Consider the following 72,089-nt stretch of genomic DNA (forward strand, 5'->3'; position numbering starts at 1 on the left):
ACAAGAGAAGCCCCTACACTGCAACTAGACAGCAGCCCCATTGCTCGCCACAACTAGAGAAAAGCCTGCACAGCAAAGAAGACCCAGCATAGCCAAAGATAAATAAATAAAATTATTTTTTTAAAAGACTTGGCCATAAACACATAAAACTAGCAATCCATGGTACAGAAAGAAAATGCCACTGAAAAGAGATTCAGCTGAGTGAAAAGACTGGCTTTGCTCTTAAAAGCTGCAGTGGTTGGAAGTAGAACCCAGGCTTTGTCTTAATGGACGGTGGAATGCAGATGATAAAGAAGGACGCATAGTAGGAAATCAGCCTCAGAAGCCTGGGAGCAAGATCCAATGGGGAGGAGGAGAACAAGAACTCCAGAACAGCCTTGCTGGAGTAGAGAGTGCAGTGTTAGGAAGAGAAAAAACATGCTGGAAAACAGCTGAAGCCAGATTGCTACATATGATGAAAGCAAGTCTCAGGCTGCAGGGCTCCATCTTAAGGCAGTGGGGAACCAGAGAAGATTTTAGAGGAAGGAGATGCAGGTGGGGACAGGACTGGGCCCCACAGAGAGCAAGCTGAGAGCGGGGATGGAGGTGGAGAGAGACTAACATCAGGAGGCCAGTTTGGAGACTGCAGCAACGATCTTGGTGTGAAGTCATTAGGTGCTGGAGACCAGGAAGATACAATGAGATGAAAATGGGGAGGAATTTGAGATATCAGAGTACACTGAGTTTTAAGGGGTTGTGGAAGCTTTTGCTCCTGGTCACCCTTCCTTCACATGATCAATTAAACAAGAAATGACAGCAGATTGCCTCTCTGGCCCCACCAGTATTTATTCTTCTCTGTCCCCTGACTTGGAGACAATTCTGACATCAGACAACTGTAAAACCAAATGTTTATCTTAGTAACTCATACTGGAGTATTGTCAACATAATTATTAAAAGATACCTTATAGATTAAAAGCTCCCCCAGTGGCGCAGATGGTAAAGAATCTGCCTGCAATGCAGGACACACAATTTCCATCGCTGGGCTGAGAAGATGCCCTGGAGAAGGGAATGGCAACCCACTCCAGTAGTTTTGCCTGGAGAAGTCCATCGACAGAGAAGCCTGGAGAGCTACAGTCCATGAGGTCGCAAAGAGTGGGGCATGACTGAGCAACTTTCACTTTACATATTAAAAAGGAGCAAGTCTCCATTATGAACATGTGCATCACATATAAATCACACACTACTGTATATCCATGGCGTTTTGATTCATATATGCTACTAACTTTGGAGGAAGTAAAGCTTTTATTAGATATCCCATGCTCAGAAAATGTTAGAATAATTTGCAGAAAATATTTCAAAATCTCTCTAAACGGCTCAGAAGCATTAACAACTTAGGAAAGACTATGTCTTGCTAAAAAACATGAATTGCCTACCGTCTTTTTGTAATGAGAATTTAAGAATGTTTATTAAAAAAGAAATAAATTTTCCATTTCAGCTCATTTGGCTTCATCTGCCATTAAATCCTACATATACCCAAGAGTTACACTGATGTACTTAAATATTGTTTCTGCATTGAGATTGCCTAATGAGGCAATTAGTGGAACTCCTCAGATAGCTGGACCAAACACTTTTCGGCAGAAGAGGTCCACTCAAGCAACAGTACAAAGTGCTTACACTCCCTGCCCACTTCTATTTGACAGCGTGTCTTAGACGAGTGGTGATTTTGGAAGGCAGACAAAACCATGCACTTTGCCCAAATGGAGAAAGAAGGAGCTTGAGGCCAGTGTGTCTGAAAACCATGTAAGAGGCAGAGTATTGATGAATAGAACCATGTCCTTCCTTCCCTTTGAATTATAGTTTTGTGCCTTTGCTCTAACCCAAGTCTTTCCAAACTTCAGTCTTTGAGGAACCCCTGGTTTTTGCTGTTGTTGTTGCCCTCTGTTTAATTATTTGCTTTCTTTAAATATAGATGACTGACTTTCTTTACGTTGATTCAAAACATTTACTAAATTTTATTTTAAAGGAAACTATTTATTACTGCCATAAATGGAAAATCAGAATCACTTGTCACAAACAATAAAAGGAAGTTCCATGGCACTAAAGCCATGTTATTAAGAGAGGCTGCAATACTATTTTCTGGCAAAACTTGAAGTCTGAGATATTTTCTTTCTGTTGCAGGGGGAGATTAGCAAAGACTGGAGAAGTTTTAAAGTTATTTCAGCATCAGATAGAAACTTTCTCCTTGACTCCATCATAAGAACTGAAAGAGAATTGAAAATGAGATAGCTTCTGTCCAAAGTGGTTTTTTTATTGGCTGATTTATATTTAACAAACACACATAGCAATCACCAGGTGCCAGGCTTATTTCAAGTCATTTATAACCATGAACTCCTCTAATTCTCATAAGGACCCTGTGAGGTAGTACTATTCTTATCCCCAGTTTACAGAGGAGGAAAATAAGGCAGGAAGAGGTTAAGTGATTTGATCAAGGTCACGTGATTAAAAAGTAGCAAAGCCAGTGTTCAAATGCTGGTGTTTTCACTGTTGTCTTAGCACCTCCTCACACTGCCCATGTGGGAGTGGGACTCAGTATATAAAGTCATGTTCACATGCTACCTCACATCACAGCATGTGCCAGTCAAACCATCAACCCACATGCTTTCTCTTCTTGGATGATTAGCATTGATGTACTTGAATGGTTACTTGAAGTTTTAATATTAACATATCACTTTTTAAAAATTTATTTTTTACTTGAAGGATAATTGCTTTACAGAATTTTGTTTTCTGTCAAACCTCAACATGAATCAGCCATAGGTATACATATATCCCCTGCCTTTTGAACCTCCCTCCCATCTCCTTCCCCATCCCACCCCTCTAGGTTGATACAGAGCCCCTGTTTGAGTTTCCCGAGCCATACAGCAAATTCCCGTTGACTATCTACTTTACATATGGTAATGTAAGTTTCCATGTTACTCTCTCCATGCATCTCACCCTCTCCTCCCCTCCCCCCATGTCCATAAGTCTACTCTGTATGCCTGTTTCTCCACTGCTCCCCTGTAAATAAATGCTTCAGTACCATTTTTCTAGATTCGGTATATATGCATTAGAATACAATATTTATCTTTCTCTTTCTGACTTACTTCACTCTGTATAATAGGTTCTAGGTTCATCCAACTTATTAGAATTGACTCAAATGTGTTCCTTTTTATGGCTGAGTAATATTCCATTGTGTATATGTACCACAACTTCTTTATACATTTATCTGTCAATGCATATCTAGATTACTTCCGTGTTCTAGCTGTTGTAAACAGTGCTGCAATGAACAGTGGGATAATATGCTTAGGAGCGGGGTTGCTGGGTCATATGGGGGTTTCCTAGTATTTTAAGGAATCTCCATATTATCTTCCATAGTGGCTGTATCAATTTACATTCCCACCAACAGAGCAAGAGTGTTCCCTTTTCTCCAACATTTATTGTTTATAGACTTTTTGATGATGGCCATTCTGACTGGTGTGAGGTGATATCTCATTGTAGTTTTGATTTGCGTTTCTCTAATAATGACAGATGTTGAGCATCTTTTCATGTGTTTGTTAGCCATCTGTATGTCTTTGGAGAAATGTCTGTTTAGGTCTTTTTCCCACTTTTGATTGGGTTGTTTGTTTTTCTGGTATTGAGTTGTATGAGCTGCTTGTATGTTATGGAAATTAATCCTTTGTCAAGTTGTTTCATTTGCTATTATATTTTCTCCCATTCTGAGGGTTGTCTTTTCACCTCGCTTATAGCTTCCTTTGCTATGCAAAAGCTTTGAAGTTTAATCAGGTCCCACTTGTTTACTTTTGTTTTTATTTCCATTACTCTAGGAGGTGGGCCATAGAGGATCTTGTTTTGATTTATGTCACTGAGTGTTCTGCCTATGTTTTCCTCTAAGAGCTTTACAGTTTCTGGTCTTACATTTAGGTCTTTCATCCATTTTGAGTTTATCTTTGTGTATGGTGTCAGGAAGTGTTCTAATTTCATTCTTTTACATGTAGCTGTCCAGTTTTCCCCTCGTCCAAGGTAAGGAGCATTGGCTGCTCTTTGCTTGAGCAGCCGTGAAGAGATACCCCACGTCCAAGGTAAAAGAAACCCAAGTAAGACGGTAGGTGTTGCAAGAGGGCATCAGAGGGCAGACACACTGAAACCATACTCACAGAAAACTAGTCAATCTAATCACACTAGGACCACAGCCTTGTCTAACTCAATGAAACCAAGCCATGCCCATGGGGCAAGGTCATGGTGGAGAGATCTGACAGAATGTGGTCCACTGGAGAAGGGAATGGCAAACCACTTCAGTATTCTTGCCTTGAGAACCCCATGAACAGTATGAAAAGGCAAAATGATAGGATACTGAAAGAGAAACTCCCCAGGTCAGTAGGTGCCCAATATGCTACTGGAGATCAGTGGAGAAATAACTCCAGAAAGAATGAAGGGATGGAGCCAAAGCAAAAAGAATACCCAGCTGTGGATGTGACTGGTAATAGAAGCAAGGTCCGATGCTGTAAAGAGCAATATTGCATAGGAACCTGGAATGTCAGGCCCATGAATCAAGGCAAATTGGAAGTGGTCAAACAAGAGATGGCAAGAGTGAATGTCGACATTCTAGAAATCAGCAAACTGAAATGGACTGGAATGGGTGAATTGAACTCAGATGACCATTATATCTACTACTGTGGGCAGGAATCCCTCATAAGAAATGGAGTAGCCATCATGGTCACAAAAGAGTCCGAAATGCAGTACTTGGATGCAATCTCAAAAACGACAGAATGATCTCTGTTCGTTTCCAAGGCAAACCATTCAATATCACAGTAATCCAAGTCTATGCCCCAACCAGTAACACTGAAGAAGCTGAAGTTGAATGGTTCTATGAAGACCTATAAGACTTTTTAGAACTAACACCCAAAAAAGATGTCCTTTTCATTATAGGGGACTGGAATGCAAAAGTAGGAAGTCAAGAAACACCTGAAGTAACAGGCACATTTGGCCTTGGAATATGGAATGAAGCATGGCAAAGACTAATAGAGTTTTGCCAAGAAAATGCACTGATCATAACAAACACCCTCTTCCAACAACACAAGAGAAGACTCTATACATGGACATCACCAGAGGGTCAACACCAAAATCAGATTGATTATATTCTTTGCAGCCAAAGATGGAGAAGCTCTATACAGTCAGCAAAAACAAGGCCAGGAGCTGACTGTGGCTCAGACCATGAACTCCTTATTGCCAAATTCAGACTTAAATTGAAGAAAGTAGGGAAAACCACTAGACCATTCAGGTATGACCTAAATCAAATCCCTTATGATTATACAGTGGAAGTGAGAAATAGATTTAAGGGCCTAGATCTGATAGATAGAGTGCCTGATGAGCTATGGAATGAGGTTCGTGACATTGTACAGGAGACAGGGATCAAGACCATCCCCATGGAAAAGAAATGCAAAAAAGCAAAATGGCTGTCTGGCGAGGCCTTACAAATAGCTGTGAAAAGAAGAGAAGCGAAAAGCAAAGGAGGAAAGGAAAGATAAAAACATCTGAATGCAGAGTTCCAAAGAATAGCAAGAAGAGATAAGAAAGCCTTCTTCAGCGATCAATGCAAAGAAATAGAGGAAAACAACAGAATGGGAAAGACAAGAGAGCTCTTCAAGAAAATCAGAGATATCAAAGGAACATTTCATGCAAAGATGGGCTCGATAAGGACAGAAATGGTATGGACCTAACAGAAGCAGAAGATATTAAGAAGAGATGGCAAGAATACACAGAAGAACCGTACAAAAAAGATCTTCACGACCCAGATAATCACGATGGTGTGATCACTCACCTAGAGCCAGCCATCCTGGAAAGTGAAGTCAGTGGGACTTAGAAAGCATCACTACGAACAAAGCTAGTGGAGGTGATGGAATTCCAGTTGAGCTATTCCAAATCCTGGAAGATGATGCTGTGAAAGTGCTGCACTCAATATGCCAGCAAATTTGGAAAACTCAGCAGTGGCCACAGGACTGGAAAAGGTCAGTTTTCATTCCAATCCCAAAGAAAGGCAATGCCAAAGAATGCTCAAACCACCACACAATTGCACTTATTTCATACACTAGTAAAGTAATGCTTAAAATTCTCCAAGCCAGGTTTCAGCAATATGTGAACTGTGAACTTCCTGATGTTCAAGCTGGTTTTAGAAAAGGCAGAGGAACCAGAGATCAAATTGCCAACATCTGCTGGATCATCAAAAAAGCAAGAGAGTTCCAGAAAAACATCTATTTCTGCTTTATTGACGATGCCAAAGCCTTTGACTGTGTGGATCACAATAAACTGTGGAAAATTCTGAAAGAGATGGGAATACCAGACCACCTGATCTGCCTCTTGAGAAATTTGTATGCAGGTCAGGAAGCAACAGTTAGAACTGGACATGGAACAACAGACTGGTTCCAAATAGGAAAAGGAGTACATCAAGGCTGTATATTGTCACCCTGTTTATTTAACTTATATGCAGAGTACATCATGAGAAACGCTGGACTGGAAGAAACACAAGCTGGAATCAAGATTGCCAGGAGAAATATCAATAACCTCAGATATGCAGATGACACCACCCTTATGGCAGAAAGTGAAGAGGAACTCAAAAGCCTCTTTATGAAAGTGAAAGTGGAGAGTGAAAAAGTTGGCTTAAAGTTCAATATTCAGAAAATGAAGATCATGGCATTCGGTCCCATCACTTCATGGGAAACAGATGGGGAAACAGTAGAAACAGTGTCAGACTTTATTTTTCTGGGCTCCAAAATCACTGCAGATGGTGACTGCAGCCATGAAATTAAAAGACGCTTACTCTTGGAAGGAAAGTTATGACCAACCTAGATAGCATATTGAAAAGCAGAGACATTACTTTGCCAACAAAGGTTCGTCTAGTCAAGGCTATGGTTTTTCCTGTGGTCATGTATGGATGTGAGAGTTGGACTGTGAAGAAGGCTGAGCGCTGAAGAATTGAAGCTTTTGAACTGTGGTGTTGGAGAAGACTCTTGAGAGTCCCTTGGACTTCAAGGAAATCCAATCAGTCCATTCTGAAGGAGATCAGCCCTGGGATTTCTTTGAAGGAATGATGCTAAAGCTGAAACTCTAGTACTTTGGCCACCTCATGCAAAGAGTTGACTCATTGGAAAAGACTCTGATGCTGGGAGGGATTGGGGGCAGGAGGAGAAGGGGACGACTGAGGATGAGATGGCTGGATGGCATCACTGACTCGATGGACATGAGTCTGAGTGAACTCTGGGAGTTGGTGATGGACAGGGAGGCCTGGTGTGCTGCGATTCATGGGGTGACAAAGAGTCAGACATGACTGAGCAACTGATCTGATCTGATCTGATCTGACATTCTTTCCCCTTTTGTCAAAAATAAGGTACCCATAGGTGCATGGGTATTTCTGGGCTTCCTATCTTGTTCCATTGGTCTATATTTCTGTTTTTGTGCCAGTACCATACTGTCTTCATGACTGTAGCTTTGTAGTATAATCTGAAATCCGGAAGATTGATTCCTCCAGCTCCATTCTTCTTTCTCAACACTGCTTTGGCTGTTCAGCATCTTTTGTGTTTCTATATGAATTGTGAATTTTTTTGTTCTAGTTCTGTGACAAATGGTAATTTGATAGGGATCACATTGAATCTGTAGATGGCATTTGGTAGTACGGTCATTTTCACAATATTGTTCCTTCCTACACAGGAACATAGAATATCTCTGCGTCTGTTTATGTCATCTTTGATTTCTTTCATTAGTTTCTTATAATTTTCTGTGTACAGTTCTTTTGTCTCCTTAGGTAAGTTTATTCCTAGATGTTTAATTCTTTTTGTTGCAATGGTGTATGGGATTGATTCCTTAATTTCTTTCTGATTTTTTCATTGTTAGCATACAGAAATGCAAGTGATTTCTCTGTATTAAATTTGTATCTTGCAAGTTTGCTAAATTCACTGGTTAGCTCTAGTAATTTTCTGATACTCTCTTTAGGGTTTTCTACATACAGTATCACATCATCTGCACACAGTGAGAGCTTTACTTCTTACTTTCCAATCTGGATTCCTTTTATTTCTTTTTCTTCTCTGATTGCTGTAGCTAGGACTTCCAGAACTATGTTGAATAATAGTCTTGTTCCTGATCTTAGGGGAGATTCTTTCAGTTTTTTCCCCATTGAGAATAATGTTTTCTGAGAGCTTATCATTTATGGCCTTTACTATGTTGAGGTAGGTTTCTTCTTTGCCCATTTTTTGAAGCGTTTTAATCATAAATGGGTGTTGAATTTTGTCAAAGGCTTTTTCTGCATCTGTTGAGACTATCATTTGTTTTTTAATCTTGCAATTTGGCAATATGGTGTATCACATTGATTGATTTGCATATATTGAAGAATCCTTGCATTCCTGGAATAAACCCAACTTGATCATGGTGTATGAGCTTTTTGATGTGTTGCTGAATTCTGTTTGCTAAAATTTTGTTGAGGACTTTTGTATCTATGTTCATCAGTGATACTGGCCTGTAGTTTTCTTTTTCTGTCTTTGTCTGGTTTTGGTATCAGGGTGATGGTGACCTCATAGAATGAATTTGGAAGTGTTCCTTCCTTGGAATTTTTTGAAAGGGTTTTAGAAGGATAGGCATTAGCTCTTCTCTAAAGGTTTGATAGGATTCTCCTGTGAAGCCATCTGGTCCTGGGCTTTTGTTTTGGGGAGATTTTTGATCACAAATTTAATTTCAGTGCTTATAATTGGGTTGTTCATAATTTCTATTTTTTCCTGATTCAGTCTTGGAAATATCACTTTTAAATTAATATGTTTCTATCCATTAGAAACATTATAATATGTACATTATAATATGTAAATACTTTATAATATATAAATATTAATATGTTTCTATCCATTCCCTTTCAACCATATATGTCTTTAATCTACAAGACCTTGTAGACAGCATTTATTAATAGTTGGGTGATTTTTCATCTGTTGAGTTATTCTATGTCTTTTGATGGAACGTTTACATTAAAAGGAGTTGTTGATAGAGTAGGGCTTCATTTTGCCATTTTTTAACTTGTTTTCTTTCTGTCTTGTGGCTTTTTTGTTACTCTTTTTCCCTCTTGCTGTCTTTCTTCCTGTTTTGTTGATTTTTTTTTTTTTTTTTGCAGTTACATGCTTTGATTCCTTTTTCTTTTTTTTTTGTATATCTTCTATAGGTATTCTCTGTAGCTACCATTGGGATAACATCAAACATGGTAATGACAATCCATTTTAAGCTAATGACAAATGGACTTCAAATGAATACAAGTACTCTACACTTTTACTTCTCTAGACACACACTTCATGTATTGATTTCACAAATTACTTCCTTTTATGTTGACATCCATTAACATTTTTATAGTTATAGCCATTTTTCATATATTTGTCTTTGAAGTTCTTTACAAGAATTAAACGTAGTTAATACACCACCAAGACAGTGTTACAAAATTTTGTATTTGTCTGTATATTTACCTTTACCTGCAAGCAGCTTTCATATGTTTTTGTGTTGCTGTTTAGTGCCCTTTCACTCTAACTTAAAGGATTTTCTTTATCATTTCTTGTAAGTAAATCTAATGGTGATGAACTCCCTCAGCTTTTGTTTGAAATTTTTTTCCTTCATTTTTAAAGGATAGTTTTCCCAGACATACTATTCTTGGTTTATAGGGCTTTGTTCTTCCACGGCTTGGAATATATCATGACACTCCCTTCTGGCTTGCAAATCTGCTGAGAAATCCACCCGGAGTCTAATGTTGATACCCTTGTATGTGATCAACACTTTTAGTGGTCTTACTGCTTACAAAATTCTTTTTATCTTTCACTTTCTATAATTTAATTATAGCATGTCCCACTGCAGATTTCTTTGAGTATATCTTAGTTGTAGATCATTAAGTTTCTTAAATATGAATGTTCATTCTTTCTTCAGATTTTTGTAATTTTCACCCATTATACAATATCTTTAAATATGTTTTCTGTCTCTTTCTCTCTTTCTTCTCTTTCTAGGACTCCCAAAATATGTATATCATTCCTTTTCATGGTGTCCCATAAGTCCATTAGGCTTTCTTCATTTTTTTTTCTTTTTGTTCCTCTGACTGGATAATTTCCAAATGATGTGTCTTTGAGTTTGCTGACACTTTCTTCGGCTTGATCAAGTCTGCTGTTGAATCCCTCTAGTGAATTTTTCATTTGAGTTATTGTATTCTTAAGCTCCCAAAACTTGTTTTGTTCTTTTCTGTACTATATTTTTGCTAATAATCCTAATAATCTCATTTTGTTTATGCATCATTTTCTTGAGCTCATAGAGCATTTTCATGTTTAATTCTTTGTCAAGCAATTCATATATGTCCATTTCTTTAGGCTCAGTTTCTGGAGAAGTAGTTTGTTCTTTTGGGGGGGTCATGTTTCCCATTTCTTGTGTCTCAAAACTTTGCATTGGCATCTGTGCATTTGGCAAAAACAAAACAAAACAGCCAATTTTTCCAATATTTATGGACTTGCTTCCTTCAGGGGAAGAGTCTCACCAATCAACCTAACTAGAGATCCTTGGGGCCTGTAAAACTTCTGGGGGCCGGGGTGCATCATGTCTGGGCTTTTACCTATAATTTCTCAATTAGAGTCTTGCCAATTGCTTATTCATGAGCTCTTTATCTCTTGCTCCCTCTGGTGTCTATCTGTGGCACTGCAAGTTATCTGGTTCTACAGCAGTAAGCCACCCACTCTCTCTCGTTCTCAGTAGCCAATGTTCTCAGTCATTCAAAGTGTGCCAAATCTGTGTCAGCACCTCAAGTCAGACAAGACAGATATCAGTCAATCAGGCAACTCTCTGAAAAGCCAGAACACTGAATGTACATTCCATTCTTCTTTTCCCCCCTGAGGAGGAAGTCACGAGATGGCATGCTCTCTTCTGGCACTGTGCTGTGCTGACTTGCGGAAGAAGTTGACATGGGTAAAGTGCAAGTTCTTTTTCCTGTTTCAATGTAACTATTCTCAGCTTTGTACTCACCTGGGGGTACTGCAACCTCTTAACTGGATTCTAGAAATTTCATAACTATATTTTGGTCCATATATAGTTTTTAAATTGGTGTTTCTATAGGGGAGTGAGGGCTAGGATTCCTACTTGACAATCTTGCTGACATCACTCGTGTGTATGTGTGTGAGTGTGTGTGTATTACTCTGACTGGCATTATTTTAAAATGAATTGTGTATTGCAATACCACCTAGAAAGTATTATAGGTTGAACTGATTCTAAACAGTGTAAGAAAATTTGAATGAACTCCAAACTGGATGTCTCCTTCCCTAATCTCTTCCAGATCCATATTTACTACTGACTACCTAGATTTTCTGTGACTTGAATGACTATCACTGGGTGACTAAAATAACTTGACTTACTAAGGTATAAAGAAACCTCATTTTTATCCTCTCCTTGCATCACCCCTGAAAATACATTCAACCAATCCTTTTTCACTCACTGAAATCTTGTGTAAATCATAAGGCTTTCTCTACCACTTTCAGATATTATCAAATCATCTCAATTTTCAAATAATAAAATACTCCATCCAGCCTAATTTTCAAACTCTAAACTCTAACTCAGTTTATGGCATCACCCCCTCCTCCGGCTCAGGTCTGATACAGGTCAAGGAATCTGCATTGGGTGAGGGGGCCTGGATGATTTCACCCTGTCCCCATTTTCCCAGCTTGCTTTACCACTGATTCCCCTTTCATGATGCTGCCTCTGACTCCACAGAAATAGAGCAGTGAACAGAAGAGAGGTAAGGGGCAAAACTGTCTTACTTCTGGATTCTGGTATTGTTATTTTTCAGTGGCTAAGTTGTGTCCAGCTTTTTGCCACCCCATGAACTGCAGCATGTCAGGCTCCCCCATCCTTCACTATCTCCTAGAGTTTGCTCAAACTCATGTCCATTGAGTCAATGATGCCATCCAACCATCTCATCCCCTGTCACCCCCTTCTCCTCCTGCCCTCAATTTTTCCTGCATCAGAGTCTTTTCCAATGAGTCGGTTCTTCACATCAGGTGGCCAAAGCATTGGAGCTTTAGCTTCAATCCTTCCAATGAATATTCAGGATTGATTTCGTTTAAGATTGACTGTTTTGATCTGCTTGCTGTCCAAGGGACCCTCAAGAGTCTCCTCCAGCACCACAGATCAAAAGCATAAATTCTTTGGCACCCAACTTTCTTTATGGTCCAACTCTCACAGCTGTATATAACTACTGGAAAAGCCTAGCTTCGACTATATGGATCTTTGTCAGCAAAGTGATGTCTCTGCTTTTTATCATGCTGTCTAGGTTTGTTAACCTGGCATTGATGGGATGCTTTCTGGACTCTGTGGAGACCCTCCACGATCACTGGGGACCTCCTCAGTTCTCTTGACATGGCCAATGTCTGTATCCATGGGCTGCTTATGATTTCCGCCCCCCACTCCTGATACATATGGAGAAGCCCCTTCCTTGTTATAATGACTCCACTTTGCCAACAGAATCAAGGCATTACATGGCACAATATTCAAACTCTTCACAATGTTTTCCGAGTCTGCATTCCTTTCCACTCTGCTCACATTCTGCTCACATACCAAAGATGGCTCCTGCCCCAAATATTCTGTATTTTTCACACACTCATGTCATTGCACAGATTATTCCTTCCTTTCTACTTCTCCTGACAACCCCTATCCATCTTTTATGTATATGGAAGAGAATCCTCTTCTTCCTGCTTTACTGTATCCTCCCAAAGAGGAGGAAAATGCCCACATCACTCTGGCAGACACCTTTCCGATGGCACTGCACCAAGCCTCATCATTCCTGACTTTCTCAAAACCAGAAGGGGCCGTGGCAGCTGACATGACTATGGTGAGCCTCATGTCCACTGGGCTTCTTTGTTTTTTCTTTTAGTGAATGGAGTTGTCTCAAAAGAGACGTTTCTGATGTCCCTCAAAACAGAAACACCTCTCTCTTCTTTCCCTCCCTTCGCTTATTACAAATTTTTTAATTAAGAGGAACTTTGGTACCACTTGGCTCAATTTTTTGTGTGCAAACCCTAACAGTGAGAACCCTAGAAAGAAAGGGGAATGAGCCAACAAATGGCATTTAGTCAACAAACCAGATCTTGAATCTCTAGTAGAAACCCAACTCAAGTGCTGTCTCTTCTGTGAAGCCTTCTTGACCTTCCCAGCCATGCAGCTACCCTGTCCTTCATGTCCCCAAGGCACTCTGGTGATAGCACATGGTGTAACAACAGTGTTCTGTGTGACGATGCCTTCTGCTGAACTGTGAGCTCAGCTGGATCCCCTGGGTTTCTTTCAGTTTTGTATTTATAGCAAACAAGAGAGTATAGCATATAGATACTGAAAAAAGACATCCATCTAATTATCAGAAGAGCAAACACAGGGCATTGTAAAGAGTCCCGGGGCCAAAAATCACGTGCTTCAAAATTATCTCCAAGATGATCTGCATATATAAGAAGGAAGAAGAAAAGATCTCCTAAGGATATCCAAGATGGTGGGTCTATTTTACAGGAGCAGAACTCGAATTAATCAAACATGTGCATGCTAAGTCGCTTCAGTCGTGTCTGACTCTTTGTGACCCTATGGACTGTAACCCACCAGGCCTCTCTTTCCAAGGGATTCTCCAGGCAAGAATACTGCAGTGGGTTGCCATGACCTCCTCCAGGGGATCTTCTTGACCCAGGGAGCGAACCTGTGTCTCTTACATCTCCTGCAATGGCAGGTGGGTTCTTTACCACTACCGTCATCTGGGAAACCCAATCAAACATGGAGTTAGGAGAAAAAAAGGGAAGAAAAGTGTTCAATAACAGATAGCTGGCGAACACAGGCAGAGGCAGTTGAATTGGACCTGAAAACAGGAGCATTTTTGAAAAACTTCTGCGAGCATGTAGGAGAGGGTTTTCAGCCCCATTTTTCATCAAGGTCATTGTTTTTTCTCCCCAAACATCTCTATTTCTTTGTGTCCAAGTTACTCATTTTCATTGTATTCTATAGCCTTACCATGTCCACTACACATTTATGAACAATAAAAACCAAAGTAATTGGTGATAAGGCATCAACAGTGATGCAGAGACTGAATACAAGTCTAGTTGATTCTGTTTCCACCATCAGCAAACAGGTATGCCTTCAGTAGGCAGATAAATGTATTCACTTTCCAACATGCCACTGATTTCTTTGGAATCAAGCAGTTCACTATGTTGAAGTTGGCTTTTTTTTTTCTAGAAACGCTCTAGCCAGCTAACATTGAATTTATGGCTTTGCAGAATTCCCTGAGAATAGGTGAAGTAAAAAATCGTACCCATGTTGTCTACAAATTCCAAGAATAACGTTCCTGTCTATCCATCCATACAGGGGAGTTTACATGCCATAAACATATGGATGAAAACAGTAATTCACTAGCATCACAAGCAGGTTTTTTTTAAGTGTGGGGAAAATACAGTAAATTTCAAAATCTACTAAAAAAAAGTAGGGTAGAATCTTTCTGTTCCATAATTTTGCATCTTATTCCTCATTCATTGTAAAATATATTTGGTATAACTAATTTAAAATGTATTCTTCAGGCTTATACATGGGCAAAAACTATTCCTCTCAAAAGAATAGAGTAAAGCTTTATCAGCGTAGTCATTTTCGAAGAAGGAACATATTTCCCATATATAAATTTCAGTATTTTCTCATACTCTCATGCCTGTTCAGTTTTCTCATACTGATTGCTAATCCCCATGCATGCCTTTATACACAAACTTTTCAAAGAGAAATTTTTTTAAGGAGAAAGCTTTCAACTAATGTCTTTACCTTTTAGCTATTATGTGTGTTTGACAAGAAATTATAACTGGAGAGACCACCACATAATCAGATATTATCTCTCTATCTGAGCCTTCTCACATAATATTCACCCCTGAAGAGTCTTGTTCTAAGACTCTCACAGATTTTCATGTTAATAATTTTCTGTGCCTGCATACTTGCAAAATTGGACTTCAGTCAAAATTGTTCTTGAAAATACAACTCAAAGATTGGCAAACGCCTAAAAAATTAATCATGCTTTCTTTATATTAAAAAAAAAATCTTTCTATTGTTCCTAAATCAGAACCATTAAAATAGTGGGCAGCCAATAAATACCATTTGTGGTTAATAACCATATGCATATTCAATGACTCCTGCTGTGCTGAGTTCTGAAAGGTGGGTGTAGCAATTATTTTTTGACCTTGCTCCAGAGAGGAGAAACTGAAGAGGAAGAATATTTATTGAAGTTATCACCTTAAGAGTCTCAGTAGATTCTGGGATGAGATGGGGGCCCATCATTCCCCAGACACTCCACACCCCAGTCTTTCCTGCTCCTACGCTGGCTGGGGAAGATAACAGCTATTTGGTGATATTAAGTAAAATAATAATAATGCACTCTATTTACAAGGCACTTATCCTCCATTGGCATGCGAGGTGTCTGCCTGGAAGCACAGCAGTGAAACAATTAAACTTTATTGAGCTGTCTAATGTCATCCCCATGTGGATGTTGGCGAATTGTAAGACCTCGCTCAGGGTTCTTTTGTATAAGACTTGAGTTTTCACTATAACCACCGTTGATTCTTTGTGTATCTCTAATTTCTTTCCATAACATCAATAAAAGAGAATATTGAGGGGAGAAAGGTCTCTTCCAAACAGGGTGATTGACTCTCGGCTGTAATTTGCTTAGCAATTGGAGACTTTGTGTACAGTTTCTTCCAGCAAAAGGTGAAAAATGCAGAAGCAATGGCTTTAAAAAAAAAAAATATGGAGAGCAGCAGGAAGCCCTCTCTGTCCAATTACAAGGTGATCCCAGTTCATTTTTACGGTTTGTTTCTTTTTTTTTTTTATCACATATGTTTCCAAACACAGTCTTGATGTCCTGTGGGGCTGCTTTTGTAAAAAGCCATAGCTTCTGATTTAAGGAGCTTCAAAAATAGCACTCTGCTTCTTCAGTCTGAAAGAGAGCAGTCAAACAACAGCACATTTATTCTCTTTGAAAAATAGAAAGATGTCAAAAGCAAAGTTCACAGCAAAATTAGGTTGATTTGTTTTGTGCTTCTGTGATTCTGGCTGTGGAAATAAATAGGAATTAAAAAAAAAACCAGTGGTTTGTTTAATAAGCAAAAACTGCTATTAAAATGAATTTTGTGCTCAAAAACTTATGCTGGCAGGAAGAATCATCAATTATACAAGTTCCAGAGGGGAGTGGGGAGACTAAAGCTTGCCTTGTAGCCACAGTCAGCCGTTTTCCCCCTAGTCAGCATACAATTCGGGCACCACATTCAGAAGAAGGACAACCTCATTACTTTGATACAAATGATCGGTGGCTCTCAGAGATCCTCTGTGTTGGTTGTGACAGATGCTAAGCAAGAATCCTGCCATTAAAGCTTCCACCATAAAAGCAGCTTTGGCTAGTAGTGACAAAAGGGTGGGTCTGATTTGGAAAACTTTCAGGAAATGCCCCGGGGAGATTCTCTAGGAAGAAGCCACCGAAGTTCTAATCGAGAGCATCCATGGCACAGGCTCCCTTTCCTGCACAGCGAGACTTGACACCCTGCAGCCCAGCGCTGACAGTTCTGCCGCCCAGCCTCACCTATTTCTCGGGATGGAGCATCGGCTTTTTAACAGGGTCCTGCACCACCCCGTGCTTTTCTTTTTATTTGTATCCATAAGGTCAAGAGTGAAAACTGGATCGGCTCTCAGCTCCAAGAAAGCAGCCATAGGATTCCTTCTTCCAGAGCTGCAACTGATGGAAAGTTTCCCAATTTTTGAAGCGATAAGGGTCTCAAATCAGTTCTGGGAACTGGTTGGGAAGCATCATTTCCATTTGCAAGTAAAACAGGCTACACTATTTCGAACCAGACTATTGTATACTGACTGGCTTCCCAGGTGGCTCAGATGGTAAAGAATCCACCAACAATGCAGAAGACCCAGGTTCAATCCCTGGGTCAGGAAGATCCCCTAGAGAAGGAATTGGCTACTCGTTTGAGTATTCTTGCCTGGAGAATTCCATGGACAGAGGAGCCTGGCCAGCTACAGTCCATGGGATCGCAAGAGTCAGATACAACTTGGCCACTACACAACAATTGTATACTGACTGAGATTTTGGTGTTTGTCTTTGATTTTCTTTGTGACTGTTCCCAATGAGAGTGAATGGGAAGGGAAGCCTACGCCAAGAATTCTGAATTTTCCAGGTTAGAGCTTTGTTCTAATGTGATGGTACTATCAGTCATGTGGACCAAACAAAATTTTTGAACTTCTTTCTATTCCTGTTTTTTTCCCATGAATATTAAGTTGGCCAAAAGATCTAGGGGAAAAAAAACGTGCACTCTGCATCAATATGATGTTTTTCCAGGAGCATAAATACTTCTGGAAGTACTGGTTATATCTTCATTTGTCTCAAGTACATGAAGCTGCCGCATACTGTAAGGCCAGAGCACATGCTATTTCTTCTGACTGGAACATTCTTCCATTCTTAGCTTTATCCAGTTAGCTTCTGCTCTCTCTGCAGTTCCTAGCCCAGTAATCACTTCTTTAGGGTTGTCTTATCTGATGGCTCCTTATCACATGCTCTCTAAGCAAGACATCACCTTGTTACCACCTACACAGGTATAATTTTACACCATTTGAGTTAGTCATTCTTTGATTAATGTCTTAAACAATAAACACAGACTAGAATGCAACAGACACCTGTATGCTGCACACGTGGCCAATTTTCAATCATGTGTGTAAAGATACAGAAATCAGTAAATCCACATATAATTTAAAGACTAGTTTTTAACTAAGAGTTTCAGTCCTCTATCTTACCTCTCATCAATATACAAGTTAAAGAAAAGGGCAAAACTAACTCTCCTGTGTTTTCTTTCTTTATTCCCAATTCATCATAAACTCTCCAAACAAACATTGAAATGGTCACTACCAACAAAGAGTAGAAAAATAGGATCCTCAGACTGGGGGCAAGATATAGTGGAGGAAAGAGATGAAAAGTGAATACCAGTAGTCAGGTCAATGCAATATAATCAAACAAAACTACCAATATTTGAAATCTTGGCTTTTGATAGCATAGAATAGAAGAAAACTTAGGGTTTTTTTCCCCTTATCTCTAGGTCTCCTCTTTAGATAAGAACATAGATAATCTAGAGCCCTTTGATTTATTTTCCAGATAGATAGACATATAAGATAATACAAAGTACGTAGGTAATCTTAAAGATAAGTTGTCAATATTTTTATATAATTTATTCACTTTTTGTCCAAATATAGTGGATGGTGCATGGATTTTCAAGTATTATGACCATGTCCTCTAATAGCTGCCACTTTATTTTCTCTCAGCTTCAATGATCCATTTTATTTTACCATACAGTCCATCTTTAGGCACACTGATGTCTGATATCCCCACCATCTACTTATCTGGGGCCAACAAATTACTTTTCTGAGAATGATTCTTGGCCCTACTGTTATGAGGCTGGAGACAGATGGAGAACCATTAGCTTGCTGGTGAGATGGGCAGTATCCCATAGACCACTCTGGTGGTCTACATGGAACCTGTGCAGCTTCCCAAGGAGCTAAGATGATAACAGACCTGTTCTGATATTGGAGATGCAAACCGCAAAGTACTGTAGGGGCTTACCAGAGCTCCAGGACGCAAAAGGTTTTCCATGAGAAGCAAACCCATTCCATTTGTGGCTTTTGCTAGTTTTGCACTATCAAGAAATGTATTTTTAAAAAACCTTTTCTGTAAAGCTAGCAAAAGCCACAAATTCGATACCTTTGGTTTACATGCAAAACATGATGCCCAATTCACGTTAGACTTTGTACTGCATTAGCTAATGTAATAGAACTTTCTCCAAGAAGTTCCCAGGTCAACCAGTTTAACCTTTGCATTGCAAATACACTTGGACTTGAGATCTCAGCAAAACATTTGCAAAGTGCTGAATGGTCATGTAATTGTTGATTTAAAACTTAAAATATTTAAAGGTTGTATTGCCCCCATCTCAACACTCCTAATAAGCTCTCATGAAACTCATGGTCCAAAATCGACAGTTGGTTCCATTAGTATCACAGAGACAAGTTCATATCATAGGAACAGGAAATAATTTCAGGTTAGAATCACTTGCTCAGCTGTGACATGATAAAAAGCAAACAGAACAAAGGAGCTCCAAGAAGAAAATTTATTCCTGGAAATGGTTAAAAGGCTTTAAATTAGAGTGAGGGGGCAAGTTGTAAATCTCACTTTTACGAAAATCTCCAACAGATTTCGTAAGCTATTCTCTAACACACATTAGATTCTGAAATCTCCGTGAATGTTGATCCTCACTATTGTTCTACAGTCTATTTTATTGTCTACAAATTAGGTTCCATTGGATTTTCCAGGCTCTTATTGCCTTCTTTTCTGTGGAGACTGATGCTGAGATGAGTCAAATGATCACAGCGCTCCACTCTGCCGCTTGGGGTGACTACTCTTGTAGGGTAAGTAGAAATATTCCCATCATATTATATATAATCTATGATGTCAAAGTTGGATTATTTGGTGTTCAGGTTTAAGGTATTATTTTTAGGAACACAACATAATTAGGAATGTATAAGAAACATCTGAGAATCTACTGGTCTTTCCTTATTAACCCTGTTACTTGTGAGTCTGATTTAAAAAAAAAAAAAACTTAGAGTAATAGTAGAAGACTTTTTAAAATATGTCTCCATTATCTCCCAACCTATCATTAAGCTTTGGATTCACAGAAGCAAAATGGCCTTAGATGATGAAGATACAGATTATGGACTGAGGGCTACATAATTAAACATGTAAGATATCAAGGTAAAGTACCAGAATACATAAAGAGGATAATTTCTTTAGTCAGCAAATGGGCAATAACAGGAAAAGAATTTTTGTCTTGGGATAGCGAGCAGTTGTATAAACATATGATGCAAAGGCTTTTTCAAATAGACATAACATTGCCATATGTTCCATCCGAAAACTGCAGAGGGACTTGGGAAAATCAGAATGATTTAAGATCGCCTATACACATCTCTGCCACCATTTGGTTAGCTGAGCCCAAGCAGCTAAAAGTAAGAAGCGTAGTTAAATAGGGACATGTTGAGAGACCATAGTGTGCCCCAGAGATCTTTGTGTTAAGATAAAGAAAGCCATCAAACATCACCAACAAACTGCTGCTTCCCTTAAGATATGATGAAACGTGTGTACTACCTCTGGTCTCTCAGCTCTACAAAGTTCATGGAACGCTTTCCTCCAGATTCAGGCAGGAGCTGCTAAACATGGCAAGAGGGGTTTAAGACTCTGGGGAGATATGGATTTGCCCTTCTTCAGTACTTAGCTATGAGAAAGAGACAAAGCTGCCAGGTGTCAAAAGACCAGTACAATGAATATATCAGTCCACACAAAGAGAAAGCAGCCCACCAAGCAGGCACCATAGAAACAGCAGCGCCTCAATGCCAAGGACAGGCTGTGTCTGCACAGTATCAAATCAACCTATCGAAGGGTGAAAAATTCAACATGCACAAATGTTTTGTCTACATCACCTAACCCGTGTGTTTACTTTCTCTTTGTAACTGGAGTGGACAACAGTTTTGGTATCATGTCAGTAATTGGCACATGAAGACAAGTCATTGCATCAGTGATATAGACCCCCACTCTTCATTTCATAAACTGAAGGGGGGTGGAAATCAGATTGATGTAAGGAGTAAATGATATTAGCAGCAGCATGGATTCCAATGGCCAGTCTGCTCCATACAGCTGGCTTCATGAATCTTGGCAAGGTCCAACTCAGTAAGATGACCAGCAGTGATCCTTCTGAAAATTGCTTTTCATCCATTTAGAGGATCAGATCCTTCTTAATACACAGATATGTTTATTGTCCAATTCTTTAATAAAGAGGATAAGATAGGGACTTCTCCTGGCCAGAATTAATCAGGTTGCCCCTAAAACTTCATTTAACCTGGTGATTACTTAAACATGCAGCTCAATTTGCCTCTTCTGCTATCTAAAGAGTCTTTTCTCAAAAATAAAAACAAAGTCTATATCATCCGAAACTACCCAACCATAAGAACATAAATAATACTATAATGAATCAAACCAAGCTGCTCAAAATTAGGTCCCTGATATAGTCACTCATATATGCATGCATTTTCTTATTATTTTATTCTGCATGGCATTTGATAGACTCTCCATTTGAAGTCTTTCTTCAGTTATGGAAATCCTTAGAACGATTTCTTCCTGTATTGACTTTCCTTTACAATCCCAATTCTAGTTCTCCTGCAAGTCCTCCCCAATGAATGGTCAAACCTCCAGCTCTCCCATCCATAGTCCTGAAATTTTATATCTTCCAACTTATAATGTCATTGGGCTATGTTCATAGAGAATACCTCCCCTCACTTATACTCACTGATTCATCATTGGTGTACCCAGTATTGCTCCTCAGCCCACTTAATGAATTTTTTATTTCAACAATCACGTTTTTCATTTCCAAGAAGTTGTAACTGCCAGATCTTGTTTCCTAAGTACCTCTTATAGTTTAATAATCTCCTGTTCATATATCATGTTTGCAAAAAGCTCCTTTATCTCTCTGGTGAAATTAAATATTCTTAAAGCCATTTTTGAATTGTTTATATTCACATTCTTTGGGTCTAAAATGTTTCTGTTTGTAGTATTAGTAAGTGTTTCTCTTCCACTGTGTTGTCCGTCCTCAGATTTTGGGTAATTCTTCATTGTCTTAGTTTTTGGTTTCCTCAAAAGAGAGCCTGAGAAAGTGGTGCAAGTAGTTTATTTAAAAGGAATCTTAAGAAGCATAGGCCAAGGAGTGATAAGGGTGATCTAGGTAAGCAGGAAAAGCCAAATATAAGGGAGCAATCAGAGACTGCTCAATTCACACAGGACCTCTGAGAAGCATGTCGAACACTCTCAGAACTGTCTGCAAAAAGATTTCCATCCCCATTAGCTGAGTGCTGCCCCTCAGAGTGTTTACTCCCTCCTACTTTTGGACTGTGTTTGCCTCTGGACCAAAGAAGTTCCCTTGGTTTTAGGGACAGGCCTGGGATGCAAAGCAGAGAAGACAAGCCCTTAAGGTTAGACTGTTCGGTGTGTGTCCAGACATGCATGAAACTCTACAAGGCTGATGCAGCCGAAAGTAAGAGGTGGCATCAAGGTTCTGCTGCGTGTACTTGTACGTGGAAGCGGTCTCCAGTATGTATTCTGGGTTGTGATAGTTCCTGACAGAGTAAACTTTCTGCAGAAGTAACCTGACATAGTAACCTTGAGCAGTGACATCAACCCCAGGACTTTAGCCTCAATATCTGACTGGGCCGGGAAGTAAGAGCTGCCCATCGACTGCCATCTTTCTGGAGTGCCTCTTTTTTCTTTAGTCCACAGATAGTTCTTATTCCTACTTTTAGGAATAAGTATAAATAGCTTATTTTAAAGTGTTTTCTATAACAGCTTCCAAGAGAAAAATGTATACACCTGTGCTCATTTATCTACCTAATGTGTAAACTAGTCTCTTCTGTTACTTGTCTTAAAGCATCACTTAAAGCAAGATTAAAAAGCTTCCCCTATTTCCAGTAGCCCTAGATTTAGAGCATACATCCACACTGTGTGCATGCTAAGTTGCTTCAGTCATGTCTGACTCTTTGCAGTGCTGTGTACCACAGCCCGCCAAGCTCCTGCGTCCATGGGACTTTCCAGGCAAGAATACTGACGTGCGTTGCCATGCATTCCTCCAGCATCTTCCCAACCCAGGGATCAAACCTATGTCTCTTATGTCTCCTGCACTGGCAGGCAGGTTCTTTACCACTAGTGCCACCTGGAAAGCCCATACATCCATACAACACTCATTTCTACGGGCTTCACCAACTTTGACCTCTCTGCTTTCATTTCACTTGAATTCAAAGTGTTAATTATTGGCATTTCTCCTCTTATCCTCTGAAAAAGATCACAAGGACTGGTTAAGGTCAGTCCATTTGAAACAGTCCAAACCCAGCACCTTAGAAAACTTCATCTAGTAAATATTTTATGTCATTGCTCTTTTTCCATTACATAGATTGTTGTTTTTCAGTCACTCAGTCATGTCTGACTCTTTGCAACCCCATGGACTGCAGCACGCCAGGCTTCCCTGTCCTTCACCATCTCCCGGAGTCTGCTCAAACTCATGTCCATTGAGTCGGTGATGCCATCCAGCCATCTTATCCTCTGTCATCCCCTTTTCCTCCTGCCTCCTATCTTTCCCAGCATCAGAGTCTTACATTACATGATTACTTTGAGTCATTATCATGTAACAGTTTTCTAGGGCTGTCATAACAAAGTACCATAGGCTTGGCAGCTTGAACATTAGAAATTTATTTTGTAACAGTTCTGGAGATGGGAAGCCCAAGGTCAGGATGGGCAGGCTGGGTTTCTTCTGAAACCTCTCCTTGGCTTGCAGTGGCCGTCTTCTTGCTGTGTCCACACACAATCTCCCTTCTATACCTGTATGTCTAATTTCCTCTTCCTATAAGGATACCAGTCAGGTTGGATTAAGGCCCACCCTAATGAGCACATTTTAACTTAATTACCTCTTGGAAAACCCTGTCTTAGGATATAATCCCTTTCTGATGTTTTAGGGGCTCAGATTTCAACATATGAATTGGGAGTATCACAGTTCAGCCCCACAACATGTCTGTTAAGAAAGATTTTACTTCGTTATTCAAGTGCAGTGAAACCCTTCCAGGCCCTTACATGTTAAACAGGAGGAGTTACCTTTGCTGCAGACTTTAAAATCATACTTTTTTTTTTTTCTCCAAGTCTTACTAGAAAAACATTTCTCCTGCTAGTAATAACTGAGTGGACAGAAAGGAACATAAGATCATATAATAAACTGAGAGGATATAGCCTTTAGGTCAAAATCTAAACACAGCAAAACCTCCTTAATATGGAATAATATTCTGCAATGTATGTGAGAAGATAAACCAAATTCTAGAATAGTTTCAATTAATTTATTTTAAAACTAATATGTACATATCATTAAAAAACTAATCAAACAGTTTAAAGGGATCTAGAATGTAAAGAAAGTCTTCCTTCCGCTCTATCCTCAGTTCCCAGCTGTCCTTCCCAGAGGCAACCACTCTTGTCTGTTTCTTAATTATCACTCTAGAGATATTCTATGGGAATGCGAACATGTATATTAATGCGCCTTTTGCTTTGTACAGTTGAGATATACTTTGTATATATTTTGGCTTTCTTCTGCTCTCCAGCAGCCAAAAAGGTCTTCTTGTTTTCATACCTAGCCTTTAGTTGTTGATTAATAAGTCTCAACCTTTCCTTAGTTTTTTCCTAAAGCACCAATTTCCTCTAGCAATAGCCATCTGATTTCATTGTTCATAGGATCATTTGCCCCGTATTTACTAAATGTTGATACATTGCACCCACTAGCGCATTTCTTTTCATTAGTACACCACCTTAGTTGGTGACTAATGAAAATGTTAAGACTTTCACTGCTACCTTTTGCAGGATCAGGCTAGCCCTGATCTACTTATTAGCAATGTGAGGTCCTGTTGCCAGTTGACTGGAGGGTGATCCATCTCCTAGTTTCCTCTCTCAGCCTGTACTTTCTCAGACCACCCCATACTTGGCACCAACTGTGGCAGATTGTATTGCCAAGAAAACAGATTCCAGATGGAGGTTAGCATGAAGAAAGATTATTTGAGAATGTTCTCAATATCAACATATGTGAAAGAAAAGAAGGAAGCAGGATTGTACAAAGGGAGAGAATGAACTGCAATGCAGTCTCAGTGAAAGGCTTCATCTGAGTCCACAGAGAACTCTGTAGGTTGCCTGGTCCTTCTGAATTGTCCCATGTTAGCAGCTGCGCTTATACCCTCAAATAAAACAGTTACTGGATATAGGCTACTTCTGGAAAAGGCATGTGAACTTAGACAAGGCAGTTCTCTTCTCCCAAGTATAATTCCTAGAGAAGGTGACAGCTGAGAGCCATCAGTCAGGAGATTTCCCAGAGGGAGGAATAAGTCCATTCCTGAAGGAGGACCTGGGAAATACCATCACAGCATCCATGATACAAGTGCAGAAAAAGATATACATACTCACCAATAATCAGACAAATACAAATGTAAACAATCAATTACCTCTTACAGCCACACAGGGGCTTTCCTGGTGGCTCAGACAGTAAAGAATCTGCCTGCCATTCAGGAGACCCGGGTTCAATCCCTGGGTCAAGAGGATCCCCTGGAGAAGGGCATGAAAACCCACTCCAGTATTCTTGCCTAGAGAATCTCCCATAGACAGAGGAGCCTGGCAATCTATAGTCTATGGGGTTGCAAAGAGTTGGGCACAACTAAGCAATTAATACTTTCACTTTTCTACAGCCATCAGATTGGCAGAGATGTAGGCAAACAGGAACCGCTGTATATTGCTGGTAGAAATATAAATAAGAATAGATTTTATGCAAACAATTTTTCATACTTAACAAATTTAAGTAAATGTATACCTCATGACACAGCAATCCCATAAAAACTCTCACACAGGTCTGTGAAGTTACATCAACAAGGATACTCACCTCAGTGTTGTTTGATGTAACAGAAAGTGAAGTGAAGTGGAAGTCACCCAGTCGTGTCCAACTCTCTGAGACCCCATGGACTGTAGTCCATGGAATTCTCCAGGCCACAATATTGGAGTGGGTAGCTGTTCCCTTCTCCAGGTGATCTTCCCAGCCCAGGGATTGAACCTAGGTCTCCCACATTGCAGGTGGATTCTTTACCATCTGAGCCACCAGGGAAGCCCATAGTAATAGAGACTACCAATAGACTCGGTCTGTGTTAATAGAGAGAATCATAAGCAAAATATGGTGGTTGCAACTATAGAATTCTATGAAATATCTGGAAGCAACAAACTAGATATACATACAGAAACCCAAAAAGATGTAAAAAAAGAAAAAAATAGTAACAAAGAATTGAGTGAAAAATATTTAAAAGGGCAAAGTCTCTAACACCATTTATGTAAATGAAAACACAAATCACAGCATGTATTTTATATTATGCATATTCACACATTCAAAGGTATATATCAAATATATTAGAGTCAGCGCTTACAGCAAAGAGGGGGACGGGAAGGGAATCAAATAAAGAAACAAAGGTCAAAAATAGTAAACAAAGAGCAGTCTTGCATGAACCTTTTGTACCTAAGATCCAAAATGAGAACAATAGTAAATATAGTAAATTATTTGGTGCAAGTTTTAAGTTCAAAATCCAACAAGAAGAAAACTAAGTTGATTAGTAGGGTGTTCCTAGAAAAATTCTCTCCAGTTGGAAAGATACTTCACAAGGCTTTATACTTAGAATGACACAGCTTCCATCCTACTTAGACACTCATGGATAGTCCCAGTTCCTAGAATATAGCAAGCTTTCCACAGACGCTGAGTGAAAAAATAAAATGAATAAATATGTAAAGGAATGAATGGAGTGAACAAGCATGTATTTGAATGAAAAATTAGATGACGACAAGAGAGTGGCAAAAGGTGTGAAATTAAACCATGTTCTGGAAGAAAAACTAACCAACAATCCTGAAGTTGAAAGTAGACTTTTCTTTGAAAAGGACATAGTAGAAATACATTAGGACTCTTCAGGAAGAAAACTTCTATCTGGTCATCCCAGCTCTTCTATTTATGAGATGGCCACAGCCTGGACCTCAGACAGACACCAATGAAAGCTGGAGACAAAAGGTTATTATTTGCCTCTTAACTGACTCTATTAATAGAGTTCTTTATCTTTAATTATTTTCTAGAAGTACAAAAAGAACATGAGCACCCCACTCCTTTCAATCCTCATGGCAACAAGGAAAAGAGGAAGAGACTTTGCTACTTCATGACACACTTTCTCATGAGACCACAAGGCTCCATTAGATTCTTTTGTGTTCCATGAATCATCTCTAATTCACTCACTCCAATTCCCTCCACCTTCCATGCTTTCCAACACAAACCACTTACGGTGTTGATCCCCTATTAACTAGCCCAGCCTTCATAGCTCCCAAGAACTGTCAACTGGAAAGAGTGTATTAAAACCAACCAGCCAGCCTCATAAGAAATAAGCAGGAACTGGAAATAGAAATTGCTGTTGCCTCTTCAAGGACCGAGCCAAACAGGGCTTCTCCTGAAAATGCCCAAGAGCTCCCTAAGGGTAGTACTTGGCCCTCTTCTGGGCTTCCCTGATGGCTCAGATGGTAAAGAATCTACCTGCAATGCAGGAGACCAGGGTTTGAACCCTGGGTCAGGAAGATCCCCTAGAGAAGGAAATGGCAACCCACTCCAGTATTCTTGCCTGGAGAATCCATGGGCAGAGGAGCATGGTGGGCTATAGTCCATGATGGGGGTGCAAAGAGTCAGACATGACAAAGGGCCTAACACTCTAATCTGGTCTCTCTGCCTCTCCTAATGGACTGCTTGGTCTCCAAGATAATCCACTGGGATATGAGAGGAAAATACTAGATCTTCTTTTTACATTTAGTTTATCTCTTTTTCAAAATTATATATTTGTGTATTTTTAAATTTTATGTGCTAATTACTATTATACAGACACATAACATAAACAAATAAATATATATGTATTTGAGCATATATGATATCAAACACTTGTACTAATGGGACAAGATCCTAAAGATCTGAAACTTGTGCCCTTGGTCTCGCAGTTTTGGGTGGAGCCTAGTCCTGTTCCTCCATCCAGGTGTCCAGGGACCATCTGACTTGCTGCTAGCTCCATTCTTTAGCATTTTATTGTTTGTCTTTGCTTTCATTCTAGACCAAATTCCTATAAAGTCCTTCTTCATTGGGCCCATGGACAATTCTGTTATTAAGTTGTTGCCTCTTTACAAGACTAAAAGGCTTTCAACTCTCAGTGTTCTTTCTGCACCTGCAAAAGACCTACCAGGGCTCCCTTGGATCTTGGCCTCTGATCACCAGCTGTGGCTTGGTGCACAGGGTGGGCAAGTCTGCTAGGGAGCACAGATTTGCTCTTGGTTTCTGTGCTCCTACTAACTTCCCCTAAATCCTCCATCCATTTTATCAATCCATTCATTGCTTTCAATATGCTGAAGGGAATGTTCCTTCTTCTATTCTACAAGTTCTCTCCTTTAGAGCATTTATAGATGCAAACATCTTTAAAATGATGTATCATAGGCTAGACATCAAATTGTCTTCTGCTTGATAGCATAAATAGAATCCAAGTAGAATACTGATGTTCATACATAATAAGGTAGATTCTATTTCTAATAAGGAAAGGAGGAAAGGGAAAGAAAATCTAAAAATATACAGACCGATAAAAATCAGGACCAACTATTACAGACGAAATCAAAGTGCTGAAAAATAAGTGCTAGTATGGGCAAGAAACTTGAGAATCTGAATGTGGTGCCAAACCTATAATAGATGTTCAATAAATATTGATTATTCTGGATTGAACATTATTCATTCAAAACTGAAAATGGCCTTTTGCTTTATACATTACTTATGACTGTGTTTTCATTTAAAATAAAAGATCTATGAATGTGTCTCCTATGATTTTCTCATAATTAGCCACGGTGCATGCTCTGTCGCTCAGTCGTGTCTGACTCTTTTCAACCCCTTGGACTGCAGCAGCCAGGCTCCTGTGTCCATGGAATTTTCCTGGCAAGAATACTGGAATGGGTTGCCATTTCCTACTCCAGAATTAGCCATGGAGCACATAACAAAATAAGATGAGTTGAACATCTCTGACCTGAGCAGTGAGAACTAAATTTTCGAAAGATATAGAAGCACTGCTGCTGCTGCTGCTAATTCGCTTCAGTCGTGTCCAACTCTGTGCGACCCCGTAGACAGCAGCCCACCAGGCTCCCCCGTCCCTGGGATTCTCCAGGCAAGAACACTGGAGTGGGTTGCCATTGCCTTCTCCAATGCATGAAAGTGAAAAGTCAAAGTGAAGTTGCTCAGTCATGTCCTACTTTTAGCGACCTCATGGACTGCAGCCCACCAGGCTCCTCCATCCATGGGATTTTCCAGGCAAGAGTACTGGAGTGGGTGCCATTGCCTTCTCTGATAGAAACACTATACATATATATATTATATGTGTGTGTGCATGTGTGACTTGTAATAACATTTTGTTTATTGTCAAAACTGGGACATGTTTTACAGTAAAAGGATATCACACATCAATTAATAAATACAGTTGGGTAATATGATGGGATTGTCCCAGGCAAACCAGACATCCATGGTCATTCTACAGCCTACCAAACTGAAGACAGCATTGACTGGACAGCAAACATAGGTAGTGAATGATTTCTGGCTGCATGATTTGTTGTCATCCAGTCAATTATATGACTCAGGACTTAGATATTAGTTAAAAAAAAAATGGAAAGAGAAATTGGAAAATTGTCAAAATTAAATCTACCATAACATTTTTGTTGACCTATAATCAGAATTGGGTTCTAATGGATTTCTTTTTCTCCGAGTCAGCCACACATTTCATGCCTACCTCTACTACTAAATATTATAATTTATAATATCAGTCCTTATTTTCATAAGCTCTTGGCAGCTTTAGCTTTTACATTTCAAACTGCTGAATTTCATCTGTTTTCTGACACCAAATTCCTGCCTCTGCTCCACCCCAGTTTCTCTCCTTCCCCTAAGATAGCCTCTTTTTCTTCCATCTGTTCCTTCTCTGCTCACATTTTATATTCCCACTGGGAAGTCTGATTGGCTCTCCTAGCTTCAATTGCCATCTAGTTATAGCTGACTCTTAAATCTTCACCTCCTGTCCAGACCACTCTCTTTTCCTGAGTTCCAGACCTATGTAACTAATGCTACTAGACTTCACTACTTCAGTGTCTCCCAAGAACCCCCGAGAATTAAATAACATTTAACACTTTCAAATCTGTATTCAACATCTCAGTCATGCCCCCCAGCTACTCCTCCTTCAGGGTTCCTTATCTCCATAAATGGCATCACCATTAAACCAGGAACCCATGGTTCCCCCTCAACTCCTTACTCTTATACTCTGCATGTTCATTGGGTCACCAGGTCCTGTCAATTCTATCTCTCAAATATTCTTTGCTCTCCAACCTCACTGTGACCAGTCTTGACTAAACTTGCACCATCATCCAGCCCCTTATCTAGTCAAACTTCCTCCAAACCTGCCTTTCTCTCATCCCTTTTTATATTGCAGTAAGAGTGACTTTTCGTACTGTTCACGGGGTCCTCATGGAGTTCACAAGGAGATCAAACCAGTCAATCCTAAAGGAAACCAGACTTGAATATTCATTGGAAGGACTGATGCTGAAGCTGAAACTCAAATACTTTGGCCACCTGATGCAAAGAACTGACTCCTTAGAAAAGATCCTGATGCTGGGAAAGATTGAAGGCAGGAGGAGAAGGGGACTACAGAAGATGAGATGGTTGGATGGCATCACCGACTCAATGGATTTAAGTTTGAGCAAGCTCTGGGAGTTGGTGATGGACAGGGAAGCCTGGCACACTGCAGTCCATGGGGTCACAAAGAGTTGGACACAACTGAGTGACTGAACTGAAGAGTGACTTTCAACTGTGCATTTCTGATCAGTTTTCTTTCTTGCTCCAAACTGTTTCCTGGCTCATAATGCAGTTTGAACAACATGACTCAACACATCCTTCCTCCATCTGGCCTTGCCTCCCTCTCCACACTCCTCTCATTCCTTCTCCTGTCTGTACTCCAGACTAGTGTTTCCAACACAGTCAGGTTCTCACTTCCTTCTGAGCTTTAACACATCCTGTTGCTACCACTGGGTCATTTCCTGCTTCATCTACTTATTCCTACTCCTACCAGCTCAAATATCATTTCCTCAAGGGGCCAGTTGTCTGATCCTGAAACTATATTCACTTTCTTACTATGGATTCCTGTAACGCGTTTTCTTTGTTTTAGGTTGAAACGCATGAAATTGCCTTGTAACTTAATAACAGCAAAATAAAAGAAGTTGAAGATAATACTTGTATCTGCTAAACTGTAAATTCCTTGAGAGTAGGAACCTGGCCTATCTCATACATTGTCTTATACAGTTCCTAGCACACAGTAAATATTCAATGGATATTTGTTGAGTGAATGAATGAATGAAGTAAACTTTCTAGAAATGGGTCATCATTTTGACTTAATTTGAAGAATACTGATCATTATTTTTTTCTGTTGTACAAGTGCTCATCCACTCTGCTTAGTTTGATCAAATTTTAATAAATATCTTCTGAGTTTTTTAGCAGAGTACAGTTATGTGAACTGGTAAGCAGCCTCTTGCTCTAAAGAGCACAAAACTGAAGTAATTTTATAATGATCATCACTCTTCATAAGAGTGAAAGAAGGCAAGGAATCCGGGGAAAACTGGACTCAAAAACTCTTATATCCTCTAAAATTGTTTAACCCCTATAGGAAGTTCTATAGTGACACCTTGGAAAATGTGACTCCTGAGGTTTTAATTTGAAAAGGAACTTAAGAATGGGATAATTTCAGTAAGTATCATTCAAAAGGCCTATCACTTTGAATATTGGATAGCCTCTCAAAAGATGAATATGGGCACGCTAGCACTTTGCTAATTCCCATTAACTACAGCAATCCTTAGTGAATTGCTGCATTAATGAGGAAGTCATTGCCTATACAGTGTCTGCAAACAGAGGCATATATCTTTGCTTCAGTTCTTCTGACAAGTGTAGCTCCACTTTAATTATTTATGATCATACACCACAGCATAGGAGAGCTCACGAATATTTTATATGAGTAATGAAGTTTTAGTAATAAGATTCTTCACTCCATCTTGTTGCTATTAAAGCTTACAGAGGAGCAGGGTGAGAATTTAAGGTTTTTTGTGGATTAGTGAACTGGGAATTTGCAGGATTCCCTGGGATAGAGTTCTAAATAATACAATGAAAATAAATATCTACAAGTACAATTCTTATTTTTTTCAAGCTCTCTAATAGCCCTCAGAAGACCCTCAATGAACCACAAGGAAGATGATAAGAAATGAAACAGCCAATGATAACAATAGTTATGATAATAATACTGTTTATATAAGTCTTTACGGATATGTCTACACAAACATGTGAGATGGATGTTGAAACAGTTTCTAAGTAATTTAGAACAAACGATTTACAAGTGTGAGCAAAGGGAGACTAGAAAGGAGAGAGTTCATGTGGTCAGAATCCCCCATCTTAAATTGCTCAAACTTGCTGAATGAGTTCTCATATCTTTCCTTAAAAATTCCAACTCTATTATTTAATCAGAATTCTGCACATAACTAACTGTTAACTATGGTCAACTTCAATCTCTCTGAGAACAAATCTCTTTATGTTCCGGTTTAGACTATTTGCAACATCTTTTCCAACCATGATGCCTCTGGTTCTACAACTTTCATGATCATAGACCTATTGTCACTTATTCTTTCAATAATAGGTTATGGAACAGCCATTTATACAGCAGGTCCTCTAATAAGGACCAAGAAGTTCATCCAGGAAGGTGTCTAATCCCAATATTAGGCTATTGACCACAAAGCCCCTCATCACCTCCAATCTTCAGAAGACCTCTGCACTCAAACACAAACACACACACAACCACTCCTATTTGCTCTGCTTGTCATTCATTTTAATCGGAATCACAGAGAAATATGAAGAGATTTATAGGGTATTGTCAGAAGCACAAAGTACAAGGTGCACTCCTCCCTTCTTCCTCAATCTTTACACAGAGCCCTAAAACCTCGACCCTCAGAATAACAATATTCCAGGCCTGAAGGCAGCCTCTTGGACTCACTCATCTAAATAAAGAGCATCTGAGAGCAGAGAGGCTTCTGTTATTCAACAACTAGAACAGAATCCACCAGTCAAGTCTACAAGCCCTCCACACCCATGCATTGCTCGCCAACCCTGAAGAATGAAAGGTGAACCAAAGACTCCATAGGGTAATAAGATGGTGTGGAATGGCTACATTAAGTAACCTTCAGGAGCTAATAAGGGTGGCCACTTTGAACTGCTCAAATAAAAGAACAAATAGCAATTCATCTTGGGCAATAAAGTGAATGGAAAATACAGAGTAGGAAAAAAGACATTGTAAATTACTAGATCTGCCAGATTGAGTTTTTTAGTTATATCACAGCCTAGGCAACCAAACTCAGAGAAAAAAGGGAGAAAGGAAAACTGATGTGAGAAAAATTCACTGCCTTAAGAATATGAATTCAGTCCTTATATGGCTCTCGAGCATAATTTTGATAAGTAATTTTATGTTTATGAAAAGGTATTATTATCTTTTCCTAGCAAATTGTATGTAAGGGTCCTTGCTCTTGCATTTAAGGGGTTTTAGGGCTTGAGTCCCCCTTTGTGTATTACTGCCTTGTCATGGCGAAGGAGCTTGTATAACTCAGCGAAGCTATGAGCCATGCTGTACCGGGCCACTCAAGAATGAATAGGTCATAGTGGAGAGTTCTGACAAAATGTGGTCCACTGGAGGAGTGAATGGCAAACCATTCCACTATTCTTGCTGTGAGAACACTTTGAACAGTATAAAAAGGCAAAAAGATATGACACCGAAAGATGAACCCCTCCAGATTGTAGGGTGTCCAGTATGCTACTGGGGAAAAGCAGAGGGCAAATAATAATAGCTCCAGAAAGAATGAAATGGCTGGGCCAAAGTGGAAATGATGCTCATGTGTGGATGTGTCTGGTGGTAAAAGTAAAATATGATGCTATAAAGAACAATATTGCATAGGAACCTGGAATGTTAGGTTCATGAATCAAGGTAAATTGGATGCGGTCAAGCAGGAGATGGCAAGAGTAAATATCAACATCTTAGGAATCAGTGGACTAAAATGGATGGGAATGGGTACATTTAACGTCAGATGACCATGATATCTACTACTGTAGGCAAGAATCCCTTAGAAGAAATGGAATAGCCCTCATAATCAACAAAAGAGTCCAAAATGCAGTACTTGGGCACAATCTCAAAAATGACAGAATGATCTCACTTCATTTCCAAGGGAAACCATTCAACATCACAGTAATCCAAGTCTATGCCCCAACCACTGATGCTGAAGAAGCTGAAGTTGACCAGTTTTATGAAGACCCACAAGACCCTCTAAAACTAGCACCAAAAAAAAAAGTTGTCCTTTTCATCATAGAGGATTGGAATGCAAAAGTAGGAAGGCAAGAAATACCTAGAGTAACAGGCAAATTTGACCTTGGAGTACAAAATGAAGCAAGGCAAAGGCTAATGGAATTTTGCCAAGAGAACGCACTGGTTGTAGTGAACACCCTTTTCCAACAACACAAGAGACGGCTCTACACATGGACATCATCAAACAATACCGAAATCAGATTGATTACACTCTTTGCAGCCGAAGATGGAGAAGCTCGGTACAGTCAGCAAAAACAAGACCAGGAGCTGACTGTGGCTCAGATCATCAGCTCTTTATGGCAAAATTCAGGCTTAAACTAAAGAAAGTAGGGAAAACCACTAGGCCATTCAGGTATGACCTAATGAGTAGCATCACCAACTCAAAGGACATGAACTTGGGCAAACTCTGGAAGATAGCAAGGGACAAGGAGTCTTGTCATGCTGTAGTCCATGGGGTCACAAAGAGTCAGACATGACTTAGTGACTAAACAACAACAAGGGATTGAGTCAACACTTCAATCTTTGGTCTTCCTTATAGCACCAGTTATTCTCATTAATATCAACAATGGTTATATTCAGTCATTCAACAAATATTTATTGAGCGTCTGATACAAGTCTGGCCTCATTCTTAAGCATGTACTATGTGGCAGGGGCGTAAGAGACATGTGTGTGTGTTTGAAGGTGTTGAGTGTGCTCAGCCATGTCCGAAACTTTGCAACCCCATGGATTAAAGCCCACTAGTCTCCTCCGTCCAAGAAATTTTCCAGTCAAGAATACTTGAGTGGGTTGCCACTTCCTACTCTAGGGCATTTTCCTGACCCAAGGATCAAACCTGCATCTCCTATAATGGCAGGCAGATTCTTCATCAACAATGTCACCTGGGAAGCCCCATGGCTTCTATTCTAATGTATCTCACAATCTATGGGGGAGAAAGATGATAAACAAATAAACACAAAAAATAAACATGTAGTAGAAGTTTAAAAAAAAAAAAACACTGGATTTTCTGAGAAAGTATAATGGGGATTGGGGTAGGGAGCATCTAATTAAGGGAAAGACTTCCCTGAGGAAGTGACAGTTGATCTGAGACCTAAGGGATAAAGAGTTGGTAGGAGACACATAATTAGGGCACATGCTAACTACCAAGCATGCTGGCATTGGAATGGGCTCAGCATATGGAGAGACATACCTGAGTGTACAAATGGAGGCTTGCATTTTCAGAAAGCTGCTTTGTTTATAAAAATAAAATGACTGCTTGGGGATCTTCAGGCAAAAAAAAAAAAAAAAGATACTGGATGAGAAAGGAATAACTCATAGAACCTGAAGAGTCTGGTTTGTTGTCAAGGTCAAAAAAATTCATGTCTGAGGAGTAAAAAACCTTACTTCTTCTAAATATCTGTCTTATTTTCATACTCAATTTTGGAATTATATCTGAAGATCTCCAAAAACTCTTTCTACAGCCTTCTTTAGTAATCTACTCCAAGACTGAACTACCCATAATGCCAATAATGTTTTGATGCAGCACATTTATTAAGAGTTTGTATGTGGCTGTGTCTTCAATAAGACTGTTAAGTGTACTTAAACAAAATATAATCACCACTCTTTGTATAAAAGTCTTCAGTACAATGTTAAAGACCGTTAGTAAACTTTCCTTCTCTCTCCTCTAGGATAGATGATATTATAGTGTATCACAAGTGTAAAAAGTTATCCTGGAGCATTTGCCCAATTTCTGTACCAGTCTTTGTTAGTAATACTAGAAAGTCAACATTCAAAAAAATGTATATATGAATATGTATATATGTATATACACATATACATAAATACATATATGACACAGGACCAAGAAATAAGACAATGAGATTGTTTAACAGTAAGTTCCTGTTTTGACCTGTAAAATGGGCACAAATCAACTGCCGTCTACAAAATATCTCTGCAGTAACGCCATCTAGCACTACCAAGCATTGTTGTTAGTTGCTCAGTCATGTCCAGTTCATTCCAACTCCGTGCACTGTAGCCCACCAGGCTCCTTTGTCCATGGGATTCTCTAGGCAAGAATACAGTAGTGGGTTGCCATTTCCTCCTCCAGGGAATCTTCCTGACCTAGGGATTGAAACTCAGTATTATTGTTTCTCTATTCACAACCTTGATCATTCCCCAAGGCTGTTCTTTCTGAGTTCTTTTTTTCCCCTTTTCTGGCCTAGTGCCATACTTGCATTACCAGTGTTACACATTTATATTATTAGCCTAGACCTTCCTCTTTTCTTATGAATTACCACCACATGCTCTCAACATTAGCATTCTCCTCCTAGATTTATTCATTATCCCTTCAAAGTCTCTCTCATGTAAAACCGTATTCTTTACCTGAAAAACAGTAAATAGAGCAGAGGTGTTTCTGAAATACAACATTGCATTGATATAATTGTATAATTGTGTGTATATGTATTGTGTTGGTAATTTTTCTGTGTTTATGTGCCTGGTCAGTTTCCATCTTGTTTCTCCATTACCATATCCATGCAACACGCTTATAAAAGCTGTCAAAACAACACAACACATAAACTCAGAACAGGTTCAATGAACTGTTTCAGCTGCTTTTTCTTCTTATTTCCTTCCATTCGCTTCAGGAATCCTTGGGCTTCGGCAGTGGGAGTTGCAAAACCCTCAGGGCAGGTCCCTTTGTGTATCATTCTGCATCTTATTTAGTGCTGGTATCCAGAGGCTATAAGTAATTCTGAACAGGCTGGTGCACAGCTCAGGTGACTCGCAACATGATTCAGGTTTGTCAATATTCTTCCTGACTTCCCCAGAATAAGGGATCAGTCATCAAGGGCTAGCGTGGCAGGGAGAGCAGTTCAGCTACACCAAGGCTCAGCCCCAAGCACTGCGTGTGGATAACTTAATGAGACCAAATTTGGGACTTGGTGAACTACTCTCCATCCTCCACTCGGAATAAGGAAAAGGCTTCAAGTACAGGAGGGTGGATTCCAGTTAGACGCAAAGATAAATCCTCTGAGAACAGAGTAAACACTGGAATATGTTACCAAAGAAAACAGAAGAATATATTCTCCCCAGTGGATGTTTGTTTCTTTTCTTAAGTACATTTTCTCCAACATCTGGACTTGCTGACAGATGGTCCCACTCGAACCCAGGGAAACAGACTTGATGACCTGTGATGTGTACCTGGCTTGTCAGGTCTCTCTTTAAATGTCAAGTCCACTGAGAGGCCTCTCCCTCCCGCTTGCCTGCATTAGATTTCCCCTCTTTGTCTTTCTCTTATTTCCTGGATTTTTTCCTTTCCATCTCTTGAACTAATTTGGAATGATATTTGATTTACTTGGGTGTTTTTTTGTTTTTTTTTTTGGTGGGGGGAGGTGCGGGGTGGGGGGACCAGTTGTTAAGTATTTGCCAACACACCGCTGCTCCTAATTGTTCTTCCTGCTTCTCCCGCTCTGCCATGACATCCAAATCAATTCTTTAAAAACTTGAATCGGGTCAAGACGTTCCTCTGCTCAAAAATCTCCAAGTGGCTTTCCACTTCACTCAGTTAAAAATAAAATTCTCACTGTACTTTAACACTCCCATGCGATCTGCCCAGCCTTACTCGCTCCTGTTTTTTCCTGATGTCATCTTCTTACCCCATGGCTCACAAGGCTTCAGCCCCACTGCCTATCTTGCTGTTCCTCAAACTCACCAGGAAGCTCCTGCCTCAGGGTTACTGCTTTCATTTCCCTCTGCCTAGAAACCCTTCTCCCAGATAGAAGCATGGCTCCCCCAGTCCCTGCGCTCACTCAGTTCTCTTCCATACCTGTTCTCCAGCTCCGAGTGGTCTCCAAGTCTTCTGTGTGCAAAACTGGGTCCACCGACACCCAGCCTTTCTCCATTCCCTTTTACCTGCTGTACATCTTTCCATAGCCGGTATCACCGCTTTACATATTGCGTATTGAGAGTGTTTTGGTATTTACTTCACACTTTCATACCCCACCTCTCCTCCCCTCTGCAAGCTACATTTGCCTGGTTCCCACTGCCAACTGACTGCCAGCAAAGTTTGGCCAGGGAGAGGCACTTGCTGAAGCACAGAGGGAAGAAACAAGAGAAAGGCCAGGATATCTCCCCTCTGTCCCTTCCTGCTTTCAGGGGCATTGAGAGCAGTGACCCAGCCGCCCTAAGGCTTCAGCCCCCACCCAGATGACTTCCCCTCAGTTCTCCCAAGAATAGCTCTGGGATTACTACTCTCCCTGTGATGTGCCCGTCCCGGAGATGAAAGCGGTTAACCTGGGGGTTGAAGCCCAATTGCCTAAGGTTTTTTAATGCTTCCAAATACTTGAAACCTACTTCTCAGGTGAAGTTCCCTGTTTGGGAACACCTGGAGTGGACCCCGTTTCCTAATAGACCTTGTGGTACACCCATCTATCTCCTCTACCGAGGAGACTGGTAACTAGTCATTCTCCACCAGGAACATTGGAGAAAGAAATGGCAACCCACTCCAGTATTCTTACCTGGAGAATGCTGTGGACAGAGGAGCCTGGCAGGCTACAGACAATGGAGTCACAAAGAGTTGGACACAATTTAGAGACTAAACAGCAATAACCAAGAACACTCTTCTTTCCACTTCTCACTTGGCTCACTAACTCCTCCTTAAATGTCATTTTCTTAGAGAAACCTTTCCTTCCTACTCATTTTAGTTAGATCTTCCCACTTTGCCCTATCACCTTGTCATTTTCATTTCCATTTCTTACAACAACTTGCAGCTCTACATCAATTTACTTGTTTATTTGTATAATGTCTCGCTCTACCACTTACTTAGATATAATAAAGGAATCTGAGTTTCTCACTCTTTCCTCAGCTCCAGTGTCTGGGCCATAGTAGTTGATATACAAATATTTTATACATTAAGTAATGAATGACTAGAACCCTTATGTTAACCATCATAACATTTTGGACTTAAAAAGTACTCAAAAAAATGTTTGTAGAGTTGATTGGTATATATTGCTTTCTCTGAAAAATTCACCAGTATATCCAGAATACCAAGGTTTTCCATAAATCCTAAAAGGTGTGTCTTTCATACTGTTTTCCATGCATACTATATACGTTTTTACATGTTACCTTCAAAGAGCCTTCATTCCCATAAGCAACATGAAAGCAGGTAAAGCAAGTATATAAATATGATCTAAGCATGTTCACATTCCTCGTGTCAAAAATGGAGAGTCCAAAATGCAGCTATATGCAGATGATTACATTAATAAGGTTCATTAGCTCATAGTTTTGTAGTTGTTATCTTTTTGTGTGTTTTTTTTTTTTCTCTCTCTCTCTTTTGGTAATTTTATGTTTGTTTGTTTTTTCTCTAAAGTGAACTCAGCTATTAAATGGTAAGAGCAAATTTGTGCCTGTAATCTTCCTCTTTGTTCTAAATAGTTACTGGGTTTGGGCTGTTATGGATTTTCCACATAGGCTTAAATTGGTCTCTGCAATGCTCTGTTCTTGTTTCTAAAGTAAAGAGAAAGCCTCAAACGAACACAGGGAAGTCTATCTTGCATCACTTTTTTTTAACTTTCCAATTTCTATTTGCTCTTTATTCTCCATACTTCTCTGTCCTCTCTTTTGTTTAAAATCTCATTTAGCATTCTCTTGAGGGGAGAACATGAGATTACAATCTAACGATTGTAATGAGAACGGGTTAAGTTGGTGCTGTTTCCCATTTTCATTACAATCTTGGTGGCAAGAATAATGTAACAGAATTTTTAATGCCTCATATATTACATGAACATTTTCCCGTGAGTTCTTGCTCCTTTTCTGTGGACAGCATTGTTGCTATGTGCTGTAAGACTTTGATCTTTTTATATTCTGAATTATAATCAATTGGCCATTTCACCCCTTCCCCATAGATTAGAGTCAAACAAGTGAAAAATATTTTGATCTATAGCATATCACAGCATCTCATGACTATAAAATCCTATCACTGGCAGACCCATACTGGCAAACTCCACGTAGCCAGTGATTTGAATTGGACAGAAGGTACAATCCAGGGGTCCTAATGGTCAGGCACTTCTCTGAAAGGTACTCTGGGAATTGGAGTTTTGTAATTTAGAGTGTTAATAGACGTGGTCATGCATGCTCAGTCACTAAGTCGTGTCCAACTCTTTGCAACCCCATGGACTGTAGCCTGCCAGGCTCCTCTGCCCATGGGATTTCCCAGGCAAGAATACTGGAGTGGTTAGCCATTTCCATCTCCAGGGGATCTTCCCAAATCTGGGATTGAACCCATGTCTCCTGCATTGCACTTTACCACTGAGCAACCAGGGAAGCAGTAATAGAGAGGGTAGGTAAATTTAAATACCAGGAGCTCTCTTGGGAAATTGATCTTTGAACTCCAAAATGATAACAATGATGATATATGTGTGCTCATTCGTGTCTGACTCTTTGCGACCCCATGGACTCTAGCCTGCCAGGCTCCTCTATTCATGGAGTTTTCCAGGCAAGAGTACTGGAGCATGTTACCATTTCCTTTTCAACTCTAAGATGCTTGCTCTTGAAACAGAAAACCTCACAAATGGTCATTACTCCAAGTGTGTGTCCAGAGCAGCGGCATGGGCATCCCTGACAGCATATGAGAACACAGAGTCTCAGGCCTCAGCCCAGGCTTCCTGCATTGGAGTCTGCATTCTAACAAAGCCCTGCAGTGACTGATAAGCCCTTCAGGGCTTGAGAAGTGCTGCTTCAGAGTGTCTTACAGGCTACACTCTGTACAGAAAGTCCCTCCTCCCCAAGTAACCCCAGTGCTCACTCTGGGCACCCAGCCCAAGGCAATGCCTCAGGATCATAGAGCCCTGTCACCCAGCTTCTCAGAATCTCCCAGTGAGGTCACCTTCATTTAAGACTTTCTCTGGCCCTTTGCCTTACTAGACTTTCTAGGCTCCATTTACTAGGAAACTGAAACTGTTGGACAAACTAATTCTCAATGGCCTCTTAGCCTGCCAGGCTCCTTTACGCATGAAATTCTCCAGCAAGAGTACTGGAGTGGGTTGCCATTTCCTTCTCCAGGGGATCCTCCTGACTCAGGGATGGAACCCAGGTCTCCTACATTGCAGGCAGATTAATAACCATCTGAGCCACCAGGGAAGCCCTTGAGCAGAAACACTTGGGTTCAAATCTCCACTCTGGTGATATTGTTGTAGGGGAAACTTATCTGTCTTCTCTGTGCCTCAGTATCTTAGTCTATTAACTGGAGATAATAACATTTACTCTATCAGTTAGAGAGTAAGAGCACTACTGTAATAAAGAAATCCCCAAATCACATGGTTTAAACTTCACTTTTATTAAAAAATACTGTTCCCCAAACACATAGAGCAGAAAGTGAGATTCTCCCCAGCATGGTTCTCTGTGAATCCCTAGAGCATTATCTTCATCTTCATGGGGAGCTTCCTTGCAGAAAGGGAAGAGCCAACTGAGACAAACATTAGCATCAGGTCCCACTCATCTGGAAGGAGGTTGGGAAATGTGGTCATTCATTGGATGCTTCATTCTAATTCTGTAACTGTGCCTAGCAGGCTGGGCATTCTGGTGGGATAGCAGGAGTCCCCAGCACACTTACCTAGCAAGGTTATTTTAGGAGTTAGAGGAATTATGGAGATAGATTGGCTTCTCTAGCGGCTCAGTGGTAGAGAATCCACCTGCCAAGCGGGAGTCGCTGGTTTGATCCCTGGATCAGTAAGATCTCCTGGAGGAGGAAACGGCAACCTGCTCCAGTATTCTTCCCTGGAGAATTCCATGGACAGAGGAGCCTCTTGGGCTACAGTCCATGGGGTTACAAAAGAGTCAGACACGACTTAGCAACTAAAACAACAAACAGCAACAGTGGAGATAAATTGCCTAACGCACTGCCTGGCACCCACACACATTAGGTTCTTAATGATGATAGCTGTTATTCCTATCACTTCATTATTAGCTCTCCTTGTAAAATAATCACAATTTATCAATTCTTTTAGAAACTTAAACTGATGGAACTAAAAGTGAATAAATTTCAATCCACCCGCCTGAAGGGACCTCAGATCAAACCATAGTGACTTCAAGTCAGGTTTGTGTGACTTTGGCATGAACTTGAACAAATTTAGATCTCTAGAGAGGTTGACAAGCAACTTCTCCTACTTCTACCACTTCTATCCAAGTGCCTTGAGTTTTCAAAGCAAAAATGGAGGTGGGGATGTGAATTGCTCATGGTTGACAGACAGAGAACCTTCCAGGGAAAGCGCATGGAGGGAGTCTGATCCCACAGGGAGGTCTGGGGCAGGACTTGTGCTACAAATTAGTGCCATCTCAAGTCTTTTATGCCCCTTACCAGTCAGTCTTTGGCTGCAGGGTGCGAGACTGAGGAGGGAGCACATGCAATTCTTCCAAAAGGGAGACAACAGCTGTTAGCAGCCAACTCTGCAGCAGGAAGGAGAGAGCTGGACCCCTGGTCACGCAGGCAGGACCCAACAGCATTCATTTCCTGTGGGCGTATGCTCAGTCGTTTCAGTCGTGTCTGACTCTTTGCAATCCTATGGACTATAACCCAGCAGGCTCCTCTGTCCGTGGGATTCTTCAGGCAAGAATACTGGAGTGGGTTGCCATGCCCTCCTCCAGAGGATCTTCCCGACCCAGGGATTGAACCTGCATCTCCTACATTGGTAGATGGATTCTTTACCACTGCACCACTTGGAAGGCCTTTTCTGTTGATATTTGCTGTTAACTTCCACCATATTTGAGAAACAAAGTACTGGGGTAAATCAGAGGGGAAAAAAAAAAACTTATCAAGGTGCATGGATCAAGAAGGGTTTGGGTCTCACGGCCACAGACTAAATCTCGAACTCTAGTAGGCACTTGACCGAAGGGAACTATAAGAAACATGAATCATACAGTGTAATTTTTCACCACTACTGGAAAATGATTTCTACCATGTCAAGAAACTAAATGTTTTCTGTAATAAACACCCAAGAGCCTGGTTATTTAACCTGTTGATGGAGTACCACTCTTAGAAGCTACCTAGGTATTTAAAACTCATTACATACCTCAAGCCAAGAATATGGGTTGATCCAAACCAACACTTTTAACAGGTCTTTAAATAAATCAATTTAAGCTTTTGGCTCATTGTTAGAAAAGTAAACATAAAAATTTGAGTCCAATCAGGGGTTCCTCAGGAATGATGTAAGATACACTTATTTACCATGTCATGTCCAACTTTTAGAGCATCTCTCATATCCAAACCAAGCTTTCCAGGAGGCTCAGTTGGTGAAGAATCTGCCTACAATGCAGGATATCCAGGTTTTATCCCTGGGTTGGGAAGATCCCCTGGAGAAGGGTATGGCAACCCACTCCAGTTCTTGTCTGGAAAATCCCATGGACAGAGGAGCCTGGTGAGTTACAGCCCATGGGGTCATAAAAGAGTCAGACATGACTTAGCAACTATACAAAAACAACATATCCAAACCCACTTCTCCCTGCCTGATACCACCTTCCGAGGCCTCATCCCATCACACAAAGGTCACAGCGTCCAGGAGAGCCTTACCTGCCCCTGACTCTGGGACAGAGCCAGTCCCAGACGACAGCTCCACCTCAGGTCCGTCTGCCCTTGGACTCAGTCCATGTTCCTGGGCTTTGCCTCAACCTTTGTGTATAAAGCCACCTGGTGCCCGAGTTCTAATATCAGCATCAATGTCTTATCCACTGCCTGACTTTCCCCTTTAGCTCCCAGCCTGGTGCCCCAGATCCTTCGGGACCGGGTCTCCATATCCCTAGGTTCTTTCATAGAAGTGCCTGATCACCAGCCTGTGTCTTCCTGCTGCTTGGTGACAGACTCCCTGGGCCACCTGCCGCCTGCATCTGCACCTATTGTCTACTGCCAGACAGCCCTCCTCCCCGCGGAGGAGAAAGAACAGATGGGATATTCTTAACAGAGTAGTGTAAAGAGAGAAAATGCCAGCTAACGTGCTATAGAAAATGAGGGTTCGACTCCTTCATTAGGACAGGAAAGTTGCTAATGATGGGTCCCAGGAAATGGAGAGGCTGCCTTCACTCAGTCCAGACAGCTGTCATCGTGGGCGTGGCAGAGGCTGGTGGAGAGCTTGAGTTCTGGAGTCAGAGCTGATGGACATCGCAGCCACCGAGACTCGCTAACACATAGGAGAGGACAAATACTTCACCTCCTCAGTCTCAGTTTCTGCATCAGCAGTAGCACCTCCCTCACAGAGCTACTGTTGTCCTTGCTGAAATTAAAAGAGATATTACATTTGTCTTTAATCCTCAACAAATATCTGTATGTAATTCTAGAGGGAAAAATACATGTAGGGAATTTTTTTGTTTGTTGTTGTCATTCAATGGTTAAGTCATGTTTGACTCTTTGAGACTGCATGGAGTGCAGCACGCCAGGCTTCCCTGTCCTCCACTATCTCCTGGAGTTTACTCAAACTCATGTCCATCAAGTCGGTGATGCCATCCAACCATATCATCCTGTGTCACCCCTTTCTGCTGCCCTCAATCTCTCCCAGGATTAGGGTCTTTTCCAATGAGTCAGCTCTTCACATCAGAAGGCTAAAGCATTGGAGCTGTAGTTTTTGTTTAAGGGGGAAGCAATATTATGTATTTAGAATACAAGCCCAGGCTGGATGAAGCACTTTAATGAAGATCGATAAGTTCAGAAAATATGGAAGGGATGGCAATCGGTTAGGTGAAAACCAGAGCAGAAACCCGAGTCCAGAGCAGAAGGAAGAAGGCTGCAATGGCAGCCCTGGGAGTGGGAGTGCTGGGAACCGTTGATGAGAAGGTTGTGGCGGAGACTGGAATTGAATCAGAAAGGTCGGGGAGACCGGGGGAGAGGGACTCTGGCCGTGCTCTAGGGAATAAACGCACCATAAAATGCTCCCAAGGCAACAGAGAAAGCTATTAGAGAAGAAGTAAAGGGGAATTGAAGAATATGGTGCGTTTTATTGGAAGGGCAGTGAATGGAGGGAGGCACAACAGAGTATTCAGAGCAACTCGGAGAAGGAGAACAGTAGGAAAGTCTACAGAGGGAGAGGTAAAAAAGCAGTCAGTTGTGACAGAGAGAAGAGGCAATGAAGAAACATAATAATATATAACACTAGTTCAAAACAACAGCTGGGAATAGGGAGTTGATGGCAAAGCAATAAATACCAGCAATGAGGGAACTAAATACCATTAAAATGCACAATAGTTAATAACAATAAAGCTGAAGTCTGGAAGCAATTAATAAATTAATAAATATATAACACAAAGTATAAAATGAATGGAGAAAACAGTGAGATTGTAAACATGACCGTTTAGTGAGAGGAGGGCAGGGGTTCACTAGAAGAGAGAGAGGAGACTGATTCAGCCAGGCTGCAGAAGTACAAAACCTCCAGGTTCTGAGTTGCTAAACGAGAGGGGAAAGGACAGATTCTTTCTGCCTATGAGTCAATAGATGGAAAAGCAGCCCACAGCGATTGTTACTCTCTGCTGTCCTGAGGCAACTCCCATCTGAGAGCTAGTCACTTACCACCATGATAAACAAGATCATTGTCAGAACTGACTGCCTAGACTGTGCTGATAATGGAGCACGCATATCCTAGGCTTCATACTAAAGGCCGTCTTTCAAAGTAGCTACTGAGGAATTGTTCTAAAAATGTGGGTCTTGAACCAGTTCAGAAATCCCATTTTAGATTCAGCTTCTCAATTCCCAAGCCTCACTCTCAACCTCAATGCAACTTTTTGGGTGGTTCTGGGAGTCAGTAGGAATCCCCATAGTGGAAGATCCCCAGCAGCTACCTGTGCCCTTGGCGGTTGAAACCTCAGTCACAGACCTGAGAGTCTCGGGCGTTATAAGAGCTCCTCATCCTCAGGACAGTGTCCTTACACCCAGGTGATTTGTTTCCCATATTTCTCCTCTGCAAACATAATTATGGTGATTGGGACCACGTATTTTTCCCAAAGGACAGGTCAAGCCTTATTTACTCTTGGTTCAAAGAATATTCTCTACTCCAAGCAGCAGCTACAAAGCAAAAAACAAAACATAATGCTAGTGGTAAGAACCCGCCTGCCTATGCAGTCTATGCAAGGGACATGGGTTCAATCCCTGGCTCAGGAAGATCCCCTGCAGAAGAGCATGGCAACCTACTCCAGTATTCTTGACTGGAGAATCCCATGGACAGAGAAGCCTGGTGGGCTACACTCCATAGGGTTGCACAGAGTTGGACACAACTGAAACAACTTCAGACACACACAAACAATAACAACAAAAATATGAGAACTTGCTTTGCTCCCAGATGAGGCGAAAACTATTACCAAGCTGGGGGGAGGGACAATAAAAAGAATGGTAAGCTGGTTAGACCAAGTTTAGCAGGCCAGTTTTCCTTTTTCTTTTAACAAGTTTCTCTCTTCCCCATTTTTATGTGACTTCGGTTGTCACTCCTTGTATTTTGCCCAATGACACATATCCAGAGGCAGGGACAATTGCTTACCCTCCTCTCCTGCCACAAAGCAGCTTCTGTTGTTTTTCCACATTGGTCTTCCTCCTCTCCTCCCCTCTCATGGAAGCATATTCTCTTTATCCAAGATTTAGTAACTCACACTATGGCCTAGTGGTAAAGAAACCTCTTGCCAATGCAGGAGACGCAGGTTTGATCCCTGGGTCAGGAAGATTCCCTGAAGAAGGAAATGGCAACCCACTCCAGAATTCTTACCTGGAGAATCCCACAGACAGAGGAGCTTGGTGAGCTACAGTCCATGGGCCCTCAAAGAGTCAGACATGATGGAGCACAGCATAGCACTATGGCCCTGGGTGTAGCATGGACTTTGCAACTGAAACACTCCCAATTGGACAGAAATTGGAACATCCATATTTCCAACTTCCAACTTGACATAAGAAATAAGGAATCATAAAGTGAGAAAACCAGACCCAGAAAAGAAATTGCTGGTACACACTACAGATAATTCCAGGGTCAGGTGGAAAAGGATAAAAGGAAAAAGAAGAAAAGCAAAATTAAAGATATAATTGAGAATTTTTGTAAAATGAGATATTAAAAATACCAATATAATATTACTTTTATATTTTTGCATATAAATGTTAATGATCAGCTACCTACAATTAGAACTTGAATTTGTTTAATGTCCTCAAAGCAAGTACTTTTTATTGTGTAGGAGGCATAATATATAAATTGATATAAATTGCACTTAGTTTCAGTAAATGTAAAAGAATATTTTCCTTGAATCTACTGCTGCAAACATGGGACTCTCTCTCTTAAGGAAGTGTCCTGAAAAGAAGGTCCAAGGGTGTAAGTCACAGCTCAACAGTTGTGACTTTAGTAAGTTCCTGGCATGTAAACCCTTCAGCTTGAAAGAGCAGAGGCCAAGCTTTGTTCTGGGCCCGGCACACAGCGTCTGCTGCACAGGATTAAACAGCGTGCATTGATCATGACTTACTGATGATCATAATGATTAGCATCAATTCTGAAGACAGTTAATAGACACATGGGGTGATCTTTTCTCTTCAGAATCTAAATTATTTGCTATTGGATAAGCAATTTGTGTTTACTGAGTTGGACATGAATGAAATTGATTCTAACTACTTTAAGTTTGATGCAATTGATACACTATTGTATGGCCTTTTAATGATAGATTTCTTGCATATATATAAATATATAGATAAAGAAATCTATTTCCTGATCTTTTTTTTTTCATGACAAAGAAAGCCAGCTTGAGTTGACAACGAAATCTTCCCTTAACTGAGTGAAAAACAACAATAAAAGAAAAAGAATAAAGCCAAAAGAGTAGTTGGCATTCTCATCAACAAATTTAATAATGGGCTTCTGTGCTCTGTACTGTTCTTTCTGAGGATAGCAACGATGGGAAGAGATTAGAGGTCATCTAGTCTAGGCTACTAATTTCACCAGTGAAATCTCTGAGGCCCTAAGTCCAAAGTCAACAATGATTAACAGTGGGCTAAGTTGTGCATCCTGGTCTTCGGGTCCCGTCATCTGCGCTCTGCCACTTACTTGCCTAAGTCTCACTTATCCTTTTCTGCCATTATAACACAATCAGCCTATAACATTGGTGTTCAACTATCTTTCAACATCAGTTTTACTGAAGAATCCCATTAGTCTAATTACAACACTAATATTTCTTATAATGAATTGGTGCTATGTTAGAATCCCAAATATGTCAATTTCAAGTACACAGAGTGTTCCTATTTAAGTTCAAACTGCGAAATATTAGTTAATATTTGTTGAGCACTTATCATGTGTCAGACTGTACTAAGGGTTTTTCCATAATCTCACTTAGTGACACAATAATCCTGTGAAGTCCACACTTCTCTTAAAAAGGATAAAACCACATGTTCATTCTTTGCCCTTCCTTAGCTTCACTTGGTTTTGTAGGAAGACTAATCCCTGTAAATTAAGCTTCCCAGGCTCCTCTGCAGGGGTTCAGCCAATGGCAGCAATGTCTCCCTCCGTTTGTGGCACACTCTCTCCCAGGGGGGCTGCTTCTGAATGGTTCCTGCTCTGGCTGGACAGCCTTCCCTTCTGGGTCCTCAGTCCCACTGCATCCTAGTCTCCATTAACACCTTTCCCCTCCTTTGTTTCTCTAGGCCCAACAGAAGTCACCAACTTCCTGGTATTACAAATCCTAACCTCACTCTTTCTTCTTGAAATTTTTAGTCCTTCAAACACCTTTGCACTTAGTTCCCCAAATTAATGCCTTCTATTGAAATACCTGGTCTTCTTCTGAACAAATATTGACAGATACATCTAAGTAAGCATGTGATTTAAAGAGCATAGGCTGGTTTGAACTCAGGTTGCCTGACCAAATCTATGTGTTTAACCTTGAAAAGCTAGTGTTCCCTAGAGTACCATGGACTAGCTTGTGGTCTCCAAACTTTTAACTTTTTTGATTGTGTACTTTTATGAAGAAAAAGTTTATAAGCATGAGCCCCTGACATATATATGTTTATTTATAAAGTTTATGTAAGTAGTAGCTCAACTGGTAAACAATCCATCTGAAATACAGGAGACTCTGGTTTGATTCCTGGATTGGGAAGATCCACTGGAGAAAGGATAGGCTATCCACTCCAGTATTCTCGGGTTTCCTTTGTGGCTCAGCTGGTAAAGAATCCACCTGAAATGCAGGAGACCTGGGTTTGATCCCTGGGTTGGGATGATCCCCTGGAGAAGGCAAAGGCTACCCACTCCAGTATTCTGGCCTGGAGAATTCCATGACTGTATAGTCCACAGGGTCACAAAGAGTCAGACACGACTGAGTGGCTTTCACTTGATTACTTGAGTACTACTGGATGATGAGAAGCTTAAATTGTATTCATTTTGTTCTATTTAGTTTTGATACATTTCTCTACTTTAAAGGAAGCTATCATACTCAGTTTTTGAAACATGTCTTTAGTTCATTTCTGCTCTTTTATAATTTCAGCCACTTCCTTTTGAGGCAAAAAAGATATTGTTTAGAAGAGCTCTATATTTTCTCCTTCCTTAGTTTTCTGTCTTCTCTTTTTCCCTGTGAACTGTGGGATACAGACAGCAGAGCCAAGGAATGAGGTACTGAAGAGAAGGCAGTGAAGAGAAAAGTGGGGATAAAGTCTCTATAGTCTTTTTAAGACCAGTTTGCACTCTAGAAACAGATAAGAATTTCCATCATCTTTTATTATGATAACTTTATCAAGATATATTTCACATACTATACAACTCACTCTTTGAAAGTACATAATTTAATGATTTGTAGTATATTCACAGAGCTATGCAACCAGCATCACTAGCTAATTTTAGAATATTTCCATCACCTGAAAAAGAAACACATACCCATTAGCATTTATATTGCCCCAACCTCTGGTAAACACTAATCTACTTTTTATATCTGTAGATTTGCCTGTTCTAGACATTTCATACAAGGTGAATCATACAATATGTGTGTTTTGATGTTTGCTTCTTTTACTTATCATGCTTTCAGGGATCATCCATGTTGTAGTGTACATCATACTTTTTCTTTTTATGGCCAACTAATACTCCATTGTATGGATAAACCAAATTTCGGTTATCCATTCATCAACTGATGGACACTTACGTTGTGACATTGTTAGCTGTTGAGAATAGCACTGTTATGAATACTTACACAAGTTTTTGTATGGACGTGTGTTTGCTTTTGTCTTGAGTCTAGGAGTAGAATTACTGGGTCATTTGGTAACTGTATGTTTAACATTTTAAAGATGTGCCAACATGTTCCAGGGTGGTTACACATTTTACATTCTCACTAGCAGGACTATCCAAAGGCTTCAATTTTTTCTTATCCTCTCCAGTGCTTTTTTATTATTTGTCTTTTTTTAATTTTAGCCATTCTGTTGTACATGAAGTGATAATCTCATTTTGGTTTTGATTTGCATTCCCCTAATTATTCAACATCTTTTAAAAGCTAAATAGCTATTTGATTAACATCAATAAAATAACTTATTAATACAAATTAAATATTAATCTTTATTTTCAGTGAACAAAACATGAAAGATAGCTAATTTCATTTGCACACAGAAGAGCATTCCAGTTCTCTGATAAAATGCATCAAGTCGCAAAGTAAAAGCTAAGCAACCATTCTATTTAGAAGTGTAATTGTATCAAGATACTTTTTTACTTCCCTTTTTACTTCTTTGACCCACTGATTGTCCAGGAGTGTGTTGTTTATTTTCTACATATTTATAGATTTTCCAGTTTTCTCATTATTGATTTGTATTTTTATACTACTGTGGTCAGAAAAGGTACATGATATTATTTCAATCTTCTTAAATTTGCTAAGACTTGTTTTGTGGCCTATCATCTGATGTATCCAGGAGAATGTTCCATGCATGCTTGAGAAGAATGCATATTCTGTTATTCTTGGATAAAATCTCCTATCATATGGTGGTTCTATTTTCAATTTTTTAGAAACATCTATATTATTTTCCATGGTGTCTATGTCAATTTACATTCCCACTGCAGTGCAGTTTCCCTTTTCTTTACATCCTTGCCAACCACTTGTTATCTATCGTCTTTTTGATAATAGCCATTCTAATAAGCGATATCTCATTGTGGTTTGATTTGTATTTCCTTGATGATTAGCCAAGTAACCAAAAATACAGTTATCAAATACAGTCTGTTAGTTCAATTAGTTCTAAAGTATGGGTCAAGTTCATTGTTTCATTGGTCCTTGATTTTTCTTTCTGGATGTTCAATCTAATGCTGAAAGTATAGTATTGAAGTTCCAACAATTATTATATTGTTATTTATTTCTCCCTCCATTATAAGTTAGTATTTGCTTAACATATTTAGGTGCTCTGATGTTGAATACATACATATTTGTGATTGTTGTCTTCTAGATGTGTTGACTCTTTATTATTATATAATTGCCTTATCTGTGTCTTGTTACTATTCTTGATTTAAAGTATTTTGACTTACATAAGCATAGCTACCTCTGCTCCCTTTTGGTTTCCACTTGCATGAAATATCTTCTGCCATCTCTTCACTTTGAGCATATGAGTGTCCTTAAAGATTAAGTGAGTCTCTTGTAGGCATTGTACAGTTAGATCTTGGTTTTTCATTCATCCATTTTTCCAAAGAAGGTGTACAAATAGCCAACCAGTATATGAAAATATGCTCACCATGGCTAATCATCAAGGAAATACAAATCAAACCACAATGAGATATCGCTTATTAGAATGGCTATTATCAAAAAGACGATAAATAACAAGTGGTTGGCAACGATGTAAAGAAAAGGGAAACTGCACTTCAGTGGGAATGTAAATTGACATAGACACCATGGAAAATAGTATAGATGTTTCTAAAAAATTGAAAATAGAACCACCATATGATTCAGCAACTGGAGTAGGAAATGGTAACCCAATTCAGTATTCTTACCTGGAAAATTCCATGGATAGAGAAGCCTGGCAGGCTACAGTCCATGGGGTCATAAAGAGTCAGACATAACTGAACATGCAGACAACATGATCCAGCAATTTCACTTCTGTGTGTACATCTAAAGGAAATGAAAACAGGATGTTGAGATATCTACACCCCCATATCTGCTGCTGCTGCTGCTGCTAAGTCTCTTCAGTCGTGTCCGACTCTGTGCGACCCCATAGACGGCAGCCCACCAGGCTCCCCCGTCCCTGGCATTCTCCAGGCAAGAGTACTGGAGTGGGTTGCCATTGCCTTCTCTGACACCCCTGTATCTATTATAGCATAATTTACAACCACCAAGGTATGGAAACAACCTAAGTATCTGTCTTTAGATGAATGGATAAAATAAACTTGAGATAGATAGACAGATGAATTGTATTGAGCCATAAACAAGCAGGACATTTTGTCATTTTCAACAACATGGAAGAAACTTGAGGACATTATGTTAAGTGAGATAAGTCAGATAGGAAAGATAAATACTGTTATGATATTACCTATATGTGGAATCTTAAAAAACCAGACTCATGAAAACAGAAAGTAGAATGGTGGTTATCAGAGGCTGGGGGAAGGGAATGGTGAATGATGAGATGTTAGTCAAAGACTGTAAATTTCTAATTAGAAGATGAATGTCTGGGGATATAATGCACAGCATGATGATAATAGACAATACTACTGTACTATATACCTGAAAGTTGCTAAGAGAGTAATTCTTAAATGTTCTCACCACAAAAAAGAAATGATAATTATAGGATTGATGGAGGTGTTAGCTAACACTGTGGTGGTAATTATGTGTGCATGCTCAGTTGTGTCCAACTCTTTGTGATTCCATGGATTGTAACCCACCAGATTCCTCTATCCATGGAATTTTCCAGGTAAGAATACTGAAGTGGGTTGCCATTTCCTACTCCACAGGATCTTCCCACACAGGGATCAGACCCACATCTCCTGCATTGGCAGGTGGATTATAGACGTGAGTAAGGATCTGAGATGGGAACATTATCCTGGATAACGGTCCTTAGAAGAGGAAGACAGAAGAGTCAGAGAAGATGACCAAAATAGTAGGAGTGACACCATTGCTGAAAGGGGACCAGGAGCCAAGGAATATGAACAGACTCTAAGAGCTGGAAAAGGCATGTGATGGGATCTCCTTTGTAGCCTCCAAAAGGAAAGCAGTCCTGACAACTTCTTTTACCCTCTTGAGACTCTTTTCTGACCTCCAGAACTGTATGATGAAGTTCTTTTAAGTTTAAAAAGGGAAAGAAAGTATAATGTAGCTGTGACCTTGAAAACTGTAAATTTTAAATGCAATAAAGCTGACCCACCCCACGCCTGAACTCTTTTCTGAAACATTTTAAAGAATCTATGGATCATTTGGTCTCTTAAAATGGGGTCTATATTCTTAACCACCAAGTTAATTCTATTAATTAAGGCAGACATCTGATTAAAATTTCTAGCTCGTTCACTGAAGCTACTCCACAGTAGACTATATTTTAGAACACTGTATTTTTTTCCTGTTTTGTTAATCATTTTTAATTGAAATTATACATATCATTGTTGTTGATCCTTGATAAATATCAATCTTTCCTTTGCTTACATAATACTTTCTTAAATAAATAACAATTTTAAAAAGCCTCAGGAAGTAGCATGTATTGTAAGCAATATTGTCCTAATCACGTTGCTGAGAAAGGTTTTTTTTTTTTCCCCTAGAGCTGGGAAAGGACCACATCATTAGAGTCACAATACTGCTCTTGGCCAAGAAGAGCTACAGATCTTGAGATTCTAAATGTTTTTTAATGAAATAGCATCGAACCAAAGAGTAATGTATTCATTCCACAAATAAATATTAAGTCCCCACCAGGAGCTGCTTTCCAGGTGGTACTGGTGGTAAAGAACCCGTCTGCCAATGCAGGAGACGTAAGAGATGCGGGTTCGATCCCTGGGTCGAAAAGATCCCCTGGAGGAGTGCATGGAAACCCATTCCAGTATTGCCCAAGGACAGAGGAGCCTGGCGGGCTACAGTCCATGGAGTCACGTAGAGTCAGACATGACAGAAGCAACTTAGCAAGCAAGCATGCACACAACCCAGCAGGAGCCAGGCACCGTTTCAGGCACAGAGGACATACAGGAAGGAATCCAATCTCCAAAGTCCTGCCTTCAAGGAACACGTATTACAATGAGTAACTTTTCATCAAACTTCTCTTGGCTGCGGCTATGTGAGGTCATGGTGCCCCTCTGGAACAAACGCCAGTACACTGAGGACCGCAGAGCTTTAAAACAGAAAGAAACCCACTTAAATGAGTGTGAACGGCTCAAGGCCCCAAAGCAATTCACTTTCAGTGGCAAGGGTTTTCCTACTTCTAATTCTCTGAGCTTGCTTTCAAGAGCTAATGTCCACAGAGGTAAAAAAACAAAAAATAGAAAAATAGAAATAAAAGTCATTCACACTGTCCGGATCATGGCCCCAGTTGCTAGCTGAAACTTGTCTGAGGAGTGAAAACATAGACAGGATGTGTTTCTCTAACCAGCATTTTCCACACACACCTGCTTTCAGACTGCAAATACCTGACTTCCAGAACATGCCTGGTCCCTTGGGATCAATTCCTCTAACTGCCGTTCGCCTTCCTCTTGCAAAGCTCCCAGATAGCTAGCCTAGGGTAGTTCTGATATAACTAAACCTCAAACTGCTCGAAATCTCTATAAAAGCCTCAATTCCCAGGACATTTCAAGCTCAAGTCTCTAAGTGTGCTCATGTTCTCCAGGCAGAAGTTGAGCATGACCATAGGGACCTCAAATCTGCTACCTTTTTTGATGGCTCATGGGAGAAGACACTTAGAAATGGAGCTTTCTGGAAAGGCCAAACACAAAATCTTAACCCCTAACCCCTAGATTCAATTACGCTTCCCTTTTAAATACTCTCATAGCACTCAGAAATTTTCTCTCATGCTGTTCATCACAGCTTATTACTCAATACTCATTAGTGTTTGTATTTGATACATAAAGGTAGTCTCAGTTCTCAGTTCAATTGCTCAGTTGTGTCAGACTCTTTGCAACAGCATGGACTGCAGCATACCAGGCCTCCCTGTCCATCACCAACTCCCAGGGCCTACTCAAACTCATGTCCATTGTGCCAGTGATGCCATCCAACCATCTCATCCTCTGTCGTCCCCTTCTCCTCATGCCTTCAATTGTTCCCAGGGTCAGGGTCTTTTCCAATGAGTGAGTTCTTCGCATCAGGTGGCCAAAGTATTGGAGTTTCAGCTTCAGCATCAGTCCTTCCAATGAACAATCAGGACTGATTTCCTTTCAGATGTACTGGTTGGATCTCCTTGCAGTCCAAGGGACTCTCAAGAGTCTTCTCCAACACCACAGTTCAAAAGCATCAATTCTTTGGTGCTCCGCTTTCTTTACGGTCCAACTCTCACATCCATGCATGACTACTGGAAAAACCATAGCTTTGACTAGATGGACTTTTGTTGGCAAAGTAGTCTCTGCTTTTGAATATGCTATTTAGGTTGGTCATAGCTTTTCCTCCAAGGAGCAAGCATCTTTTACTTTCATGGCTGCAGTCACCATCTGCAGGTTTGTGTGTGTGAGTGTGTGTGAAGTCGCTCAGTCATGTCCGACCCTTTGCAATCCCGTGGACTGTAGCCCGCCAGGCTCCTCTGTCCATGGGATTCTCCAGGCAAGAATACTGGAGTGGGTTGCCATTTCCTTCTCCAGGGGATCTTCTCAACCCAGGGATCAAACCTGGGTCTCCTGCATTGCAGGCAAACGCTTTATCCTCTGAGCCACCAGGGAAGCCATAAAAAAAATGCAGATTTGGGAGCCCCAAAACAAAATAAAGTCTGTCACTTTTTCCATTGTCTTCCATCTATTTGCTATGAAGTGATGAGGCTGGATGCCATGATCTTAGTTTTCTGAATGTTGAGTTTTAAATCAACATTTTCATTTTCCTCTTTCACTTTCATCAAGAGGCTCTTTAGTTCTTCTTTGCTTTCTGCCATAAGGGTGGTGTCATCTGCCTATCTGACGTTACTGATATTTCTCCTGGCAATCTTGATTCCAGCTTGTGCTTCATCCAGCCCATCATTTCACATTATGTACTCTGCATATAAGTTAAATAAGCAGGGTGACAATATACAGCCTTAATATACCCCTTTCCCGATTTGGAATCAGTCTGTTGTTCCATGTCCAGTTCTAATTGTCGCTTCTTGACCTGCATACAGGTAAGTACCTTATCAGTTTTGCTCAGCAAGGCATTTCCAGTGGATGAGTGAATGCATGTTTTCATTCACTCATTGGGCCACGAAAAATTTAGATGGAAAACTGACCTCTTAATTCAGAACATGCCCCTTCCCTTGAGAATGAAAGTTATAAAGCAAGTTAGTTACCTGTATACTTTCTCTTCGATGGACGTGAGTCTCAGTGAACTCTGGGAGTTGGTGTTGGACAGGGAGGCCTGGCGTGCTGCGATTCATGGGGTCGCAAAGAGGTTGGACACGACTGAGCGACTGATCTGATCTGATCTGAAACTTTCTCTGGGGCCATATCAGTTGACAACTGAGAATCCCTGTAGGCTTATCAACATTGGGACAACACACATCTTTTTCCAAATTTCCAAATTGCTAGTAGGTTAATGTTTAACTCTTTTCCTTGAATATGTCACCCTTTTCCCACTGCCCTGCCAAGTCAGGATTCTTCTTCCAGCCATCTCTATTAAGAAGATCCTTGATACCATGGATTAATTGTACAAAAGCTTAGTTCAGTGTTACTTAGATCCCAAAATTTCACAAAGACCAGTATTTGTTGGCAATACCCAAGATACTTTTAGAATGGAGTGTACAAAGTACAATATATTCAAAATGTCTTTTTTCCTTTACTGATTATCAAAGAACATCTTAAAATGTAGAAGTCAGTCATCATACACATTTGAATCAGTCACCATTACAAGATTAATGTTATTGCCATTCCAAGTTATAACATAAAAATCTTAGTAAACATTAAAGGGTTCAGTTCTATGTTATAGCATTCTAATCTCCTGTGATACACACTTTAGCAACTTTATTTTATTTCCCTAGGAAACCTTGCCTAATTTTAGATGCTGAAAATGTAAACCACTGTATACCAAGTGTGTTAGAGGACTTTTGTGTAACAAGAGGAGTATGTGTACAGAGATAAGCGGGGCAGAAGTGGACTTACCAAAAAAGCCATGATGCTTGGCTTCAGGAAGGCCCCTCACCTACAGCTTCTTCCAGGGCCAGAGGAGGCTCCCGAGCAATATGCTAACAAAAACATATACATTTTTAGCAAACTGTACAAAATTAAGCTATTTTGATCCCTGGGTCAGGAGGATCTCCTGGAGAAGGGAATGGCTACCCATTCTTCTCACCTGGAGAATTCCATGGACAGAGGAGCCTGGCAAGTTACAGTTCATGGGGTCCCAAAGAGTCAGGTATGACTAAGAAACGAACATTTTCACAATCTATTTTGTTTTCATACAAAGCCCCACAAATTATAAAAGTTTAAAATAAGTTCTACAGGTTCAACCTGTACACTTAAAACCTACATCCATAAACCAAAGACGAAATTTAGAAAACTTTGATATTGATCTGTTTCTCACCATCTAACAGATCAGTTCAGTTCAGTTGTTCAATTGTGTCCGACTCTGCAACCCCATGGACTGCGGCACACCAATTATCTAACAGATAGATTATCTAACATAATTTCTTTCAGGTGAGGAGAGCTACCTGCATTATTTTCCCTTTCACTTTAGCCCTTTTCTCTTTCTTGTTTTTAACCAAACTATTCATGCCCATTCTTTACAAAGCAAGAGAGACTGACAGATTATTCTCTGTGGTTCTCTTCTGAGCTTTAGTTTATTCTTTGTGGATATGTAGCATTCTATTGGGGGTTAAAAATCTGCATAGAGACACTGCCAGCTGCTCAGCCCAAAATTAGTTTTTGAGTGCAAAATTATCCACTTCAAAAATACTAAAAATCATTGTAGTTATTTTTATCTGAGAATCTGTGGCCCTCCCAAGACTTGTACTGAAGTAAAATGATTATTTAATTATTTCCTCTTATGATTATTTGGTCTGGGTCACAGAAATATAACACACACACACACATACACATATATATGAAATCTCTGGGAAAGAATAGGTTTTGACTGCAGGGATGGATTTTGTATGAATAGAACCCTGAGGCATCTAACAGTTTAAATAATGGTTTCTATTCCAGGGAAGAAAAAATATTTTTCCTTGATAGCACTTTTTTATATTCACTGCATTGGAATTACTTTTTCAAAATTCTGCCAGTGGAGACTTATCATACGTGGGTGCCATTGCTGTAACATAAAGATAAGGATTGAAGCAAATTCCACTCATAAGCTCATGAGCCCATAAATTGGAACTATTCTTCACAACACAAAGCATTCTACCCATCCAAAAATTTTTCTTAAAGGCAAGGCAGGAGTTTTCTCTTGCAGAATTTTCTCCTCTTCAACTGCTTAAACCTCTCAATGGCTTGAATTTTGTTTGTTCATAGACTATATATGACAGAAAAATACACACATTATCTATAGCCTATTGGCTATAGAAAATGTGCAAAAGAGCCCACTGGTTAAGTTTTTATCAATTTTCAACTGGGATACATATCAAAGCATTTCAATAAAAGGTATAATACTATTTCTACAGACTGAGTAAAATCATTAAAATCTATATAAAGCTTAAATAAATAATATAATTGTCATTGAGGTTTTTTTGGGAGACAACAACTTTATTCAGAAATGTTTGCACGGTGTCAGGATATTCTAATAATCCACCAATAACCTCCAAGTGTTTCAGTCTCAGCCTAAATGTAGGGATATCACTTCTTTTTACCTGTCCACCCCTCCAGAGGAGGCCAACCTTCCCAGTAGATGTTTTATGGTACCCCACACTGACCCTTTACTGTTTGGAAGAATCACATTATCTGGGTGGTTGTCTTATGTCCCTATCCTCTGACAAAACTGCAAGCTTCATCAACAGGGCTATTGTGCTTCTTGCCCATCATCAAATTCCCACACTGCAGACCACATCCTAGAGGGTCAATAAATATGTGTCATGTGAATGAATAAATGCAAAAGTTAATAGAAAACAATGGCAAAAATATCATTTAATTAATTTTCTCCATCTCAGAACAAGAGATCCCAAAAAATGACATGTAATATTGCTACTGCTGATTCATTTATTTATGCATTTATTCATTCATAGATTTTGAAGTTTCAAGGAGTTCCTACAGTAGGGTCCTCCTAATCCATCTTATTTGGTGCATTCTGCATTTTCTTTATCTTCTGAGGAGGCACCTGGGTCAGTCTAAGAGAACTGTAGATAACAAACAATTTTTTTTTTTAATTGTGATCATTGTATCACACTGTGAAGAAAGGAAACAAAGTAGAAAATGATGCTTAAACCTTTCTTTCTGCCCTACCCAGTACCATAGGTTATCAAACCTCACCTAAACGTTCAGGTCCACAAACACCTGTCTCACTAGGAATTTCAAATATTGTTTCAAGGGGGAGAATGCAAGTTTTTAATAAAAGATCGCTACCTTATTCTGTTGTCAACATGCAGTAATACATTTCACTATCACAGAATCATGCAGCGACTTGCAGAATACACGGACCGCTGCTTGTAACACAAACAGCACCTACAGCCGTTAGGGCTTCATGTACCAGTCCTAATTCTTCAATAATTTGGTGGTGTTTTCCCTGCTTGTATCAGGACTTGCACTTTGTTTTACCATTGCCTAGGAAGGGGCTCAATATTTCTTTGATAAAGATAATTGTTTCCATGGGATTTGGGGCCTTTCCCCCTCCCCCACTTAGGAGATGCCTCACTGGCTGAAAACACATAAAATGGAGACACACCTCTTCATTAAAAACTTTAACCTCGCGCTAATGATGATATTAATACCCAGCGTGCGATAAACACCTGAGACGTACTTTGTCCTAAACAACACAGCCTTAGAGAACCTTGTAGTCAATAAAATAAAATACCCCTTTCTCTTTAATTAACATATGAAATAAACACAATCTGTGACACCTAGTGTGCAGCAGCAATTAAGAGGCATTGCTTAGTTAAACCTCCTAATACCTCATTTAAATATGCAATTAAGGGATAATTGCCTTCAATCAATAAAAAAATTGAAATATTTCGCAGGGGCTTCAATTATTTTCTGCTAGGCTTTCTGCTTTACACTTGGCCAGCGCTAAGCCTGGGAGCCTCCTTTACTCCTCCGGTTAAAGCGACATTACCCCCTTTCTTGGTCCTGGCTTTTAAGCATGCTATTAACATCGCAAGAGACCAATAACAGTGCTAAGCCTTAGAAATCATCTCTTTTGGCCTCAGCTACAATCTCTATGGCTCTGAAATTGCCTCTTCGTGACTTGCCTTAGGTTATGTGCTTTGTTTTTACTCAGCCCTAAGCCCTCCATTTTCATCTCGCTGCAAAGGAATCAACAGTGAAGGAGGAAGTTTGCCGCCCTTCCTAGTGAGGCGTCAACTACAGGAAAAGCCCCTTAAGATCATCAAAGGTGTTGGTGCGCTGACTTTGGCAGGGTTGGGTTGTATCTCTTAGCCTCCCTCCCCTAGGGCTTCCCTGATAGCTCAGTTGGTAAAGAATCTGCCCACATCATGGGAGATCTGGGTTCGATCCCTGAGTTGGGAAGGTATCCTAGAGAAGGGAAAGGCTAGCCACTCCAGTAGTCTGGCCTGGAGAATTCCATGGACTATATATAGCCCACAGGGTTGCAAAGAGTTGGACTCGACTGAGCGACTTTCACTCCCTCCCCAAAATACAATGCTCTTATGTACATACAAATATTTTAAACCAAACGTTCAGACAAATGCTGGGAAGTGTGTGAAGTGAATCCAGAAGTAATCATAACTATGACCAGAGAGGAATAACTAAAGGGGTCAGGTGTGCGACCAGCAAAGCATAACCTGAGGCATTGCCCCAGTGGACTTGGAGGCAAGGGAAATGGATGCACATGCTGATACCCATGCTGCCTACTCTTCAGTGAATAATGAAGTCCTTTGTCTCTGACTCAGGAGTCTCATGTCTTCTTTTGATATCCATGAAGCAGTATTACATTAAATTGTTAGAGTTCAAGAAGGGTAAAATCAAGTCCTAGAACTGATACTCGTCTTTTACACTCAGGGCAAGAATGTACTATGTGAAATTCTGACTTTCTCAAGTGGAGCTCATCACTTCATTCTTTGAAGCAGCAGCATGCACAGTGGACTCCCTTTGCTGTGTTGTTCAGTAGTTCAGTCGTGTCTGACTCTGCAATCCCATGGACCAGAGCATACCAGGCTTCCCTGTCCTTCACTGTCTCCCAGAGTTTGCTCAAATTCATGTCCATTGAATCGATGATGCCATCCAACCATCTCATCCTCTGACAACCCCCTTCTCCTCCTGCCCTCCATCTTTCCCAGCATCAGGGTCTTTTCCAAAGAGTTGGCTCTTTACCTCAGGTGGCCAAAGTATTGGAGCTTTAGCACCAACCCTTTCAATGAATATTCAGAGTTGATATCCAGGATTCCCTTATTATTGTACTTTTTAATGTTAGACAAATATGCAGCTACTGGGCAGTGGGTTCCATGAGAGTGGGAGCCATGGCTTACTGTGTTGTTGTTATTCTACTTATAAGTAGTGTTCATTCAAAAACGATGAGTTAAACTACTGAAAGAATAGTATAGTATCCCTGCTCTTTACAAGCTTATAACTTATATCTGGTTTTTGTTGTTTCTGTTAACTTTTTGTATAAAAGATAGGGTTATCTTTGGAGGAAAAAAGCATACTTTTATTTTTAAAAATACAAATGAATATATTATATATTGTACTATTAATTTTATAAAAGTAAAATTCCTTGTTCCTTTCATTAGCACCATATTTCAGAGGAGCTTCTGGGTTGGTCTATGGCCTTCCAGATATTTCTATTCATATCAAATATTTATTTCCATTTATTTTCATTACATAAGTTAAATCATACCATAGATATACTGATCTATCTCCACTTAACATATTGTGGATATCTTTTTAAGTCAATATATACCTCATTATTTTTTAATGGCTGCCTGTTATTTATTTTCTAGTTTAAAGTCATAGACTGCATTATCTATTTGATTCTCCAGAAATGAATATTTTGCTTTTTTCCTTTTTTTGCTATTTCTGATATACAAATAATTCTGCAGCAAATGTTTTATTATGCATTTCTGTGCCTGGCTGTGAGTATATCTCCCAAGAAATTCCTAGAAGTGGAATTGCTGGTAAAGGCATGTGACTTTTAAGTTTTTATATATACATATCAATTGCTATGGGCTTCCCAGATAGTGCTAGTAGTAAAAAACCCTCCTGCCAACACAGGAGACATAAGAGATGCGGGTTTGACTGCTGGGTTGGGAAGATCCCCTGAAGGAGGGCATGGCAACCCACTCCAGTATTCTTGCGAGGAGAATCCTGTGGACAGAGCAGCCTGGCGGGCTACACTCCATACAGTCACCAAGAGTCGGACACAACTGAAGCAACTTATCACGTACGCATCAGTTGCTATATTGTTCTCCCAAAATATGTACCAATTTAAACTCCCACCTAAAAGCCTAAGTGTGCTTGAGTCTCCACGCCCTCTCTAATACCAAATATGTTTAAGCTTTTGTGTTTTCCAAAAGAATATCTCAATCTCTAAACTCTGTTTATGGGCATACATTTTATATGTCTTGTTATTTATCTTCTCTTTTCTGTGAATTACCTATTTCTTTATTTTCTAAGATATTCTGGTTTCCTTTTGGGTTTTTTGAAAGAGAAAATGCAGCTTTATTTACTTTTTGTTTGATTTCATCTTTCATCTGAGCTTTTTCCTGCTGGGAAGAATCTTAATTCAACAGATAAATTTAATCCAATGACTCCTCTAACTGATTTTTAAGAGTGCTTTATGAATTAAGAAAATTCACTTCTTGTCCTGTGTATTGCATAAACTTCCTCAGTTTGTTATTTTTTAATCCGTCTTACGATACTCCGTATCTATAATCTATATAGAAATTGTTAAAAATTTTATAGTCAGGTTTGCTTTTCTTTATAGCTTCTGGTTTATACAGTTATTTGTTTTTCCTGTTTTATTTAAATTTTTGCTCCATCTTGAATTTATTTTGAGCTATGATATGAGTTAGGATCTAACTTCTTCAGTTTTTCATAATTGCATTCTAGATGTTTTTAAAAGTTGCTAAAGGACATTTGTGGAGTTACAAGTATTTTGTGCTAGCTGTACAATGAAGAGATTAATATTTACTACAGAAATTAATATAAATTGTTGCTATCCTCTCTGAGGCATTTCATGTATTTTGACTTTTCCTTAATAAAAAATGGTGGCTCAGACAGTAAAGCATCTACCTAGAATGCGGGTAGACCTGGGTTCAATTCCTGGATTGGGAGGATCCCCTGGAGAAGGAAACGGCAACCCACTGCAATATTCTTGCCTGGGAAATCACACAGACTGAGGAGCCTGGCGGGCTACAGTCCATGGGGTCTCAAGAGACTGAGCGACTAAACAACAACAACGACAACGGCCAGCTCTATTAGGGAGATAATTCCTCATTATCCTAGTTGATCCTTCTTCAGGTCACCAAAGGTAGCAGAGAGGTTCAGGAATGAATCTTAGATCTGGGAGGCTGGACTCTGGTCTTGCACTGGGTACCCCATGAGCTTGTGGTCCCGCCTATTACAGCTCATGGAGAAAAGCAAAAGATGGAGCCCAAAGAAGGCTGGTGTCTGAGAGAGACCAAAGCAGCTGAATGAGATTATGAAAAGACCTATCAAAACCTGACAGAGGGGAGTTTGAGAAATAGTACATAATTTGTGAAGAGTCCTGAGAGCTGGGTTCCTGCCAGTCAAACAGGCCCTCCATGTGTTCCCTGTGCTGCCTGTATAGATTCTGCCCCAGGATTTTGTGGCTATCCCAACCCCCTGCTGCTGCTGCTGCTGCTGCTGCTGCTGCTAAGTCGCGTCAGTCGTGTCCGACTCTGTGTGACCCCATAGACGGCAGCCCACCAGGCTCCCCCGTCCATGGGATTTCCCAGGCAAGAGTACTGGAGTTGGGTGCCATTGCCTTCTCTGCCCCAACCCTCTAGGAGTCTCAATACAAGAGTGCATTCACTCAGCAATACAGATCATGTACCATGGGCAGGTACCACACTAGATCTTGTCTTTACCTTCTTAGAGTTTCCATTCTAGCAGGAAACGTAAATATTAAACTGCTGATTTGATCATCTATTTCTCCTTACAACAAAAGAGTAGGCAGAATGCTATGAGAGTAACTAGGTAACTAGACCCATTCCAAGGGCTGAGGAAAGTCTTCTTTGTTGCTGCTGCTGCTGCTAAGTCGCTTCAGTTGTGTCCGACTCTGTGCGACCCCATAGACGGCAGCCCACCAGGCTCCCCCATCCCTTGGATTCTCCAGGCAAGAACACTGGAGTGGGTTGCCAATTCCTTCTTTGTTGAGCTGAATTTAAAAGGATGGTGGGGAATTAACTAACTTGGGTAGAAGTAGGTGCCCGGCTGACAGGGGAAACTGCCAAGCAGAGGTTAAGAAACAGAGGGGAGTATGGATGGTGAGTGTTTCCGGCTCCAGCTCTCGAATAAGACAAGAGGATGTGAAGGTACATATTCTACCTGCGTTGGGGAGTTCCACGTGGGTCCAAGCCCAGGACACGTTGATACACTCTGAGGTTACATGACTGAGCAGGTGCACATGTGAGTCTTCTCCTGTCTCTCCTAGGAACATTCCCTCACCAGTAGAAACCCAGTGACTTCTCCTTAAGCATGAACTATCCATATCTCTTACCCAAACCCATCTGCCATCTGAGTTAGTGGTTTTCATACCTGACTATGAATAGGAATCTTCTAAACTATGAAGATGACTATGAACAGGAATAATCCTCCAAATTTTCCAACCTCATCTCCAGATATTCTGATTCAACAGGAGGTCTGGGGTGAGGCCAGGGACTTATTTTGGGGTTGTCATTATTTGTGCTGGTGCTGGTGTGTGTGTGTGTGTGTACACAGGTGTACACGTCCATGTGTGTTTCTGACCATCAAGCTTACCAGGTGAATCTGATGCAGCCAGGTCTGAGAATCTGGCTTTCAGTCTGAGAGTCAGGATTTTAATTTGTCTTTCTTCTCATGTGTATAGGCCTGATTTTCTTAGGTAGATATTAAGCTCCTGGGGGCAGAAGGTGTCCTTTACGTGTGTGTGTATGTATTTCCTGCTTAGCAACTGGAAGCATGCCCCATGTTTAACACAGACTCTGTGCAGTACACTGAGATGGGAAATGAAACCTGGACCTTCCCAGGCAAGAGCATTGCCACACCCACTTGTGATCCACAGGGTCACCCGTAGTCCCTGCTGCCTCCTCGGTTCCACATGCCCTGCTGTCATGGTGCTGAAAGCCCCGCGTGACTTGCAGCACATTGGCAGCTTCAAGCTCAACTTCTCCAAGAGCCCTCTGCTTTGTTTGCTTGTTGAGCTGAGTTTAAATCCAAATTCAACTGTGATTCATTAAAAGGGGGATTTTTCTTAAAACCAATGATTTGTCTTTGGACAACTGGCAGCCTTAGTCCCGGTTTGAGCCACATTAATTTCAGAAAGAGTTCTTTGGGACGAAGGAAAGCCAGCTGGGGCTGCCAGCTTTTAACTCCAGCTCAGGGAGCTTAAAGAAGTAGTCCTGAGGTTCCCACAGCCACGACTTTCTTTAAAATCAATTAAAAAGAGTAAAAAGTGAAAAACCCATTGTAGGAAAAAATACTGTCTAGGTGATCTCAGTTCTTATAAGGGTAGTTTTGCTTTTCCTGAAGCATGTGGGTGACTGTGTTTCTACCTGAATCTTATCTAGGGGAGTGCGTTGAGACATTCATTTAGGTGAGAACCTTTTGTTAACCAGAAAATTGGTCCCTTTGCCTTCCTGTTTTTTATATATTATAAGTATGCTTTACTTTATTTTTTTCTTAAATGGTACTTATACATACAACTTATTGATGTTTTATTCATGTGGACAAACTGCTTCCATTATGTGAATGTACAATAGCTGGAAGTCAATGGAAATCAAACAGCTGTACCTCAATGCAGTGCTTTAAAAATTGCAGGACTGATAATAACAACTTTTGTGACTGCCAGTGTTGAGATAGAGTTGATCAAACTTTATACTTGAATTTACAGTGTGTATATTCATCTTCAAACCCTCAAAGAAAACTCAGCACCAACTGTTTCCATAAACAGGATGAACCTATGATCTGCTCGACCTAAGAGCATAAAGTCCTCATTTTTCCCCGTCCTGTAACATCAGGAAAGGCAACTACAATCGGCCATCTGTGCACCAGGAGTACTTGCTATGTACCAGGCACTGTGCTGGCCAGAGAGAGACAAGAAGCCGATAAGAAAAGATTTACCCTGAAAGCACTCCTCTATGGAGGAGATGCTCATTTCATTCACCTTGTGAAAGCTCAGGAGAGAAGGGAATGTACACAGGCCATGAGAGGAGAAAAGCCATAGCTGCAACATATGAACCCCACAAAAGTTTTCTCAACCATTTGGGAACAATAGGAAGCTTGAAATGTTCACCTAAAAATATAAGGCAAGAATACCTAGAAAGTGGGGGGGGGGGGGGGGGGGGGAAACTCTGCAATTTGTAAGGAATTAAATGATGAGTTTTAAAGATCATGAGAACAAATTAGATATATTTGCTCAAGACTTGTATTTACATATTTCGTTGATTGCCTATGTAAATAACTTAAATTAATCAAAACCTCTGTTTGAAAAATTATGGGCTTCCCTGATGGCTCAGACGGTAAAGAATCCACCTGCAATGCAAGATCCTGGGTCAGGCAGATCCCCTGGAGGAGGGAATGGCAATCCACTCCAGTATTCTTGTCTTGAGAATTACCTGGACAGAGAAGCTTCATGGGCTACAGTCAGTGGGGTCGCAAAGAGCCAGACATAACCGAGCAACTAACACTTGAAAAACTATAGTAGCTACTAGAACCAAAATTCCTTTACACATTCTGAAACCCACCCGGGGCAGCCACCCCGGACATGGCCCGTGCAGGCATCCAGCCTCCCAGCTCATGTTTCCGCCTTACAGAGAATCCTGCTCAAGGCTCCCCCTTTACAGAGGCTCACACCTGTAAGTCTACTCAGGTCCAAATGTCCTGCGTTCTTTCACTCCCTCTGAATACAAGCAAACAAATACTTTTTGATTGAGCTAATCACTTTGACGCAGCTACACTGATTTTCCATTTGTTTAAGTTTTGTGTGTTTATGCCTTTTTTGTGTGCACCAAGAATCTGTACATCAAGTATTGGATTGATCTTCAAGAGCAGAAAAAGGTGTTCTATTTCTAGCTCTCCCAAGTATTAAATGGTGTTAGTTAGATGAAGAAGAGATTAATCTAAAGTTAGAAAACAAGAATAATAAGAGGATTAATCACAGAGGTGGGGAAGATGGATGATTTCGTTTTGGTGTATAAAAACTGATTATGGGCAAAATGGTGACAACCTAGAAAAATGAAGATACTAGGCCAAAAATGAAACCAAAAAACCTTTAGAAATGAGTTTTAACTATTCTGATTTTAGTAAAAGTTATGGGATTCCATCTTATCTGCTGGGAAGCTAAAATTCTCAGCAGAGATCCTAAGAAACTAAGTGTTAGAGCTGCGAAGGTGTTTATTGCTAGGCTATGTTTGCTGGTGTTCAGTATCTAAAATGCCTAAGCAACCTCTGGCAAGATGCCCTCACCTGCCAGGCCACTTCAGCCCCCACCATTCTGACTTCTTAGAATGGAAGCAGCATATCTAGAGCTTGATGCAGAAATCAGTGGGTGTAGCACCAACATGTGCTCTTGCAAGCAATTATTAGAGCTGCCAGCCCTCCTCAGGGTCCCCCTCTTTCCATCCAATTCTCTTACCTGATGCCTTGTTTGTGGTTGGTTCACCCACCCTCACCTACCACCTGGCTACTATTAGCTGGCTATGGTCCCCTCTACACACATAAGAGGTAGTAGACTGATAAACGATAGAGGATAGTAGATAGATAGATATAGACATAGATAGGTAGATAGGTAGATTATAAATAGAATACATGTGGTTCAGTTGCTCATCGGTATAGTTTCTCTGCTGACCTCCTATCTCTAGGAGCTATTACAATCTGGCATTCCATAGCTCCCTCAGATTCTCTAAAGGTGTTTAGCCCTTCTACAGACGACTCCCATCCTTGACCTTACTGGGCAAAGCACACCATCTGATGCTCAGCCATACAAGGTTGCTCATGGTCTTGTCTTTCCAATTTCTTGGATTCCCCTTCAAGCAGTAAGATTCATATTATAAAAGAGACCAACAGATAATATCTCCCTAGGAAAAACAAGGAACTGGAGTCTCCAGAAATGGATGTTGTTTTCCTGCTGTTGTTGCCCTTGACCTGTTCTTTTCTTTTAGCTTTAAAAGAAAAAAAAAAAAGCATTGGAAGGGGACAGTTAATTGAGTTAGATACTCAGGTGGGAGTGAGGCAAATAAAAGAAATTCACCACAAGCTTTCCAGGCTTAGAAACTTTTCGTGGAAGCCCAGGTCCAAGTGATGACATTTTTACATAGGGCCACCATTTCTAGTCCCTGTTTTGACTTAGTATTTAACAGAAGCCTATCATCTGAAGTCTAATATGTGGTCTGGTGTTATATTTTCCTCATTTTCTTCTTCTGATCTCCAGATACTTTTCTATCTTCTAAAAGAACCATGGTAATTAGATCACAAGTGTTCTTCTCATCCCTTCCATTGGTTGCATGCAGGCATGCGTGCTCAGTCGCTTCAATGGAGTCTGACTCTTTGTGACCCCATGGACTATAGCATGCCAGACTCCTCTCCCATGCGAGTCTCCAAGCAAGAATACTGGCGTGGGTCATCCTTTCCTTCTCCAGGGGATCATCCCAGCCCAGGGATCAAACCCAGGTCTCACACATCGCAGGTGGACTCCTTACCATATGAGCCACCAGGGAAGCCTAAGTGTCTATTTTAGCAAGCTGGCTTATGACTATATTTTCTAAAGAAATTTCTTGAAGATGAATGAATGTCCTTCTTCCTAATAGCTGGTACTTATCCTACTAGACTTCTTTATAGTTGACTGTATTGAACAACCTGTTTTTTTCTTGAAATTCCCTCATCCCTTAGTTTCTGTCATCCAGTAAGTGTTGTCTTCCTTTCTGACTTTCCCATCTCAGGCTTTAGCATAGATTGGCCTTGACTTCCCCCCGTCAGCATTCCCTCCGCTACTCTATTCTCTTCTAACTTGCTGTGCTATCCCCCCACGACCTTAAATCTGCATCTCTCATTTTCTTTTTCAAATCCAGATATGCATTTCCAATTCTCTACCTGAAAATCTGAGCCACCATGGTACCTAGCATGATGCATTTAGTGCTTAGTAAATATTCACTAAATTAAAAATATAGTAAATACTTATTAAGCACTAATTATATGTTAGACATCATGACAAGGACAAAGATGAAAATATACAGCTTTTGGGCTACACATAAAATGATTGTGTGGGACTCTGGCTAACCAGAGAATGAAGTTCCATGGACCAGAATATGTCCTTGGAGTTCCTTATGAGGCAGGTTCTCAGGGACAAATAAGGGAAGATGAGCTAAAATTGTATCCTAAAATTCAAATTCATTTTGGAGAAAATCTTGGAATATATTCACATGGTCTTAAGGAAATTACGAATGATTCCTCTAAAGAAAATTAAGATACACAGCAAGGGGTGTCAAACTTAGCCCACAGGCTACGTCCAACCTGTTTCTGTGAATAAAGTCTTATCTGGACACAGCCACACTCATTCACGCCCATCCTGTTTATGACTTTGTGCTGCAATGACAAAGTAGCTACCGAAACAACATGGTCTACAAACTCTAAAACATCCACTGTCTGGCCCCTTAAGAAAATTCTTTGTCAACCCCTGCTGTATAGCTGACAACCCCAACTTCCCATTATGAATATTACCTAAGGTGTTTCTTAAAAGAACGTGTTTCTAGACCCAGATGTGAGAAGTAGAATTTCTACAGGAGGAACCTGCAACTCAGGATTTTCAATAGGCACTACAGGTGACCCTTGGGATCAGGCAAGTTTGGAAAATTCTGGCAGAGATTTTTAAAGCTTAGTCTTTAGAATCTTAGAGCTTTGGGTTTGTATCTCAACTTCATCACTTCTAATTCTATTACCTTGAGCAAGGCACTCACCTCTCTGAACTTCAGTTTCCTTGACCAAGTTGAAGAATAAATGTACCTTGCTCATAGAGTTGTTGGGGGGATTAATGGGAAAATTGTTTTTGAAAATATGCAGCACAGGTTCGATAAGCATTTTATCACCATCACATTATCATTATCACCAGCATCATGACATTCTCCTCTTCCTCTTTCATATCACCATTTGTATATACGCTCTATGTGCTTAGTAAGCTTTTGATGTGATTCTACTTGAAAATGGTGGATTAGTTTCCCTGCAGAAGTTCAGGAATCCTGAGTTCTACTTTGTCCTTTCTAAGTACAAAAACATTCAGCAAATAAATCTTTCAGTGATAACATCTTTTGTTTAAGGAGTACAAAGTACTTCACAAACAAGTGAGTGTGATGGCGGAGATGCAGAAGGTAAATTGACCTACCTCAAACCACACAGCAAATTTGGGAACAGAATATACAGTGCCTAGCTCCCAGCCCAATACCTGAACTCAAATACCAACACACCTTTCCAGATAAGTCTCTTTATCATTTATTTATTACTCTCTTGGAGGCAGGATACAACAAACCTATCAACAAAAACCTTTTACAGGCCCACAAAATGCTCACAGGGCTCCTCCACCTTTACCATTGCTGGGAGGTCGATGAGGTCAGGGAAATGGACTTGCCCAAACAACCCCAGAGCTACTTTGGCCGTGTCACTCCCTTTCTCAGAACACTTCAGTGGGCCCCTGTTGATTCTCCATGAGATTTCAATTTCTCATTGTGGGCTTTAAATTCCACCTCTTTCCTGTATGTAAGTGCTCTCATCCCTCCTTTCATTCATTGGTATCTCACTTTGCAGTATTCACTCCTGCCAAGGAAATCTACCACAGCCCACCCACACAAATCCTAGACTTTTCCACTGGATCTTGGGTTCCATTAAAAGAAGAAAAACACCCTGAACAAGAGGGATGACAGTCTGAACAATACTCTCTTCTGTTCAAACCACACTTGGGAAATTATGTTCCATTCAGAAAAGAATATTCTCGGGGTGGGGCAGGGGGGTTGGAAACCATGTTGGCCATCCAGAGAAGCTCCAATTGAAAGTGAAGTCACTCAGTCATGTCCAACTCTTGTGACCCCATAGACTGTAGCCTATCAGGCTCCTCCATCCATGGAATTTACCAGACAAAAGTACTGGAGTGGGTTGCCATTTCCTTCTCCAGGGAATCTTCCCAACCCAGGGATCAAACCCAGGTCTCTCACATTACAGGCAATTCTTTACCACCTGGACCACCAGGAAAGCCCAAGAAAACTGGAGTGGGTAGGCTATCCCTTCTCCAGCACATCTTCCTGACCCAGGAATCAAACTGGGATCTCCTGCACTGCAGGTAGATTCTTTACCAGCTGAGCTAACAGGAAGCCCAGATAGTTCCATGAGTTTGCAACAAAAGAGCATCTTTCAGATACTTGGGTTAGACTAACTCTGAAGGACTCCAGAGAAGCGGAATCAACACAATGAATTTACTGATCTTTCAGGAAAGCAGATTATTTCTCCATTTAGAGGAGGAACTTCATAATAAATTGAGCTGTCCAACACTGGAATATACTGTTTGGGGAAGTATATGATCTGGTTGTGATCAAGAATGTAAAGGATGTTGTAGTAGTGATACAAAAAAGA

This window comes from Bubalus bubalis, chromosome 22 (genome assembly GCF_019923935.1).
Source record: "Bubalus bubalis isolate 160015118507 breed Murrah chromosome 22, NDDB_SH_1, whole genome shotgun sequence".
In the NCBI taxonomy this organism is placed as follows: Eukaryota; Metazoa; Chordata; class Mammalia; order Artiodactyla; family Bovidae; genus Bubalus; species Bubalus bubalis.